The 72089-nt window shown below is 36.6% G+C and overlaps 1 non-coding gene across 1 annotated transcript; it reads right to left on the reverse strand.

Annotated features, from left to right (window-relative positions):
* Positions 1-4618: 4618 nt before the first annotated feature.
* Positions 4619-4725, reverse strand: LOC141670036 (small nucleolar RNA R71). Its single transcript, XR_012554287.1, has one exon. It is a non-coding gene; the product is annotated as a small nucleolar RNA R71 (small nucleolar RNA).
* Between the last annotated feature and the right edge of the window lie 67364 nt (positions 4726-72089).

Consider the following 72089-nt stretch of genomic DNA (forward strand, 5'->3'; position numbering starts at 1 on the left):
TTCTTTGTAATAAGAACAAGGTTTTGAGACCATGGTACATGACAGTGACCTGGTCAAATCCCCTCCAATTCAAATGGAGGTTCCCATTATTAGTGAACAACACACTATCACAACCACAGTTCCAACTGTGAGTATAATTGTGACTTTGTCACAGGTAATGTTCCAACCTCCATACCCTCTACCTCAAACACATCTCACCACACACCAAATCTAAACACTTCAAATCAAACATTCACTTCACACTTAATATCCCAATGGCTACATGATGCAAAGACTCAACCAACAATAATGGATGATCTTCTGGTAGACCAATTGGTAGGATTTGCAAACATTACCCAACAGCTATTCACCACAGACATGTACAATCAAGACTATCAAGCAATCTTGTTTTCATATAAGGAAGAAGTTGAATCTCAACAGACCAAGATAGCTAATGAAGCTGAGCAAGATGGGAATGTTGATGCATGGTTATCTAAAGATTTTAGTGTTACCATGGATGAGGCATTGGTTAGATTCAATAAGGAATACATCATTATTTTGAGTAGTAATAACAAGGCCCTCACTCCACAGGAGGTGTATGATGCTATTACAGAGGTCTACAAGGCACAACTAAAGGATTTCCACTTTATTGGTAAAATATTGGAACAGACTTAGGGTAGACATCAAGAAAAGATAAGGAAGATGTTTATGGATAAGATTGATGCACTTATGCCATCTCATAATGAGATCAAGAATAAATTCACAAGTATGCATAAAAGATGGCCAATTTCAATTTAACTGGTGTAGAGACCAACATCAAGAATCTAAGGCAATCATTTATTGCCTTGCATGAGGTTATCAACAGCAAATCATAAGCAACAATAACACAAAGGTTAAGTTGAGGCAAATTCACCAAGCAAGATATGAACCTTCAGCATTATTGATGGAGGGAATCAAGAACTCAGTTCAAGCCACCTTTGGCACATCTCCCTCTCACAGTTCACAATCCATACCATCCATATCCACCAATATGCAAATACAGTCTCTACAAGCTCAAGTCTCTTCACTTCAAGCTTTAAATAATTCTCTCTCAACTCAAGTCGGTGCTCTCACCACCCTGGTTCAGTTTAAACAACAGGGCATTAATTCCTTGGTAGATTCCCTTAAAAATCTCCAAATACAAAATTTAATTTCTTTGGGAGCTATCATGGGAGCCTTAAATGTACATCTGTCAGACACAGCTCACTCAGTAAGGTCCCATATCCCTCTACCTTCAATCAGTATGTCTTCTAACCAGACTAAGGGGGAGATGGTGACCAAGCCAAAGCCAAACCAAACACGATGTTGGTAAAGGCAGACTTCAGTTAGCTACCGAAGGACCTTGCCTTGACAAGGAGTTCAATGAATTGCTTACAGTACCAAGAATTTCTCTAAATAATAACTACATCATATACAAAAGGGCTTTGGTTAAAACATAAACTTTCTGAGGCTCCGTTTGGGATTGCTGTTAAAAACTGTTGTGTTGTGAAAAAAGTGCTGGTGGAAAAGTGTTGTCAGGAAAATTAGATGGATGTTTGGAATTTTTTTAATTTATGCATATTTTGAGATATAATATATAAAAGTAATATTTTTGAGAAGGTTTGATGGTGAAACTGATAGCTACTTCGTGCAAAATCTAAAAATAACTTTTTCCAAAAGCATGGGGGCATGCTTTTGCTAACAGCGACTTTTAAACCAAATACGCTTTTCCATACAGCAGCTTTTAGAATTTACCAAACACCTTACTAACAGCTTTTCAGTAAAAAGTTGTTGTAGTTTTCTGCAATAGCAATACCAAATGGGGCCTGAGAGTGGTGTTAGTGACAAATGGGACTTTCAGAGAAAAGAGAATAGTTTCGAATGTCAATGATTAAGGTGTAGACAGATGTTTGCAGGTCTCCCTCTCAAATCTTCAATCCTAGAGAGCATCTGAGATGGATGTCATCATTGAGAAAGTCAACAGGGTGATTCCATAGGACACCTAACTACTTGGAGAGCTTAAAAAGGCACAAATTGTTGCATTTCCTGAAGCCTATCTTCAACCAAGTAAAGGGGTGGCCTACATCTGCTCTTCAACCAGAAAAAGTAAATAATTCATGATCCCTAAATATCGTGTTATGGGAAACTTAAGATTAATCATGACATTAGAGACTGAATTGAGGACAAAGAAGATAAAGACTGTTGAAGATGAGGAAGTTATCAAGATTCTGAGAAAGTATCTGGAAAATGCTGAAACCATGCTGCCCAAAACTCAAATTAACACTAGAGATGACTTGGATGATGATGAGCAGACGAAATATGAACAAAAACCTTCTGGCTCAAATCCAATTAAGTCTAGCAAAATAGCTGGTAGCAAGGTGGTTGAGAAGAAGAAAGATAGGGAAAAAAGAAGGGAGAGATAACAGCAAGAAAAGATAGAGACACGGTGAAGAATGAACAAGACGGAGGAAAGTCCAAGAAATCCAAATTACTCAAACTCAAACCCTTAGAACTAGCCAATTAAACACTCAACAAACTCCAACCTCAAAGCCTAAATACCTCTATAAACAAACTGCAAATTCCTTACTCAAAATACCAATCACATCCAGCCATGTCACTTTAAATAAATCTCAAACCTACCTGATAAGTGGATTTTATATTTACTTGGAACGCTTCATTTCAGGCTTAAATTGGTGTTTTGGACTCAAGTTATTGGTATTTTTGATGTATTTTTGTGTTATTGCATTTCAGGCATCAGTTAAAGGAAGAAATAAGGTTTTTAAAGAATTATCCTGAAAAAAAATCAGAATTGGAAGCCTAGGCTAATCTCATATTATATAAAATCTCGTTAGCATCGTGTTGTCATTTGAATCGCCTAATTCTGACGAGCAGAACTCAAGATATGGCCAAAAGAAGAATTGTCAGAATTTTTCCAGAATGTCAGCGCGGCCGCGTCGGAACCAGCGCACCCGAGCCGCTGAAAACACTATTTCAGCATGACCGCGCCCGAAAATAGTGCGCCCGCGCCCGGTTTCTGCCCCCAAAATCCTAATTTTAATTGAAATTAAAGATTTTGAGAGTCCTGGTCATCCTGGAGCCTATATATACCAATAAAAAGACGTTTTTAATAACAAGGAGACCTGGAAGAGTAATAAGAAGACCTAGAGAGCACGATAAGGCTACGGAGAAGAAGACTTTTGCTTTCTTTAATATAGTCGATATTTGGATGCTCGTTTTCGATTTGTCTTTGAACCCTGGTACTCTTATATTGTTTATTATCATGCTTTCATTGGAACCCATGGTGACGATGAGTTCGGTTATGAACTAATCATTATCGTGGGATTCTAACGGATTTACTTGTGGAATTCTGTAGTTAATTTGTTTCAATATCTTGGTGTGTGGTGATTGATTGATATCCTAGTATTGGTTGTGCTTATTTGTCTTATGTGCATAGCTAACATATAAGATAGCGTGTTAGTCTCTATTAAAGTGATAGTGAATATAGAGGTTTAGAACTTGCCATGCTAGCATAGGTTCATGTGTTATTGTTATGCATGATTTGTAGGTAATTTTAACCATCTTACTTGCCCTGTGTAATTATAAAAGATAACTTGTTCTTAAACCGTTATGTTGTCAAATTCTATAGACATATAGGGTCTCAATATAATTGGTGTATATTCAGCTTCTATCTCTTTTGTGGATGTTTGGTAGTATGGTACTCGTGCAATGAAAGTTGGTGTTTATCAGTTTCGTGTTGTCTGATTAGTGTCATCACCATCACATCCTAAGGTTAAGAATGAAAAAGGCTATTGAATGAAGTATTTAATGAAGTTAGAATCTCATGTTTATCTCATATAAGTAATTCAACCTCAATTTTCTTAGTTAATGCTATTTAGTATAATCTCTTAGTTTAATCCAAATCCAATTTGTTATTTGTCTTAGCATTGAGCGATAACCATACATTGTTGCATAGGTGCATAAATTGAACTTAACCTAAAGCAGTCTCTGTGGAAACGAATCTGATTTATATCTTATACTACTTGCGAACGCGTATACTTGCGTGTATTATTAGTGCGTGTTAATGTCCTAACAAGTTTTTGGCGCCGCTGCTGGGGACGCGGTGTTGTTAATTTTTAGTTTATGTGCTTGTCATCAGTGGTCGTTAAAGTTCACTGACTCGGATTCTTTTACTTTCACGGTTTGTTTGTTTATATTTCAGGTACTCATTACAATGGGAGATCCAGCGGCACGAACGAAAGCCTTGATGGATTTTTCTCAACCCAAGATCAATGACATTCAATCTAGCATTGTCAGGCCAGCTATCACAGCTAATACCTTTGAGATCAAGCCTGGCATAATTCAATGGGTGCAGAATTCAATCCAGTTCGGGGGTTCTCCTACGGAAGATCCCAATATGCACATTAGGGATTTCATTGAAATCTGCGACACCTTCAAGTTCAACGGTGTTTCTGAAGATGCTGTGAAGCTGAGACTATTCCCATTCTCTCTAAGGGACAAGGCTAAGAGCTGGTTACACTCTCTACCAGCTGCTTCGATTACTACTTGGGAAGATCTTGCTCAAAAGTTTCTCACTAAATTCTTCCCTATGGCAAAGACAGCTGCAATCAGGAATGCTCTTACTCAATTTACACAGCAATCAGGAGAATCTTTATATGAAGCTTGGGAGCGCTACAAGAAGATGCTTAGGAAGTGTCCTCATCATGGAATGCCTGATTGGATGATCATCAATTGTTTTTATAATGGGTTGGGAGCACAGTCAAGACTCATGCTCGATGCAGCATCAGGTGGAGCATTATGGGCAAAGAGCTATGGGGAAGCTTATGATCTAATTGAACTGATGGCTGCTAATGAATATCAGTATTCAACTTAAAGTTTGCCACATGGCAAGGTAGAAGGAGTTCTTCAAGCGGATACAACTATTGTTATCACTGCTCAACTAAAGGAGTTGTCTATGAAGATCGATTTTCTGGCTAACTATGTTGTTAATCAGATAACCAGTGCTTGTGAGCTATATGCAGGTTCCCATGTGACGGAGCAATGCGTTACATCTAGTGAATCAGCTCAGTTTGTGAGCAACTTTCAGAGATCGCAGCAACCAGTTCCAAAAACTTATCATCCTGAAAAATGGAATCATCGTAACTTCAGATGGAGCAACAATCAGAATACGATGCAACAGCCGTTCCAGCAGTTTGAAAACGAGCAATTCAATCTTCCTGGTTTTCAGCAACAATTTGTACCAAGACAACAACTCCAACTTCAACAACAACTCATGGAGGTGCAGGTTAATATTCGTATAAAAAAATCTGAATTGGAGGAGTTGAGGCTTATGTGCAAAAACCAGGCTCTTATATGCCAAAGTCAGGCTGTTTCTATCAAGAATCTGGAGGACCAAATAGGGCAAATTGCTAACTCCTTATTAAATCGACCACCAGGAATGCTTCCTAGTGATACAGAAGCCAATCCAGGCAAAAGGGAAGTTGAAGAATAGGTGAACGCCATCACCTTGAGATCTGGAAGGTCGCAAGCCCCAAAATTCAGCAAGACGAAGAGCCTGAAAAATCTCAAGTTTCAAAAAATGAAGTTGTGGCTAAAGAAGAAGTGCTAAAGGATGCCGAGGTGGAACCAAGGAAGAAAACTATGGAACACACTCCACCTAAGGGTAATACAGGGTAGAAGCAGGTCTATCCTCCACCTCCTTTTCCTAAGAGGCTGCAGAAGCAGAAGTTGGATAAGCAATTTGCTAAGTTTCTGGAGGTGTTCAAGAAACTTCATATCAACATACCTTTTGCTGAAGCTCTTGAACAGATGCCTAGCTATGCAAGTTTTATAAAAGGTATTCTCTCTCAGAAAGTGAAGCTCGATGACTTAGAGACCATTGCTCTTAAGGAGGAATGCAGTGTTGTGCTGTAACAGAAGTTGCCTCCGAAGCTTAAAGATCCTGGAAGCTTCACTATTTCTTGCACCATTGAAAACTTGTCATTCGACAAGTGTTTATATGATTTAGGAGCTAGCATCAATCTGATGCCCTTATCTATCTTCAAGAAGCTTGGTCTACCTGATCTGAAACCGACATACATGTCATTGCAACTAACTGGTCGTTCCATCGCTTATCCACGAGGTATAGTGGAGGATGTCTTCGTCAAGGTGGAAAAACTCATCTTCCCTGCTGATTTTGTAATTCTAGATTTTAAGGAAGATAAGAAGATTCCCATCATCTTGGGAAGACCATTCTTGGCTACAGGCCGAAATATGATCGATGTGCAAAAAGGAAAGCTTACGATGAAGGTTCAAGATCAGAAGGTCACTTTTAATGTGTTCAAGGCAATAAAGTTACCCACAGCTAAAGAGGAGTGCTTTAAAGTAGAGTGGGTCGACTCTATCAGGAATTCGGAGCTTGAGCAATTGCCAAAGTCAGATACCTTAGAGAGATCCTTAATAGGAGAATCAGTTATTGAAAAGGAAGAAGGAGCAGAGCAACTGCAGGTTTTGAATGCTCCTCCGTGGAAGAGGAAGTTGGATATGCCATTCGATTCTCTTGGGTTAGAAGAGCTGAAAATTTCTCAGGAACGTCTCGAGCCGTCTATTGAAGATGTTTCCACACTTGAGCTGCACCCACTACCAAATCACTTGAGTTATGCATTCTGAGGTGCACCCCGTGATAAGGGCTTGGGATATATTTTTGATGATGTAGAGGGTAGGCGAACGAATCCTCTAGTGCCTACAGAGGGTTTTTCTCATGTGTAGCAAGTAGTTGATAGGACTGGTCTTGGTGATGAGCAGTACAGGTGAGTAACTAGGCATATGGAGGCCATGTATGACATTTACCGTCGTTTTGCTGCAGATTTGACACAGGCTTTGGGCCCTATTTTTCGAGCCACTGGTGTCGAGGTTGATTGGCCACCTGATCCTCCACCCGAAGAGGGTGATCTTTCTGACTAGGTATGCCTGAAATCCTTATTGTTGCCTTCAATGAGGATATTGATAATTTTAAGTTTGGGGGTGATTATCTAAGGATTAGTTTTTGTGTGTCCATATAGTTCATATAGATTCATGTTGCATATAGTTGTATTTCATTCGTAGTGTTGCATGATTGTTCATATAGGACATATTTGTTTGTTTTTTATGTGATTTCATATAGTTGCATTTGCATGCATATTTAGCATGATCCCTTAAGATGAACTATTTCTGATTGATAAGTTGATATTGATTTGAGTGTGGTGATGACGAATAGAGGGATGTTTAAGTCTTAATGAATTGATTTGCATGCCAAAAACAAAAAAAAATCACAAAGTCTTATAGGTTTGCTTTTTAACTAGATCATGATCATACTTGTTTATTTGTTGAGATTTAATCACTTAGTTATATTTAAAAAAAATTCTATTCTCGTAATGACATAAAAACACTGATTTTTAAACCGGAGAAAAGCATGATTTCATTGCTAGTTGTGAATAAGGCTAGGCGTCAAATGGCTAGTAGTCGGCTCATATTTATATGAGTAGTCTAGAGTTGAATGAGATGGAGCGAAATGCACTCATTCAGAAATTATTGAAAAAAAAGAAAAAGAAAAGAAAAAAAGAAAAGAAGAGAAAAGAAAAGAAAAAATATGTGTTATGCATAATTGATCAAGAGTGAGCTCTTTAATACTCGAGTTATTAAGTTATTGGGGACTTTATGCCTAGTGACCTAAGGCTTTTATAGTCTGGGATCCGCTAACCTAACGCTCGCTATATGGGTATTATTGCATAAGTCTTTTGGGACCTCATTCATTGCACGATCAAATAAGCATATATGCTATGTGTTCAATAATAACATGAATCCTTGTATAACTCTAGTAGAAGGAAGGTGTTATGATTCATTATGCGTTTATCATTTATTCTGTTTATAAACTTGTGATTGTTTTGATGAAAGATAAGTTATGGTTATTGATCTAGTGTCAAGAGTATATCTGTTAAGCATCCACACACGCACGTTTCTGGTTTGTGAGTTGGTTTATGGGATTTATTCGAGCTCTGTTTTGAGTCATTGCATTCTTATAGACATTGGCTTATTCATTTGTTTATGGTTATTCTGAGGGGATCGATTGCATTATCATTTAGTTGCATTCACGTAATTGCATTCATGCATTAGATTTCTTTTGTAGTTTTGAGTTTGTTTATGTAATATCCCATATTTTCAGATATTATTTTATTATAATTATTTGGAATTATTTATGTAATTTTATGTGAATTTTGGTGAATTATCTGATAAGTGGAATTGATGTTTGGGTGTTTATATGCGATATTATTTGAGGATTTTAATTTTTATGTGCTCAAAATAAAATATAGATAATTGTGATATTTTTCTGGTAATTTTTGGACTGTTAGATGATTCTATATTGATTTATGAATTATTAATTATTTTCTGAATAATTACCAAAATTATTTTATAAAGCCGGGAATCATCCGACTTCAACCGTTTTTGCGTTTTTATAACCCGAAACTCTTCCGAAAACTCCTTCCTAACCTAATCTGGTAATTCCGGACATTTTCCGTGTTTTAACTTTTTCAATCCGGATTACGGTTTGACCCGTGCGCGGCCCGGCGCAAGATTTTCGATACGATAGTTATTTCGGTAATCAATAAAACCCGTATTCTCGAGAGAAGAGATATTTTTACATTATTTTTGTATATGGTGTTTTATAAAAAGCTCGGTGTTGATAATTATTCAATTCTGGTATTAAATTGTATCGTTTTACATTTACTTAGCCGCTAAGTAACCTATTTTTGGATCCGATATGATCCAATAGGATACTCGTTACGTGCTTAAGATGCATTTATATGAATCAATCCGTAATTTGGATACGTGTTTATTAGCGTTACTCGTTTTATCTCATTTTATGTGTGTGAATGTATTTTATACGTGTTCGAGTTTTTCGGTTAAATTAAGTATCGTTTTTATTTTTCGAAAATTAATGAACCAGGACCCCACCGGGACGTCAAACCCTACAAAATTCGTGTTTTTATTTTTATAAAATTATACGTATTTCAAATATCCAGTATTTCTGCATTTTTGAATTATTCGCTAATTTTGGGGGATTTTGATGCGAATTTTACATTTTACTGTTTTTAAAAATATTCCCCGTAATTATAATTTTGGGACTTAATTATTATAATTAAGGGATAAAAACACCCTTAATTTATTTTGGGGTGTAATTTTTGTAAAAATATAAATACCATCAGATTTATTATTTTATTCATTTTTTTATATATAAAAATTTTAGAAAATAGAAATCTCAAGAACAAGTTTTGGGGGTTAAAATTCATTCATCATCTTTATCTTTTGATTTCTGGAGCTCCAGATTATGGTTTTTGATGCTCTATACACCAAATCGAAGCTCGTGAAGAGCCCTTCAATTTAATACCGGTATCATCGAATAAGGTCCATTATGTTGTAATTTCGTTTTTCATCATAATGAACTCAAATTGGGTTTGTGATTTTGGATGATTTGTAGATATTTATGATGTTAGCAATAGTTTCAAAATGATTCCACGGATCGATTTCTATAAATTTTGTCGATGTTGTAGTTCGAAATGTTTATAGTTGAATTTATAGTTTTTGATCGATTTTAATTTCAATTTTCTGACTTTTGAACTGATTGTTTGATGTTCTCGTTGTTGGGTTTAGATTGTTTGAATCAGTAGCTACGTTTTCGTATATCATACATCGATTTTGGCTAAGTATCCTGGAAAATCACCTTCGCCGGAATTTGAGCTCGAGCTCATCGGTTTCAATGGTGATTGGCCGGATTTCGGTCTGGGAAATCAATTTGTTGTTATTGATGTATCTGTTAAGCTTCTGGATTGTTGTTCGTACAGGTTATGATGCAGAAACGGGAGAAAACGGAGCCGTTTGGCTCGTTCTTGGTCGCCGGAAAACGGCTGTCACCGGTTTCTGGGGGGATTCCGGTTGAACCCGAATCCGGTTCTTCCCGACCCGATTTAATTTGTCCCGACCCGTTTACGTTTTAAGCTTGACCCGGGTTCGATCCTAAATTATCCAATCTGTTTTCTAAGAATCTGTTTCTGCAATTTCTATTTTATTTTAAATCAAAATTTTGTTTCTTTTATTCTGAAAATTCATTTTTATTTTCAAAATCAATATTTTAAATTCTGAAAATTTATTTTAATTCAAAAATAAATCTTAATTAGTTAATTAATTAATTTTAGTTGATAATTAATTATTTAATTGGTCAAATAATTTAAATATTAATTGATTAATTAATTTAATTAGTTATTAATTAATTTTAATTAGATTTAATTATTTATTTTTGATTTAAAAATTCCGAAAAATAGTTTCGAGCTTTAAGATATTATTTTAAATTATTTTCCAGGCTCGATAAATCTTATAAAATTATTTTAGGGTGTTTGAACCCTATTATTTTATTATTAAATGATTCGGAGATCGTTTTTATTCTGAAAAATGTTCAAAAATTTATAATAAATAAACCGTTCGTCCGTTTAATATGAAACGAACATGTACAGACTCAGAAAAATATTCCGCTTTCAACAAAAATACTTTCGAGACCCAAACCCTTTTCTTTCGAAAGGTCGCTTGTTTTACGAATGATTCTAAGTCGTTAATTCATCGATAAATCATATTTTTGACCTGATTTCAGTTTTAAGCATACCGAGTCGAATGTTTTGAAGAATCGAGTCATATGTGATATGAATTAAGTGATACATGAGTTATGTGTTTATGTGTTATGTGAATTATGTGTGTATATGGATCAAGAGTCTTGTGTTTGATTGTCTTATTTATGTGTGGGCTATCGTATGGGTAGACGATTGGCTTTTGACGCGTAGTTCGTCGAGTGGTTATCGATTAGACAATTAAAGTTCTATATTTTAATTATAGATGCGGATCATTCGAGTTGATCAAGACAAGATGTTGGATAAAGAGTGAGATGGAATGGAAGTGGATATCTGGCTTCTAGCAATCGCAGGAGCAGCATATCAGTAAGGTATTGAAAAGCAGGACAAAGATGTCTTAAGACAGAATGTCAGAATAGATGCGTCTTTGCGAGTGTGACTAACTACTAAAACCCAAAGGCAAGTATCCCTATCATCACTTATTGTTCAAGTGATATTTATTTTAAATCTTATCATGCAAGTATTGCTTTCCCTATTCTCAGTTCAAGATAGATAGATGTTTTACATATCGCTGGATAAAATAATTATGTTTATGCAAATACTCATCTCCTATTCTATGTTTAGAATAGTCAAGTGATTTTACTTATCCAATTATCGGATTTATAAATGTTTTGGATTTTGATAAAAGTGATTTGGTTACGAATATTCCTACCCAAGAATTGGGCGAATAAAATTATGTCGGGTGTCGATTATTATGACCCCATTTCAATAAAAGGTTTTAAGATTGGATCATAATTGCGTAAGTGACCGGGACGGACGGTCCAGCGGAGGGCTATTTCTAAGTGCCATATGAAATATTATGACACCATTTTGCCACAAGCTAGTTATGCCTTTTTGTTTGAGTACTCGTGTTTTTGGGGTCACGTTTCTATGAATCATGACCTTGTGCTATCACACGGGCTGATCAGCATGTGATAGTACGTCCGTCGGAGGATGATCCTAATCTAAATTATCATATTGTTTTTGATATTCATAGAATAAATGATTTATCAACTGTTTCTGTTTTGGAATAATGGTAAAGTGCGGTTTGATTCAGATTTTGATTTATGCTGATACTTACGTTGTTGCTAAATATCAAAGGTGGTATTAGTATAGATGAATGATGTTGACTTCAGTATGGAATGTTGTGAGCATCAAAGTTCGTATTGATATCTAATTTGATATGACAGCAAAATAAGTATTAATTTGAAGAGTTCGGTTTTGAATAAAGTTTATGATTCAATCCATAATCATTTTCTCATGTTATTGTGGTTTACGATATTTCTGTAAACACTGTTTTACGAATTTTATTCTCGTCAAGATTCAAAGTATTACTGAAGCATCTCGCTCAAAAATATCAAATTGGTTTTGAATACAATTAAGGAATTAAATCTGGGATTCCTCAACTAAAATTTTATGATTCAGCAATTATGATTTTAAATGTTCTGCTCTAATACAGATGTCGGTTTTATATCAAAAGATCCTATATATATATCATAATGATCTTGCTGAGCATTTCTTCCGCTCATACTTGCCTGTTTTTAAATTTAACCTCCAGTGAGGATTAGCTTGCGCTGTTTAGCTGCATAATTCGAGGAAGCAAAGAAGAAGCTTTTGGAAGGTGGTTGGTCCAGGGTTTGCGGACTAGTGTAAGTTTTATTTTGTAAAGTTGTTTATATTATATTATATATAGTTGTATATTTTATTTGGGCCTAGTATACTTCATTTCGAAGTTATACTAGTGGGTTTAGTTTTGAGTTGGAATTTATTGATAAGAGTTTTAAAAGAAAGTGAAAAATTTATTTGTGGAATTTGGATTTCTTGTTTCTAGAACTGTAACCTTAAAAGATCTTGGAGTAGTTAGGGGTCATTTATGATAATTATCTTCCGCTGGCATTTATTTTATCGATTAAACAGGTTGTTTTGGATTGAGGTTTCTTCGTGACGACCAAATCCTCTGACCCCAGATTTGGGGGCGTTACAGGTTGGTATCAGAGCTGAGGTTATAGTAAACTAGAAATGAGAGTGTGTAGGAGTGTGTATAGCTATGTGAGGACGTTGAGCTCATATCGAGTTCCTGTTGGACTATCGGATATAGTACCAGCGAATAAGTTAAGATAGGCGCATTTGTTTGAGATGGTTGTGCTGAGCTGGATGGAACTCCGGGAAACTGCAAACTTATATGGTGGAATCTTTCGAGGCTACTACGATTCAACGACGGTGGAGATTATCGATATCTTTGGAATGTTAAGGAGCGTCTAGAATCAGAGGGCGAGTCAACTGAAGAGTTCAAATTGAAGATAAATATTAAGACTTAGGCAATACCTTCTCTTTCTATAATTCCTTTTGACATCTCTCAAAAAGAAGTAATTGTTAGAGAATATATTCCCTAACACTTATTTTCAATCATAACTGTGTTTTAAATGTGCCAGAGGTTGTCATGAAGCCTATTTTTCAGGTTTTGATAGCTCTGTCAAGTTATGATAATTAACTTCCACTTTTCTTATTTGGTGGATGGTTTCTTGGTAATGTGACACCACTTGCTCATTTGGTGCCAGAATTTTGTTCTCTGGATTTCATTCCTTCAGAAATATCAGCTTTGAAATCTTTTCAGTTTTATTCATTTGATTTTGGATTCCTTTGATATTCTTTTATTCTGACTGGGATGAACAAGCCTAACTATAGGGGACATAAGGTATACCTGTCTGTGTGATAGGAGTTGGATGGGACGCCATCACTTGTGTGTATTGTGAATACATGAAGGTTAACAACCTTTAGTAGTGTCTTAATTTGGACACACAATACCAAGTTCATTTGATCATATTGATCTCTCAGTTATTCTTTCATTTCAATAATACTTTTTATCAAATTCAGATTCTATCCTGTTATGATATGAAATTCTTTTCTCTTTGAAATTCTATGATTTTATCATCCCAAATATTCAAAGGTATGCCAATCAAGTTAAGCTGAGTTATCTTGGTCAAGTCAAAGTAAGGCGATGTGATGGAATTACGAAGGACGACAGTGGACTGCAATGCGATTAAAATATCAGTGGCGTATACCGAAGTCAGTATGTTTCTTTATTTCTCTCTCTATTTAGCTATATCTCTTTCTTTTCTTCTCTCTATCTTCTCTATTCTTCTTTCTCGCAATCAGTAAAAAGTAATTCTATTGAAGAATTGGTCAAAGGGTGTGAATGGAACAGTGGTGCATAGTGAAGCTCCTGTAAAAGTTTTATTATACAAGGAATACAAGATTTATTTGAGATTATGGAAAATAAAACCCTTAGTGCTTTCTTCTGCTGATTCCGAGAACGGAATCCTTATAAGGTGGGTAGATTGTAATATCCCATATTTTCGGATATTATTTTATTATAATTATTTGGAATTATTTATGTGATTTTATGTGAATTTTGGTGAATTATCTGATAAGTGGAATTGATGTTTGGGTGTTTATATGCGATATTATTTGAGGATTTTAATTTTTATGTGCTCAAAATAAAATATAGATAATTGTGATATTTTTCTGGTAATTTTTGGACTGTTAGATGATTTTATATTGATTTATGAATTATTAATTATTTTCTGAATAATGACCAAAATTATTTTATAAAGCCGGGAATCATCCGACTTCAACCGTTTTTGCGTTTTTATAACCCGAAACTCTTCCGAAAACTCCTTCCTAACCTAATCTGGTAATTCCGGACATTTTCCGTGTTTTAACTTTTTCAATCCGGATTACGGTTTGACCCGTGCGCGGCCCGGCGCAAGATTTTCGATACGATAGTTATTTCGGTAATCAATAAAACCCGTATTCTCGAGAGAAGAGATATTTTTACATTATTTTTGTATATGGTGTTTTATAAAAAGCTCGGTGTTGATAATTATTCAATTCTGGTATTAAATTGTATCGTTTTACATTTACTTAGCCGCTAAGTAACCTATTTTTGGATCCGATATGATCCAATAGGATACTCGTTACGTGCTTAAGATGCATTTATATGAATCAATCCGTAATTTGGATACGTGTTTATTAGCGTTACTCGTTTTATCTCATTTTATGTGTGTGAATGTATTTTATACGTGTTCGAGTTTTTCGGTTAAATTAAGTATCGTTTTTATTTTTCGAAAATTAATGAACCAGGACCCCACCGGGACGTCAAACCCTACAAAATTCGTGTTTTTATTTTTATAAAATTATACGTATTTCAAATATCCAGTATTTCTGCATTTTTGAATTATTCGCTAATTTTGGGGGATTTTGATGCGAATTTTACATTTTACTGTTTTTAAAAATATTCCCCGTAATTATTATTTTGGGACTTAATTATTATAATTAAGGGATAAAAACACCCTTAATTTATTTTGGGGTGTAATTTTCGTAAAAATATAAATACCAGCAAATTTATTATTTTATTCATTATTTTATATATAAAAATTTTAGAAAATAGAAATCTCAAGAACAAGTTTTGGGGGTTAAAATTCATTCATCATCTTTATCTTTTGATTTCTGGAGCTACAGATTATGGTTTTTGATGCTCTATACACCAAATCGAAGCTCGTGAAGAGCCCTTCAATTTGATACCGGTATCATCGAATAAGGTCCATTATGTTGTAATTTCATTTTTCATCATAATGAACTCAAATTGGGTTTGTGATTTTGGATAATTTGTAGATGTTTATGATGTTAGCAATAGTTTCAAAATGATTCCACGGATCGATTTCTATAAATTTTGTCGATGTTGTAGTTCGAAATGTTTATAGTTGAATTTATAGTTTTTGATCGATTTTAATTTCAATTTTCTGACTTTTGAACTGATTGTTTGATGTTCTCGTTGTTGGGTTTAGATTGTTTGAATCAGTAGCTACGTTTTCGTATATCATACATCGATTTTGGCTAAGTATCCTGGAAAATCACCTTCGCCGGAATTTGAGCTCGAGCTCATCGGTTTCAATGGTGATTGGCCGGATTTCGGTCTGGGAAATCAATTTGTTGTTATTGATGTATCTGTTAAGCTTCTGGATTGTTGTTCGTACGGGTTAAGATGCAGAAACGGGAGAAAACGGAGCCGTTTGGCTCGTTCTTGGTCGCCGGAAAACGGTTGTGACCGGTTTCTGGGGGGATTCCGGTTGAACCCGAATCCGGTTCTTCCCGACCCGATTTAATTTGTCCCGACCCGTTTACGTTTTAAGCTTGACCCGGGTTCGATCCTAAATTATCCAATCTGTTTTCTAAGAATCTGTTTCTACAATTTCTATTTTATTTTAAATCAAAATTTAGTTTCTTTTATTCTGAAAATTCATTTTTATTTTCAAAATCAATATTTTAAATTCTGAAAATTTATTTTAATTCAAAAATAAATCTTAATTAGTTAATTAATTAATTTTAGTTGATAATTAATTATTTAATTGGTCAAATAATTTAAATATTAATTGATTAATTAATTTAATTAGTTATTAATTAATTTTAATTAGATTTAATTATTTATTTTTGATTTAAAAATTCCGAAAAATAGTTTCGAGCTTTAAGATATTATTTTAAATTATTTTCCAGGCTCGATAAATCTTATAAAATTATTTTAGGGTGTTTGAACCCTATTATTTTATTATTAAATGATTCGGAGATCGTTTTTATTCCGAAAAATGTTCAAAAATTCATAATAAATAAACCGTTCGTCCGTTTAATATGAAACGAACATGTACAGACTCAGAAAAATATTTCGCTTTCAACAAAAATACTTTCGAGACCCAAACCCTTTTCTTTCGAAAGGTCGCTTGTTTTACGAATGATTCTAAGTCGTTAATTCATCGATAAATCATATTTTTGACCTGATTTCAGTTTTAAGCATACCGAGTCGTATGTTTTGAAGAATCGAGTCATATGTGATATGAATTAAGTGATACATGAGTTATGTGTTTATGTGTTATATGAATTATGTGTGTATATGGATCAAGAGTCTTGTGTTTGATTGTCTTATTTATGTGTGGGCTATCGTATGGGTAGACGATAGGCTTTTGACGCGTAGTTCGTCGAGTGGTTATCTATTAGACAATTAAAGTTCTATATTTTAATTATAGATGCGGATCATTCGAGTTGATCAAGACAAGATGTTGGATAAAGAGTGAGATGGAATGGAAGTGGATATCTGACTTCTAGCAATCGCAGGAGCAGCATATCAGTAAGGTGTTGAAAAGCAGGACGAAGATGTCTTGAGACAGAATGTCAGAATAGATGCGTCTTTGCGAGTGTGACTAACTACTAAAACCCAAAGGCAAGTATCCCTATCATCACTTATTGTTCAAGTGATATTTATTTTAAATCTTATCATGCAAGTATTGCTTTCCCTATTCTCAGTTCAAGATAGATAGATGTTTTACATATCGCTGGATAAAATAATTATGTTTATGCAAATACTCATCTCCTATTCTATGTTTAGAATAGTCAAGTGATTTTACTTATCCAATTATCGGATTTATAAATGTTTTGGATTTTGATAAAAGTGATTTGGTTACGAATATTCCTACCCAAGAATTGGGCGAATAAAATTATGTCGGGTGTCGATTATTATGACCCCATTTCAATAAAAGGTTTTAAGATTGGATCATAATTGCGTAAGTGACCGGGACGGACGGTCCAGCGGAGGGCTATTTCTAAGTGCCATATGAAATATTATGACACCATTTTGCCACAGGCTAGTTATGCCTTTTTGTTTGAGTACTCGTGTTTTTGGGGTCACGTTTCTATGAATCATGACCTTGTGCTATCACACGGGCTGATCAGCATGTGATAGTACGTCCGTCGGAGGATGATCCTAATCTAAATTATCATATTGTTTTTGATATTCATAGAATAAATGATTTATCAACTGTTTCTGTTTTGGAATAATGGTAAAGTGCGGTTTGATTCAGATTTTGATTTATGCTGATACTTACGTTGTTGCTAAATATCAAAGGTGGTATTAGTATAGATGAATGATGTTGACTTCAGTATGGAATGTTGTGAGCATCAAAGTTCGTATTGATATCTAATTTGATATGACAGCAAAATAAGTATTAATTTGAAGAGTTCGGTTTTGAATAAAGTTTATGATTCAATCCATAATCATTGTCTCATGTTATTGTGGTTTACGATATTTCCGTAAACACTGTTTTACGAATTTTATTCTCGTCAAGATTCAAAGTATTGCTGAAGCATCTCGCTCAAAAATATCAAATTGGTTTTGAATACAATTAAGGAATTAAATCTGGGATTCCTCAACTAAAATTTTATGATTCAGCAATTATAATTTTAAATGTTCTGCTCTAATACAGATGTCGGTTTTATATCAAAAGATCCTATATATATGTCATAATGATCTTGCTGAGCATTTCTTCCGCTCATACTTGCCTGTTTTTAAATTTAACCTCCAGTGGGGATTAGCTTGCGCTGTTTAGCTGCATAATTCGAGGAAGCAAAGAAGAAGCTTTTGGAAGGTGGTTGGTCCAGGGTTTGTGGACTAGTGTAAGTTTTATTGTGTAAAGTTGTTTATATTATATTATATATAGTTGTATATTTTATTTGGGCCTAGTATACTTCATTTCGAAGTTATACTATTGGGTTTAGTTTTGAGTTGGAATTTATTGAAAAGAGTTTTAAAAGAAAGTGAAAAATTTATTTGTGGAATTTGGATTTCTTGTTTCTAGAACTGTAACCTTAAAAGATCTTGGAGTAGTAGGGGTCATTTATGATAATTATCTTCCGCTGGCATTTATTTATCGATTAAACAGGTTGTTTTGGATTGAGGTTTCTTCGTGACGACCAAATCCTCTGACCCCGGATTTGGGGGCGTTACAGTTTATGCTTGAGGAAAAGCATCGATTCAAGTTTGGGGGTGTGATAAGTGGATTTTATATCTACTTGGAACACTTCATTTCAGGCTTAAGTTGGTGTTTTAGACTCAAGTTGTTGGTATTTTTGATATATTTTTGTGTTACTGTATTTCAGGCATTAATTAAAGGAAGAAAGAAGCTTTTTAAAGAATTATCCTCAAAAAAGATCAGAATTGGAAGCCTATACTACTATCAAGTTATAGAGAATCTCGTTAGTTTCGCATGGGCAGTTGAATCGCCTAATTCTGACAAGCAGAACTCAAGATATGGCCAAAAGAAGAATTATCAGAATTTTTCCAGAATGTCAGCGCGGCCGCGCGATAACCAGCACACCCGCACCGCTGAAAACACTATTTCAGCGCTGCCGCGCCCGGTTTCTGGCCCAGAATCCTGATTTTAGTCGAAATTGAAGATTTTGAGAGTCCTGTTCATCCTAGAGCCTATATATACAAATAAAAAGATGTTTTTAACAACAAGGAGACCCTGGAGAGCAATAAGAAGACCTAGAGAACACGAGAAGGCTACGGAGAAGAAGACTTTTGCTTTCTTTAATATATTTGATACTTGGATGCTCGTTTTTGATTTGTCTTTGAACCCTCGTACTCTTATATTGTTATTATTATGCTTTCACTGGAACCCATGGTGACGATGAGTTCGATTATGAACTAATCATTATCGTGGGGTTCTAAGGGATTTACTCATGGATTTATATAGTTAATTTGTTTCAATATCTTGGTGTGTGGTGATTGATTGATATCCTAGTATTGGTTGTGCTTATTCGTCTTATGTGCATAGCTAACATATAAGATAGCGTGTTAGTCTCTATTGAAGCAACAGTGAATATAGAGGTTTAGAACTTGCCATGCTAGCATAGGTTCATGTGTTATTGTTATGCATGATTTGTAGGTAATTTTAACCATCTTACTTGCCCTGTTTAATCATGATTGATAACTTGTGCTTAAACCATTATGTTGTCAAATTCTATAGACATATAGGATCTCAATATAATTGGTGTATATTCAGCTTCTATCTCTTTTGTGGATGTCTGGTAGTATGGTACTCGTGCAACGAAAGTTGGCGTTTATCAGTTTTGTGTTGTCTGATTAGTTTCATCACCATCACATGCTAAGGTTAAGAATGAAAAGGCTAGTGAATGAAGTATTTAATGAAGTTAGAATCCCATATTTGTCTCATGTAAGTAATTCAACCTCAATTCTCTTAGTTAATGTTATTTAGTATAATCTCTTAGTTTAATCTAAACCCAATTTGTTATTTGTCTTAGCATTGAGCGATAACCATACATTGTTGCATAGGTGCATAAATTGAACTTAACCTAAACCAGTCTATGTGGGAACGAATTTGATTTATATCTTATACTACTTGCGAACGCGTATACTTGCGTGTATTATTAGCACGTGTTAATGTCCTAACACTACCTTCATTCAAGCCTCCTATTAAGACTCAATTCAAGACTGTTGGGAGAAAACCAAAGAAAATTCAAGCTAATGCTGGTGCTATCTGGAACTGCTTTAATCAAACTGATTTTTTACCATTAAATGAGAGTATAACAAATGGTGACTATCACCAACAACAAGATGAGAATATAGTTAAAGTTTGGGTTGTCTCCCTGAGAGAAGTCAGAATCTACTACTTGGACGGCTCCTTCATTGTGCTTAGCAGAGAAGTAATGGAAACATTTTCAACCATAGAATTGAAGAGAGTGATAAGTTTGATGAAGGATAAGGATTCAAGCACAATGATGTGGAAGGCTGTGATGTCTGAAAGGTTGAGAGAAATGGATTTAAAGCATGATAGGATCAAGGCTGAGAGGGAGAAAAGGGAAAAGTAATATTCCAAGAAGATTGAGATGTTTGAACAGAGATCCAATGAATTCGAGGCAAGGGGGTTGAGTAGAATTCTAAAGATGGACATTTTCTAAATATTGCAGTTGCCAGATTTACAAGATTCAGGGTTAATTATCTCAACAATTACTCATTAGAAGAATGGCTGAGACTGGTGGAAGACTTGAGAGGGCCATTAATTATTGAAGAACTTCAAGTGCTAGTAAATCTAAAGGACCTCATTAGGAAAGAATCTAATTATAAGAAATTCAACTGATGTTTGTAAATTGTTAAACATATGTACTTAATTAATGTATAAACAGTGTATTTCTTATTTAATCTGTCAATTTATTGTATTTGGTTTTAGCTTGGGGTTAGTATTGTTATCAGGCATGAATTCGTGATAAGCAATCTTCTCACAAATTGGGGGAGATTATTGTGCAAGACATGTCGTATAATAACAAGAATAAGTCATTTTGACAGCCCTAAGGTTAAGTTGTATGATAATCAATATTTGTATTGTGTAATTGAATTCCTTGAGTTTGTAAAAGTGTTTAGTAGATTAGACTGAGGGATTTTTCGATGAACAATTTCAAGCTAAAAAATAAACTCTGGAGGAAGAACAATCATGATCATGTCTCGGAGAAAAGATGTAGAAGCTTGGAGTTGAATAATGTTGTTCTAGGAAAAATATTCTAAGACAAGATATCGATAAGTCACAGATCAAGGTATATCGAGAAGTCATTCTAGAAGTCCAAAATGACTTGTTGAGAAGTCCAAAATGACTTATTGAGAAGTCTCAGAGATATCGACAAGTCAAATGAAGATGTAGAGAACTAGAGATATCGACAAGTCATTCATGCATGTAGAGATCTCAAAGATATCGACAATTCAAATGAAGATATAGAGAACTGGAGATATCGAAAAGTAAATTTCTTATATAGAAATCTCAGAGATATCGATAAGTCGAATTGTGTATATAGAGATCTCAGAGATACTGACAAGTCACTTCTACATGTAGGGATTTCAGAGATATCGACAAGTCATTCCACATAGAAAAAACTGGAGACCTCGACAAGTCAAATATACCTGTAGAGAACTCAGAGATATCAATAAGTCATTATACTTATCGATATGTCACTTTTCTATAGAACAATTGCAGATCTCGACATACTATCTCAAATTCAGAATATAGGCAAGTTCAAGATTCAAGATTATCAGTCAACAAACAATTCATTCACTGGATTGGAAAGTCTACAAAAGCAGCTTGAAGAATACAAGATCAAGGACCAATATTCACTGGACAAAGGGTGGTCACAGACCTGCAAGATTCTGTACAGGTTAGCTAACACCAGAAATGGAAATAGACAAGGTTGCTTTAGAAATTGGTTTAGTACATTTTAGTACAAGTTTTGTAAACCTGTGTTGCTAGTCTATAAAGCATGCACGGGTCCTTAGTTTAGAAGTAACAAAAAGATTTAGATTTTTTTGTATTCTCTCAAGATAGAAGTCGAGTTCTTATTTTTTTTAAGAACACAGATTTGTAACAAGACAAACTTGATTAATACAATTAAGTGAGTTTTTGATATATTATGTTTGTGTGAATTCTGTTAAACATAATATCTACATTTCTTAACTGTTGTGTTCAAACCATAATCCATAAAGCTTAAAACCAAGAAAAATCCAAGAAACAAATTCACCCCCCCTGGTTACATTTCATAGCATTCAATATCTAACAATTAGTGATTGTATTGAAAGAAGAAATGAGGAATCACTTAACTATATGAAACTTTATTAAAATTCGAGAACCAGCTGAGTCGCAAGCCCTCGAAAAGATTTGACTATTTTTGAAGAGAATATTGCCCCACTTATGCTGTTATGGTGTGCCGCAATATCACTTTCAGGATAAAACAACTCTAAGCAATTTATTCACATATGCGGCAAGGCTCAACAACTACCAGCACCTCAATACACCAAGAAAACCTATATATCTTGTATGTATATGAGAGGTAGGGGGAGAGAGAGAGACTAGTTTTTTCTATGTTCTTGAAAAAGTAACGTCTGTGTATCTCTATATCATATATTTATCAAGAGTATTTCTATTATAAAGTAATAATAGTTCTCATTTAGATATCAATATAATACATCTCAAGACCTGAGCTAGGGCATGAGCAATTCATGAAATTAGTTTTAGTATTGAGTTGTCCTTGAGTTTGATATAGTGTAATACATCTCAAGACCTGAGCTAAGGCATGAGCAATATAGGGAGTCCCAATTTTTAGACTCAGAAGCCTAAGCATAGGCTCAGGTCCACTGATCAGCCTCACAAGCCCTGAGTTTACATTCAAGTCCCATGAGTATGTCAAGGGAATTCACAACTCGCTTATCAACTAAAACTCGCTTATCACTAAATCTAAAATAACATTTATACAAATAAGCAATTTTCCACTCATTTCTTAATTGATTACACTAAGAAAATATCTTTGATCGAAAGATGAAAATTTTTGTCCCCATGAAAAGGAACAACCTCTACATGTTAGTTTCTGATAATATTTCATTAAGAACACGCCCAATTTGTGTCTTGAACTTTACCATTTTCTTATAGAAAGTTCATAAAAGAGATTTGATTAAATTGTTTTTTGTATCATGGGCGATTATCTTTTAATGGTTGATTCCACGCTCTTCTATTGTATTCCCAAATTCCCTTGAGCGAAGTGTGGCCTCCGTCTTCTCAAGTTATCCTCTCTTCTTGCTCCTTGGTGGCTACAATATGTTTTCACACAATCTCAAGCAAGAAGAGAATAAGAATATATATAGGCTACAATAGGGACCATGGATAATTAGGTTGGGCCTTCTAATTACATCTTGAGCCTAGCCCAATGTAATTAAATATTAATTCAATCCACTAAAGAATTAATATTTGCACTACCTTTCCTAATACCGTAATTTAATTAATTCGGTTCCAATATTATTTGCTTATTAAATTCCCCATGTTTAAAATATCATATGTCCATTAATTAAATAAATTAATGATAATTTATTTAATTAATATCTTTTATCCTTGATCATCCACTCAACCTTTATTTAATTATGCCAGAATAAATTCCACCTGCAGGGTTTCACATAATTAAATCTTTTTGAGCTTTCAAGGGGACATCATTAACCCGAATATTATCAGGACATGGATTCCTTCAATAAATAATATCCATCATGTATATAATTCCATCACCCAAAATATAATGATATAATTCAAAAGAATTATTTCATATATAAATCAAAGCATGTAAATAATATACACGTGTCAATTACTATTTCCGGATTAAGAACCTAAGCATTAATAATAACATAGAATCTTAGTTCTCCTTCTTAATCAGTATTAAGGGAACAATTCTAAATTTGATCTTGTTCAATATACACAAAGTATACTAGTATTATTTATTAGTCAATATAAACTAATCTAAATAATACTACAGTCATACCAGTGGATTGTCCAACACCACCTGTGCTGTGAACCTTATTATATTATATAACCGTATTGAACAATCTAATATTCTATATCCCATTTGATACTAGATTGTTCACAATATATAATATTAGACAACATGTAAACATTCAAATGATTCTCAAATAAACTGGCCAGAAATAAATGTACATACTTCAAATAAATATTTTCAGTATACACTAACAATCTCCCACTTATACTCAAAATATTCTATGTGTACATCAGTGTTTATTTAATCCACTATTACATAAAAATCTATGTGTCCATCCATCTGACTCCTATCGCTTCCACATGCTTGTCAAAAACCTTGGTTGGCAAGCTCTTTGTGAAAGGATCTGCTCGGTTGTCTTCTGATGATATGTGAGCCACAACTATATCCCCTCGCTTTACGATTCCTCGTATGAGATGATACTTACGTTCAATATGTTTAGCTGCTTTGTGGTCTCGCGGTTCCTTTGAATTTGCCACAGCACCAGTGTTATCACTATACACCGTCAAGCTCCTAGGCAAATTAGGTACCACATCTAAGTCCAAAAGGAAGTTCCTGAACCATACAGCCTCCTTGGTAGCCTCAGAGGCCGCCACATACTCGGCCTCCATGGTGGAGTCTGCAATGCATTTCTGCTTTACACTCCTCCATATAACGGCTCCACCTCCCAAAGTAAAAACATATCCCGAGGTTGATTTCCTCTTATCCCTATCTGATTGGAAATCTGAATCAGTATATCCCAAAGGAAATAGATTTGAGGCCTTGTCAATTAACATATACTCCTTAGTCCTTCTCAGGTACTTGAGTATAGTTTTTACTGCACTCCAATATTCCTGACCTGGGTTCGACTGATATCTACTAACCATGCCTACAGCAAAGCAGATGTTAGGCCTCGTACATAACATAGCATACATTAAGCTTCCACATGCTGAAGCATAAGGAACTGCTTTCATGCTCTCTATATCCTTAGGTGTCGAAGGACACTGCTTCTTAGATAGAGCAACTCCATGCTTAAAAGGTAAAAAACCTTTCTTGGAGTTCTGCATGTTAAAACGAGCTAATACTTCATCAATGTAGGGCTCTTGAGATAAAGCCAACATCCTTTTTCTTGCGATCCCTTATAACTTTGATCCCAAGGATGTATGCCGCTTCACCTAAGTCCTTCATGTCAAATTGTTTGAATAACCATGCCTTTAGTGATGACAACATCTCAACATTGTTTCCAATGAGTAAAATATCATCTACATATAGTACTAGAAAAACCACTGCATTACCTTCACTTCTCTTATACACGCACGATTTGCTTGGACTTTGATCAAATCCATATGACCGGACTGCCTGATCAAAACAAATATTCCAGTCTCTAGAAGCTTGTTTAAGTCCATAAATAGACCTCTTAAGCTTACATACCAGATGCTCTTGGCCTTCCTTAATGAATCCTTTTGGTTGCTGCATATAGATGGTTTCTTCAAGACTTCCATTAAGAAAAGCTGTCTTGACATCCATTTGCCAAATCTCATAATTGAGATGAGCTGCTATAGATAAAAGAATACGGATTGACTTAAGCATGACTACCGGTGAAAAGGTTTCCTCATAATCGATACCTTCTTTCTGAGTATACCCTTTCGCAACAAGTCTTGCTTTCCAGGATTTCACCTTTTTATCTAATCCCCTATTTTTCTTGTAGATCCACTTACATCCAATAGGTTTTATACCTTTGGGTGGTTCCACGAGCTCCCAGACCTGATTAGAATACATTGATTCTATCTTAGATTCCATCGCCTTTTGCCAAAGATCTGCATCTTTGTCTTGTATTGCCTCTTCGTATGTACGGGGATCATCATCATGTTCACCAGGGACCAAGTCTGAAGACTCTCCCAAAAACATGAATCTATCAGGCTGTTGAACAACCCTCCCACTATGACGAGGCACTGGTGCGGTATTAGTGACAGGTTGTACATTATGTTGTGGTTGTTCTACTTGTACTACAGCTTCATGGGTATTATTTATCCCTCCCACTAGTTCCTCTAAAACGACACTACTCATGGGTTTGTGATTCATTATATAGTCCTCCTCCAAGAATCTTGCATTGTTGCCAATGATGACATCCCGATTCTTCGGACTATAAAATAAATATCCTTTCGTTCCCATGGGGTAGCCTACAAACAACTTTACTTCTGTACGAGATTCTAACTTAGTCGCGTTCTTGTTCTGCATATGTGCTGGACAACCCCATATTCGAATATGTCTTAGACTCGGTTTATCCCCGGTCCACAATTCTAAGGGGGTTTTAGGAACCGACTTAGAAGGTACTAAGTTCAGAAGATAAGCTGCTGTCTCTAAGGCATGTCCCCAAAATGACTTGGGTAAATCCGAATAACTCATCATCGATCTAACACTCTCTAAAAGAGTCCGGTTCCTTCTCTCTGCTACACTGTTCTGCTGGGGTGTGCCTGGTGCAGTTAACTGGGATTCTATCCCATTTTCTGATAAATATTCCCTAAATTCTCCAAGCAAGTATTCGCCACCACGATCTGATCGTAGTGATTTGATACTTTTATTAAGTCGCTTCTCCGTTTTAGCTTTGTACTCTTTGAACTTATCAAAGCACTCAGACTTACGGCGCAACAAATAAACGTACCCATATCTAGAATAATCATCAATGAAAGTGACGAAATATTCATAACCACCTCTTGCTTGGATATTCATGGGTCCACATAAATCAGAGTGAACCAATTTTAATACTTGTTTGGCTCTATTCCCCTTTGCCTTGAAAGGCCTATTAGTCATTTTACCTTCCAAGCAGGATTCACAAACTGGAAATGGCTCCACTGCCAATGAGCTTAAAGGCTCGTCTACTACCAGTCTTTGAATCCTCCTCAAGTTAATATGACCTAATCTCAAGTGCCAATGATATGTTTGGTTCAAACTAGAAGGTTCCTTTCTTTTAGTAGAGTTAGAAGATGTGTTGTTCAATTCCCTAAATTGTTGTTGCAGTGCAGGTTGACTAGGATTAATTATATACAAATTGTCTTGCAATGTACCAGAACATATAATTCGTTTATTCATCATAATAGAAACATTACGATCCAAACAAACATTATAACCATCCAAAGCAAGTTTAGAAACCGAAATTAAATTACTTCTAAAAGAAGGTACATAAAGACAATTGTTCAAAACCAAAATCCTATTAGAACCTAAAGATAAATGAATAACTCCTACTGCAACTACTGCTACTTTCGTAGCATCTCCCATGAACACGTATATCTCACCATCTCTAAGCATTCTGGATAGCTGGAACCCCTGCATAGAATTACAAACATGATCAGCGGCTCCTGTATCTACACACCAAGTGCTCGTAGATATAGCCGCTATAAATTTTTCTGTAACTAGAGAAAGAGATATACCAGTATTGTTTGTCTTCTTAGGAAGAGGACAATCCTGTTTCCAGTGACCTGACTGTTTGCATCTGAAGCACTTTCCCTTAGGCTTTTTCATACCACCCTGAACTCCCACTGCCTTCACAGCTTTCTGTGTCTGAGCCTTTTTCTTCTTCTTAATACCTTTCGGCTTAGAGGAAGAACCTTTCTCAGCCACATTCACTTGAACACTCTGCCGAAATAATCCTTCAACTGCCTGAAGTTCTGTCAGCAGTTCTGCGAGACTATACTGCCTCTTGTTCATGTTGTCATTCAAGCGGAACTGCTCAAAACTCTTGGACAAGCTCATAAGGATAATGTCAATCTGGGTTTCCGCGTCAAGTTCAGCACCAAGGATCTCTATCTCATTCAGATGAGACATCATCTTGAGAACATGATCCCTTACAGGTGTGCCTTCAGCCATCTGAGTGTTCATTAAAGCCTTCATGGCTACTTGCCTAGCAGCCCTATTCTGATCTCCAAAAAGTTCCTTGAGATTAAAGAGCATATCTGAAGCAGTGGTCATAGACTGATGCTGATGCTGCAAAACACCCGACATTGCTGCCAGAATGTAACATCGCGACATTTTATCAGCCTTAATCCACTATTTATAATACTCTTTCTCATCTTCAGGAGCATCAACAGCAGGCTGTTCAGGCTTGGGTTCATAAGTGCAAAACTTGTACTCCTCAGAAGTCAACACAATGTCCAAATTTCGTTTCCATTCAATATAGTTAGGTCCGGTAAGTTTGTTATCCTTAAGTATGGTGAATAGTGGATTAAACCCATTTTATCCTGAGAATCATGCATAAAAACATCACATAAATAAGGGTGCATTAATTATTAAGATCTATTGATTCCTCTAACAATTATTAAAATTTAATGCACTAACATATAAACACCATAAGCTTTTGGTACACCACGATTTGTGACATGTATACCACCTAATTTTGTTTAAATGTTACTTCGGTCCTATTACTGAACAATATGCCACGTTGGGGTGGACTATATTATTTTTCATAGCTAAGTGTATACCATCATCAAATCTTAAATTATTTGAAATCTATGGAACTTGGTACGCCATGATGGGTGGCGTGTATACCTTCCAATTGATAGGGATAAATAAATCCTGATTACATAATTAAATGTTACAGTTTGAGCTGCAACACCCAATAAGAAGATGTATGACATTCAGACCAGAAAGGTTAACACGTCGATCAGGCCTGATGGACCAGATCAGGCCTGATGGACCAAAGAAGGCCCAAAAACCCTGATTATTTATTAATTTCGTAATTAATAAATAAGGGAGAAAAATAGCTATTAAGATAAGTCCTAATGGGGATATAAATCCTTGTAGATTGGCCTCCAAGGAACCTCATGGGATAAGGAATCAGCTTCCTACTTCCTAGGACTCCTAAGTCTATCCTAATTCAGAGGCTTGACCACAAAGTCTCCTATACCAAGTCCAATTCAAGGACTCCCACATCTATATAAAGGGCCTCACCCCACAAATCAGAACTACGTTTTTTGACTTGATCCTTGGCAATCAGCAAGGTACGTAGGCATCTTGTTAAGGCAGATTGAGTCACGAAATACAAGAGCAGTCAAATCGAGCTTCGTAGCTCACGTTCCTTAGTATTAAATACAGCAATTATATATATTAGTTTTTTATCCATAACATTTGGCGCCGTCTGTGGGAACTGAACAACAACCATGGCGAGAACACGGAGAACAACTAGCGTTCTGGAGGAGGGAACACCATCAGGGACAACTCAGGTGATTTCGTCAACCGTGGAGATTCCTCCCCACTCAACTTATGCATCTACTCAAGCGGAAGCCCAGATAGGGGCAACTCAACCTCAGCCACAAGGGACGACTCCCCCGACTATTCAAGGTACGAATCCTCAAGTTCAACAAGTACATATACCTGTGAATTCTCGACCCGTCGGGTATGAATATTCAACTGTTGTTACTACTAACCCCCCTTATGGGATGCCCCTTTACCCCGAGGTTGGAGGAAGTGGATATGCTGGGCGAAGTGAAGCACGAGGGTAATCGCCCCCTTATATACGAGGTTTGGCTCCTATCCCCGAGGATCGGGAATTTTCTGGTCCTTACACTGAGAGAGATTCTGAATTTTCGGATGATGAAGTGGCCCCAAGAAGGAGACGTCCTGGCAAGGAGCCGATGGCTGATGGAAGGCAACGCCCTCGAAGCACCCAAGGGGCGAATCCTCAGGAAGTGCAGGAAAGAATAAGGGCTCATGAGGCTGATATCCAAAGGCTAATGCGTGACTTGGAAGCTCACCAGGCCACCAGACCCCAGATACCTCCTAGGGGGAGAAATCCTCCTCCTGTCATAGACCTGGATAGTCCGGTACGAAGAAGGGCTGTCGTCCCAAGAACTGATCCAAGCAATCTCCTTCCCCTTGGAGATCCTGATGATCCAACTCTACCCTTCACAGAAGAGATAATGAATGCCCATATCTCAAGGAAATTCAAGATGCCCACTATCAAAGCCTATGATGGCACTGGAGACCCCGCTAACCATGTCAGGACATTCTCTAATGCACTGCTGCTGCAACCCGTGAATGACGCTATTAAGTGTCGGGCCTTCCCTCAAACCCTGTCGGGTATGGCTCAAAGATGGTACAGTCGCTTACCCCCAAACTCTATTGGATCGTTCAGAGAGTTAAGTCAGGCTTTTATTAAGCAATTCATCAGCGGGAGAGTCCATGAGAAAAGTTCAGCATCTCTTATGAGTATTGTGCAGGGAGCTAAGGAATCCTTGAGAGATTACCTGAATCGTTTCACAAAGGAGGCTTTAAAAGTCCCGGACCTTGATGATAAGGTAGCCATGATAGCACTGCAACAAGGAACTAGGGACGAGTTTTTCAAGATGTCCTTGGCCAAACGTCCCCCTGAAAGCATGTTGCAGCTCCAAGAGAGGGCAGGGAAGTATATCAAGGTTGAAGAAAGTATGAGGAAGACCGTAGTAAGTAATGAGCCCACTGGAGGCAAGAAGCGGAAAACTGATTTAGAATATATTGCAAAGGACAAATATCCTAGAACCGAACAAAACCCTGATTCAACCCCCAAGAAGGGAGGAACTGGGCAAAAGTTCACTGAATACGCTTAGCTGAATGCTCCTAGAAGTCAGATTTTGATGGAGATTGAGAAATATAGAGATATTCGCTGTCCTAAGCCCTTGAAGGCTGATCCCGCCAAGCTGGATAAGAGCAAGTATTGCAGGTTTCACAAGGATGTTGGCCATGACACCGATGAGTGTAGGCAATTGAAAGATGAAATTGAGTTTTTGATTCGAAAAGGAAGATTGAACAAGTATACTGGAGATGGAGGGGACAAAAATAATAATGGAAGGAAGAACTTTGAAGATTGTAGGAGGGACCAAGACGATCAGTGGCGGAATACCCAACCTAGAGGGCCGGTTATAAATGCAATTTTTGGAGGACCGTGACGCCCTCGAGGACCTGTGATAAACACGATCTTTGGAGGTCCAACTGCTGCTGGATTGTCTAAAAATTCAAGAAAGGCATATACTAGAGAGGTTATGCATATAGTTGGAGAAGCCCCGAAGAGGGCCAGGACAGAAGTAATATTGGCTTTTGATGATTCTGCCCTAGAGGGCGTAAAGTTTCCTCAAGACGACCCGTTGGTCATAACACCAATAATAGGAAATAGCCCGGTTAAGAGGGTTCTTGTGGATAATGGTGCTTCTGTGGATATATTGCTCCATGATGCCTTTCTAAGGATGGGGTATAACGATTCCCAGTTGACACCAACCGACATGCCGATATATGGATTTGCTGGAGTAGAATGTCCTGTGGAAGGGATAATCAAACTGCCAACCACCATAGGTACGGAACAAAGACAAGCAACGCAGATATTGGATTTCGTGGTAGTAAAGGCTAGTTCAACTTATAATGCTATCATGGGGAGAACAGGGATACATGCCTTTAAGGCAGTCCCCTCTTCCTACCATTCAGTTATGAAGTTTCCCACCCGAAACGGGATTGGAGAAGAGAGAGGAGATCAAAAAATGGCTAGAAGCTGTTATGTGGCCTCTTTGAGGGCAGATGGAGTCGGGGGGCAGGTTCTTCCTATTCAAGATATGGATGTCCGAGAAAATGACGAGAAGAGAGGAAATGTGGCGCCCTCCAAACCCGGGTCAGAAGTTTGGGGTCCACAACACAAACACAATATATCAACCTGTATAAGAAATATTATTTATACTGACCCTGCTTCACAAAACCACGAATCGCAACAGGTTAAAGTATGAAAATAAGCCACAACCTTAATTTATTACATCATACCAAACCCCAACTAATTTAACTTATAATTGATAATAAAATCATTCTTACAATCTAACTATCTCTTTACCGCATGAAACTTCTGCTAGCTCGATCCAACTCGACTGGAACCTTAGCCCGCACTTTGGACTGGGGAACTTCACTATCATCCATATTCTTTTCAACTGTAAAATATATAAAAGAATCGCAAGGGTGAGCTAACTAGCTCAGCAAGTCACGATAACGATAACTGAAGTTAAACAATGATCAAATGAGATGATTCAAGGGAATCAAGTTTCTTTTTAACTAATCATTAGAATTGGATATTCATTTTAAGTTTTAAAAACCAAGGTTAGGCTGCTGATCAGTCACGCACTAACCCCGAACAAGCACATAGCACTGCTCTAATTACTGGATCCAAGGCACACATTGGCCTAACTTGACCATTGGTATGGTCTGACCACGAATCTGGTCCACATATATAAACATTATCCAATCCTAAAGCAGTTCAATATGATAAACGATATAATTCAATAAAACAAGTTCATAATCAACGATAATTAAACACTTGAACAAAAGCATAAGGAGGCTTATGGATATCTCAAGGGGATTTCAGGGTATGTATAAGAAATGGTTTTCAATTTGTACCAACATCCGATATTAGGTCAGAAATGATTTTTCAAAGTATAGTTCTTTGATGTTATAAAGAATGATTGCAGTATAAAAGTTTTTTGTGTTTTCAAACAATTTTGTTTCAGTGTTTGGTGTTTGGTAGTTATACCTTTGGGGAGTAGTATCATGTTGGTGTGATTTGATATCTGAGGTTCAACAAAGGATGGTTTCCAAAGAATAAGGCTTAAGGCTCAAGATCAAGAAAGAATCAGGGTTCAAGGTTTAATAGTTTAAAGCACTTGCAGTATAAAACAATAATTATTTTGATAATTAGCGACATGTTACGAAATAACTCGAAAACATTGGTAATATATTTTTGAAGAAAAGTTCAGGAATACTTGCCTTACAAGGCTTTACAACTACCACTGATCAACTCTGAGCCGACTTTGCTGCTCAGGCTCTAATGTCCAACCACTAGATCCCATTGGATTCGACTTCGACACTCAGGTCTTTCTATTGAAACTTTACTGAGCTCGTCGACTGATCACTAGGTTATTTTTAGTCCATCGTCCACTTTCAGGTGCCCGACTATAACCTACAGGGTCGAAATACCCTATGTTAGACGTCCAGGTATGCTTGACATATCCTCGACACTAATTCTTACCCAATGATATTCAAATCCGACTCATAATTATGAATATTGTAATAAATACGCAACAAATAGGGTTCATATCTTAAAGATTGGTTTGGTGTTCGTTTTCGGAAAATATATACTCTTTATTTTACGAAATCAGGGTTATCGATTTAGAAAAATATTCCATCACATCGTACAATCAAGTTTCGTATAAAACACACACACACACATATATATATATCTATAGTCATTCAATATCCCGATAATCATCGAATACGTTCCCGTATTTGCGTATTTCAGTTTCCCGGAAATCGGGCAGCGCCTCCTTTGTTTATTGGACTACCCGTCGAGCACAATATCGACGTCCAATCAATTCATAACAACTACAATGACAATCCAAATCACAATCCAATTTCACGAATCCCAATCACCGATATTATTTAACTATTACTCTTATTCGCATTTTATATTTATATTCGTATTAGGACTCAGAATAAATTCATCACCGTCCACTTGTAAAAAGTCATCGCGGACGGCGGCAAAATTTCGCGGGTATCCGATTAATTCCCGGGTTTCCAACGCGAAATTTCGCCGATTAATTCAATTAAATTCCCGCATAACATCAATAACATCACGAATATTAACTCAAATAATTCCTGCAAATAAAAAGGAAATCAAATCAAAATGTATAACATCAACCCAACTGCACAAGAGGCCCAATACTGTTAGGCCCAAAATAACAGGCCTGAAAGTTCAGTCGTGCAAAACAATAGGAGAAGACAGGAGTAGAACCACGGCGCAACGCGGCCAAACACGGCCACCGCCGCACTATCGCAACACACACTAACACATACACACCACGCACACACACGTACATATACATACACACAACTGTATATATATATGCATGCTTATAATCTGGATGCAGGGAAGAATCGAAAAAATTACCGGAAAAATCCGATCGGAACTTACTGGAAAACCAGAACCCGAGGAAGGAAATTGGGGAATTAGAGAGAAACGAAAGAGGAACAGGGAAGAGAAGAAACAGAGAGGAGAGATGGAGATATTTTAAGAATGAAAACGGGAGAGACGAAGTAGCCGAGAGATTAAACTCGAAAGAAAAGGAAATGGGTGCTTTAATCTCTTAATTTCTGCTGTTAATCCACGTATTTGCGATTCCTGACACGTGTTAGAAAATAAACACGTAACCCTCGGGATAATTACGCTGATTCTGAAGCCCGAAGTTTGAAATTAACGAACCGAGCTACTCTTAAAACAATTTTAGAAAATTACGAAAATATTTTTAAAATGTTAGAAATATCCAGAAGTTCATAAAAACATGAATTTTGAAATTTTAAAACGATTTTTAAAATGCACTTTATATCCGCTTTTATCAATGAAGCGAAACAAAGAGCGCGTGAAATTAATCCCGAAAATTTCCAAAATAATTTAAAATTCTAGGAATATTCAAAACTTAAATAAGTATAAGTTTCATAATTTTTGAAGAATTTTAGAGTTAGATATGGATTTTACAATTAAAAGCATTCAGAAAATCATTTAAAGATAAATAATTAATAAAATATTGATTTCTCAAATTTATAAAATCCTAAAAATAATTATTGTAATTATAAAATCATAAAAATAATTTTAGAAACATTCCCAGTATTTATGCAAATAAATTTGCACTAAATCCACTTTTAGAAGTGAAAACAATTCAATACGATCCCATAATTAATCGTGCGGACAATCCGATACACTATAAATCACATATGAATAATAATCAAACAACACATAGCGGTCAAAACCAACACACTTATTTTATTTATTTAATAATTTCCATAATTGCACAATTAAATAATTCAAAAAGATTACACGAGTCGTTATATCTTTCCCCCCTTAAAAAGATTCTGTCCTCAGAATCTGGTCTCGTTACACAAGTGAGGATATTTGTCAAGCATATCTGATTCTAATTTCTAAGTAGACCCTTCTACTCGAGGGTTCGAACGTACTGATAATAGGTAGGCACTCATTTCCAAGGACTTGCCTTTGACAATCAAGAATTTGGATTGATCACTATATACAGAACAACTTGGACAAGAGCCTCATTGGCTCCTGATCAATCACTTAATTGAAATCAGATACTTGTCGTTTTCTATCTTTAACAGATTAAACACACTATAGGTACACACTGTTGTGACAGTAACATTAACTCATGAACAACCTTATCTATATATTTATCAATACCTCGAATGGTTCACCAATTTTTTTTTTGGACTTAACCTGTCTCTTCTACTTAGACTTATCTAGTCTTTTCAAGATGAAAATTGTACTAACACTACTGGTCCTATTTCTGTACTCATATTCTCTCTCGATATAATTTCGCCTTCTTTCTTTGTCTACTCCGAGCTGCTTCAATCAATATTACCTCATTCTTGGTGTGCTGAATTAATTTAGAATTTGACAACTTTCTTTCTCTCACTTTATCTCAATAAAAATGAGTATCTACACTTGCATTCACATGAAGCTTGGTAAGGTAGCATTCCAAAGCTGACATTGATGATAAATAATTATTCCAGTGTTTTCTTAAAACTCACTTATCCACATATCTTACATTTCCTGCATCACTACCGTACTTTAACTCTCCGTTGAAGGATGATAGGCGGTGCTCGTTTTCAACTTGGTTTCCAAATATTTAAACATCTTTTACCCTTTTTCATCAGTTAAGGCTGAAAAGTAATCTCATATTTTCATGTACAGTTATTTTTAAATATTTGAACTTCAGATTTCACTCTTTCCAATTCGTTTATTAACTCCTTGGTGGTCTTAATTACATCCAATCCTTTCTGTCGGCTTAAAACATCTGTTACCATATAGTTTTGCTTAGGTGGTTGTTAATAGATTAATTCAGAATCTGTTGTTAACCTTAGTCAAAATTCCATCCTTGAAGACTCAACGTATAGTTGCTTTCCTTCTGATCTTTGGAGAAAAATCCTTGGGCATCCCACGCAGACTTTCTTATTCCTTAAGTAGCTGAGGATATTATCAATAAATACAGTTTGCTTATCCAAGTACTCCTTATACACCACGTTCCTTAATTTCTTATAGCCACCTGATACACTCGTCATTTCACATAATATCACCATAACTTGCAATGCTCTTAACTCACTTTAATCGTAACCTCTTATATTTTATCAGGTTGGATCTTATGTTAATCTTCGAGATATAATATATTGCTTGAATTAGGTCTCGTAAGAAATTAATTCTCTATAGGGGTCACTTATTCTTATTCGTTGTTTTGCTAAATTCCCTCTTCACGATTCGCCTCTTGTAAAGTTACTTCCTGGGTCTGCCTTATCCACTAGGCTTTCCAATACTTCATCTTAATTCTTTGACATGTCTAACACCTCCTGATCTATCTTGAAATTTCCTTCTTATATTTGGTTATCACTATTTTTTTTTTAAATTTCCATATATCTTGACATCTCTTCAATGACTCAAATACTTAATATTGTGAATTCTCGGTGGGATCTCATTTCTTAATTCTTCTACTTGTAGCATCCAAGTGATGGAAGAAAATCTGGAGATATCGTGATCGTTCTCCTGGGCGCATAAATTTTCTTTTTCTAACTATTAACATCGTGATCCATTATCTTCTCGTAACATCTTATCTTTCCTTTTACCACTTCAACTGAAAGGTTACACTATTCATCTTTCTTCCTTTCTGGATTATGAACTTTAGCTTCCAATTCCAACTTTCAGAATTCTATAGCTAATTCCTCTAGTGTCGTCTCTCTGTTCTTTTCTCCTTTTTGCTTATCATTTGCCACTAGATTTGCTTTCCCTCGTGAATACATACTTCAAACTCTTATGGTCCGTATAGATCTTACATCTTTTTCCCTATTCATCATGTTCTTCCCCAATCTTTTAAAACAAATATTATTACTGTCAGTCCCAATTACGAATAGGATACTTCTGCTCATAAGGTTTCGGTTGTTAGGGTGCATATACAATAACGTTATTGTGTTGCATCAGCACACTTCCTACTCCCTTATGAGAAGTATCACTATAATTACTATACCTTCTTGATACTCTTGAAATGATAAAACAGGTGCTATAACCATTCTTTGACTTATCTCCGTAAAACTTTCTTTATCCTTCTCTACTTCATATAAACTTCTTGCTTCTCCTGGTTAACTTCGTCCAAGATATGGCAACTTTCAAGAAATCTTGCACAAATTTTCAATGGTAACCGGCTTATGATAACACTTCTTAATTTTGTTGGTGTTTCTGGTCTCTTTTCATTTATAGTAATTTTAACTTCTGCTGAATCTCTTTTAATCTTCTCTACATTGACTGTTTATGCTAAGAACTGTATTTTATACAACTTCGTTCTTCTCCAACTTCCCGGTCATCATTAAATGCTTTGCATGGTCCTCTGTTGACTTTAAGTATCACAACTATAGCTTACCCGGATATTCCTAAAAGATTCTGTCCATCACGTTCAAATATTACTGATATATTGGTTAATCCAAATGACAATACGAGAACAGTACTTGGTTCTGAAAATTTATCTTTGATATATCCATAGGTTTAATCTTCAGTTGGTAAAATACCAAGTCTTAAATCAATCTCATAAAAGTACTTTGCTTCTTTCGTCTGATCAAACAAATCATTGGGTCAAGGTAACATGTACTTGCTTTTGATAGTAAATTTGTTGAGTTGGCTTTAGTTGACGCATAATCTCATATTTCCATTTTCTTATTAACAAATAATACTGGTACACTTCATGGGATACACTGGGTTTAATTGCTTCTTCTCCTAAAATTTCTTGCATCCGCTTTGCTAACTTCCTCGTTCTAACTGGTGCCATTTTAGGTAAGGTCGTAGTCACTAGTTTCATCTCAAGCGCTAAGTAAATCACGAGCTTCTTTTCTTTATCGGGAAGAAAATTTTGGTAATTCGTCTGGAAATATATCTTGAAACTATAAAATCTTCAAATTATGTTTACTCCTGACTTTTATTTATCTCATATTCACCGTAATGCTCACATCTTGATTACCGTAATCATCGTTAACAAATTCTTTACCTTCTTTCATCTTCTGAACCTCATCACCTTCTCATTTGGGATCCTCAGAATTTATCTTTTCATCGCGACGGTCTGCGTGGACATCATGCTTTAATAGTTAATCCATTCCTTAGAATAATATCAAAACCTCTTATCTTCCATGATATCGATTCTTCACAACTTATTTCCAGGAATCTCAATTTTACCATTAGTACTCCCTTATTCCACACTTTCACATTCTTAACTTGTTAATCCTTTGATCCTAATCTTATCATCAAAACCTTGAGAGATAAGCAATTAAGTTTCTCTCACATCTTTTAATATTTTAACGCATAAGGTATTCACCCTAATCATCCATGTCATCACGTACGTATTCTGAGTAACATATTTTACAAGAAAATCGTAATTTCTCGTTCTCGGAGACGTATTCCTCATTGGAGTAGATTTCCTTGACTCTTAGTGGATTCTTCACTGGGGCTAGTGATTTGTAATCCTCGTCATGTGCCTGTGTTTCCTTTCCATGCATAAGAGGTAGATGGAACTTCGTCCGCTTGATTAAGGATACGTTGATTTCTGCTTGAAAATCTTTTGCAAAGAACGACAGTACAACGAAGCAACTAGAAGGATTCACAATTCAACAAAATTGAAAGTTGAAAAGAAAGAAGAAACAAGAATTTGAATATGAATGAGACAACCACATTGGTACTTAAGATGGCCAGTCTTTCATACCATATGGCATACAACACATGATTAGGTGGCGTCCCACCCGACTCTTCGTCATTCTGACAAAGTGTCTCACCATAACACTGTTTGTCCCAATCATAAAGCAAAACTTGAGGGAAGCAAATAAATTTGAAAGGAATGGAATATCCTCCTTTTCGATATCATAGAAAAGAGTTTATTTGAGAAAAGAAGTTCTTACATTTTTAGGAATTGAGATGGAATATATGCTGTAATATTAAGGACAAGAACGATATCGTTGGTTATCATACATATTTCATTTGTATTCACTTTTCGAGCTTGTTCGATCATATCCCGATTGCGTCATATAATAACTTTAGAAAGTCCGCTGAAATGTCTTCGTAAATTAAGCATTGTGGTAGATTCCTACTTGTCACGTCTTGCGTCTTTAATATCGCACCCACACGGATAATACTTTAACAATTCGATCATAATAGCATTCCTACCTAGTAACTTCGAGATTCCTCTTTTAATTTAGAATAACCACGTACCATTCGACATAACGATCCTTTTGTTAATAATATTCTTCTTTTAGAGAGGTCTGAAAATCTTCCCAATCTTCTTCGGTCATACCCAGTCTTCTGTTAATCAATGAATTCCTTGAACTCTGATAGTCCTAGTAATTGAATGTATAGTTACTCCATACGCTGATTCTGTTGTAAATTTTATCAAACAATATTTGTACTTTACTGTTAGGAATAATCAACTTCTTCATAATCAGAGGTTACTTCGTTCTCGAAATTAGCAATACTAAGTCTGAAACAGCATTCTTTCTGGTAATCCGGGATTTCTAACAAACAAGAAACTCCAGTACTAATTTGACAACCAATATTTAAAAATCATTTTATTCGAAAAGGCTTTTAGAAATTTGTAAAGAAAAATCTTTTTCAAAAACTTGTTTTAAAAAGTTTGGAAAATCACAAACCTGGTTGTTTTTACTATATGAGTTAGTTGTTATCCTTCCGACCTATAACAAGGTACCAAATTCATGGAACGATCATATAAAGGTCCATTCACTTCAATCTACCTTTTCTCCATCATCGTGTCCACTTACCTTCCTTAATCGACGAAACTTCAATTGTTATCGCACATTATCTTATTAGTAGCTTCACATCAAGGCTCCCATACTGGTAATACACCCGACATTATCGTTGCAGTAGTTAAGTAGAACATGCTATCCAATAGTCAACAAATCTATTTTATAGAACAAAGTTTGCTTGTATCACCTCACATCACTATCTTACATATCGCATTTATCATAGCACCATCATTTAATTCCACCAAAAATTCCAGAATTATACCTTTCTCTCTAATTCTTGCAAAGTTTATCTAATTCATCCCATGATTATTCATGGGTAGCTTAGTCACTAATAACTTCTTTTATCCCGATAACAACTATCCTCTGAAACGCTTAAATTCTTTCTCTAAACTTCTTCTCATCTTTATTTATAACTCAAGCGCCCACCATTTACTGTAGCTCTCGAATCCATCCTCGTAGGTACAATCACTTCATAGGACAAGTTCTAAACTGGGGGTATAGAACAGGATGTAGGGTGAACTAAAGAGATACGCTCACGGCCGAATGTCCAGTAAAATAAGAATAAACAAATGGAAGTTTTTAAATAGGTAGTCTCATATCAAGAGGCGGAAAAATTAGTGTAGAATAGCTTAAAGAAGTACAACCGTTATAACAGGAGATAGTACCATTAATGCTGGTAGAGGAACAAGGTACAAGTCCAATCTGAAAGAAGATGACGATCCTTGAACGAGAAGCTCCAAATGATCAGATGATATAAGGAAATCAGGATCTGCCATTGCCGTTGTCTGAAAATCACATCGCAAGCTAATAATCCCGAATCACAACACGAACCGTGCCGGAGACCTACTATGTAGTCACACTCATCCTTACGATGTCTTAGCTTCCTATTTCCTAATCCTAATCCTAACCCTCTACCCAGTCCCGACAATCTAGGCTTGTTTCAGTGACTTATAACCTGTAGCTCTGATACCAACCTGTGGCGCCCTCCAAACCCGGGTCAGAAGTTTGGGGTCCACAACACAAACACAATATATCAACATGTATAAGAAATATTATTTATACTGACCCTGCTTCACAAAACCACGAATCACAACAGGTTAAAGTATGAAAACAAGCCACAACCTTAATTTATTACATCATACCAAACCCCAACTAATTTAACTTACAATTGATAATAAAATCATTCTTACAATCTAACTATCTCTTTACCGCACGAAACTTCTGCTAGCTCGATCCAACTCGACTGGAACCTTAGCCCGCACTTTGGACTGAGGAACTTCACTATCATCCATATTCTTTTCAACTGTAAAATATATAAAAGAATCGCAAGGGTGAGCTAACTAGCTCAGCAAGTCACGATAACGATAACTGAAGTTAAACAATGATCAAATGAGATGATTCAAGGGAATCAAGTTTCTTTTTAACTAATCATTAGAATTGGATATTCATTTTAAGTTTTAAAAACCAAGGTTAGGCTGCTGATCAGTCACGCACTAACCCCGATCAAGCACACAGCACTGCTCTAATTACTGGATCCAAGGCACACATTGGCCTAACTTGACCATTGGTATGGTCTGACCACGAATCTGGTCCACATATATAAAAACTATCCAATCCTAAAGCAGTTCAATATGATAAACGATATAATTCAATAAAATAAGTTCATAATCAACGATAATTAAACACTTGAACAAAAGTATAAGGATGCTTATGGATATCTCAAGGGGATTTCAGGGTATGTATAAGAAATGGTTTTCAATTTTTACCAACATCCGATATTAGGTCAGAAATGATTTTTCAAAGTATAGTTCTTTGATGTTATAAAAAATGATTGCAGTATAAAAGTTTTTTGTGTTTTCAAACAATTTTGTTTCAGTGTTTGGTGTTTGGTAGTTATACCTTTGGGGAGTAGTATCATGTTGGTGTGATTTGATATCTGAGGTTCAACAAAGGATGGTTTCCAAAGAATAAGGCTCAAGATCAAGAAAGAATCAGGGTTCAAGGTTTAATAGTTAAAGCACTTGCAGTATAAAACAAGAATTATTTTAATAATTAGCGACATGTTACGAAATGGCTCGAAAACATTGTTAATATATTTTTGAAGAAAAGTTCAGGAATACTTGCCTTACAAGGCTTTACAACTACCACTGATCAACTCTGAGCTGACTTTGCTGCTCAGGCTCTAATGTCCAACCACTAGATCCCATTGGATTCGACTTCGACACTCAGGTTTTTCTGTTGAAACTTTACTGAGCTCGTCGACTGATCACTAGGTTATTTTTAGTCCATCGTCCACTTTCAGGTGCCCGACTATAACCTACAGGGTCGAAATACCCTATGTTAGACGTCCAGGTATGCTAGACATATCCTCGATACTAATTCTTACCCAACGATATTCAAATCCGACTCATAATTATGAATATTGTAATAAATACGCAACAAATAGGGTTCACATCTTAAAGATTGGTTTGGTGTTCATTTTCGGAAAATATATACTCTTTATTTTACGAAATCAGGGTTATCGATTTAGAAAAATATTCCATCACATCATACAATCAAGTTTCGTATAAAACACACACACATATATATATATATTTATAGTCATTCAATATCCCGATAATCATCGAATACGTTCCCGTATTTGCGTATTTCAGTTTCCCGGAAATTGGGCAGCGCCTCCTTTGTTTATTGGACTACCCGTCGAGCACAATATCGACGTCCAATCAATTCATAACAACTACAATGACAATCCAAATCACAATCCAATTTCACGAATCCCAATCACCGATATTATTTAACTATTACTCTTATTCGCATTTTATATTTATATTCGTATTAGGACTCAGAATAAATTCATCACCGTCCACCGTCCACTCGTAAAAAGTCATTGCGGACGGCGGCAAAATTTCGCGGGTATCCGATTAATTCCCAGGTTTCCAACGCGAAATTTCACCGATTAATTCAATTAAATTCCCGCATAACATCGATAACATCACGAATATTGACTCAAATAATTCCTGCAAATAAAAAGGAAATCAAATCAAAATGTATAACATCAACCCAACTGCACAAGAGGCCCAATACTGTTAGGCCCAAAATAACAGGCCTGAAAGTTCAGTCGTGCAAAACAACATGAGAAGACAGGAGTAGAACCACGGCACAACGCGGCCAAACACGGCCACCGCCGCACAATCGCAGCACACACTAACACATACACACCACGCACACACACGTACACATACATACACACAACTGTATATATATATATGCATGCTTATAATCTGGATGCAGGGAAGAATCGAAAGAATCACCGGAAAAATCCGATCGGAACTTACTGGAAAACCAGAACCCGAGGAAGGAAATTGGGGAATTAGAGAGAAACGAAAGAGCAACAGGGAAGAGAAAAAATAGAGAGGAGAGATGGAGAGATTTTAAGAATGAAAACGGGAGAGACGAAGTAGCCGAGAGATTAAACTCGGAAGAAAAGGAAATGGGTGCTTTAATCTCTTAATTTTTGCTTTTATGCCACGTATTTGCAATTTCTGACACGTGTTAGAAAATAAACACGTAACCCTTGGGATAATTACGCCGATTCTGAAGCCCGAAGTTTGAAATTAACGAACCGAGCTACTCTTAAAACAATTTTAGAAAATTACGAAAATATTTTTAAAATGTTAGAAATATCCCGAAGTTCATAAAAACATGAATTTTGAAATTTTAAAATGATTTGTAAAATGCACTTTATATCCGCTTTTATCAATGAAGCGAAAGAAAGAGCGCGTGAAATTAATCCCGAAAATTTCCAAAATAATTTAAAATTCTAGGAATATTCAAAACTTAAATAAGTATAAGTTTCATAGTTTTTGAAGAATTTTAGAGTTAGATATGGATTTTACAATTAAAAGCATTCAGAAAATCATTTAAAGATAAATAATTAATAAAATATTGATTTCTCAATTTTGTAAAATCCTAAAAATAATTATTGTAATTATAAAATCATAAAAACAATTTTACAAACATTCCCAGTATTTATGCAAATAAATTTGCACTAAATCCACTTTTAAAAGTGAAAACAATTCAATACGATCCCATAATTAATCGCACAGACAATCCGATACACTATAAATCACATATGAATAATAATCAAACAATACATAGCGGTCAAAACCAACACACTTATTTTATTTATTTAATAATTTCCATAATTGCACAATTAAATAATTCAAAAAGATTACACGAGTCGTTAGCCATTAGAAGACTTGGTTTCGGTTCCTTTAGACCCCGAGAATCCTGAGAGGATGACTTTCATTGGAGCCACATTAGAGGAGCCCCTTAGAGGGAAGTTGGTGAAATTTTTGCAAGAAAATAGTGATGTGTTTGCATGGTCAGCAGCTGATATGCCAGGCATAGACCCGGAATTGATTACTCACAGGTTAAATGTGGATCCAAGCCGGAAGACACTGAAACAAAAGAAAAGAAATTTTGCCCCGGAAAGACAAGAGGCTATAAAACAGGAAGTAGAAAAGCTCTTAGAGGCTGGTTTCATTGAGGAGATCCAATTTCCAGAGTGGTTAGCAAACCCTGTAATGGTGAGGAAGGTTAATGGAAAGTGGAGGATGTGTATAGACTTTACTGATTTGAATGATGCATGCCCTAAAGACTGTTTTCCGCTGCCAAGGATTGATACTTTGATTGATGCCACTGCTGGGCATGAGATGCTGAGTTTCATGGATGGATTTAGCGGATACAACCAGATCAAAATGCATAAGGATGACATTCTAAAGTTATCATTCATCACTGACTTTGGTGTTTATTGTTATCTTGTTATGGCGTTTGGTCTCAAGAATGCAGGAGCCACCTATCAAAGGTTGGTGAATAAAATTTTTAAGGACTTTATTGGAAAAACTATGGAAGTCTATGTTGATGACATGTTAGTCAAGAGTCTAGTAAAGACTGATCATATAACCCATTTGAGGGAAGCTTTTGAGGTCCTGAGGTACCACAAGATGATGTTGAATCCTACGAAGTGTGCTTTCGGAGTAGGATCTGGGAAATTCTTGGGATTGATGGTCTCAAAGAGAGGAATTGAGGCTAACCCCGATAAAATAAAGGCAATCCTGGACATGGAACCACCAAAAACTGTCAAGGATGTTCAGAAACTCACCGGAAGGGTTGCTGCGCTAGGACGATTCGTCTCCAAGTCAGGAGACAAGTGCCTATCATTCTTCAAGTCACTAAAGAACATCAAGGACTTTGTATGGAATGAGGAAAACCATAAGGCATTCGAAGAGTTAAAGAAGTATATGGCTCAGGCCCCGTTGTTGGCCAAACCATCTTTGAATGAAGTTTTATTCTTGTACTTGGCTGCTTCAGAGAGCGCCTTGAGCGCGGTGTTGGTTAAGGAGGAACTGAAAGTTCAGAAACCCGTATACTATGTCAGCAAAATTTTGCATGGTGCTAAGTTAAATTTTTCAACTATTGAGAAATTCGCTTTAGCCTTGGTAATGGCTTCTCGAGAAAGCTGCGTCCTTATTTTCAGGCTCACCAGATTGAGGTGCTAACAAATCAGCCCCTAAGAAATATCGTTCACAGTCCCAAGGCAAGTGGGAGATTGATTAAGTGGGCGATAGAGCTGGGAGAGTTCGATCTCAAGTATAAGCCACGTACGGCAATAAAAGCCCAGACACTAGCTGACTTCGTGGTGGAATATACCATACCTAACCAAGAAGTCGGGCGGCAGGAAAATGCCATACTTCAAGACAAGGGAGTCGATAATGGGGGCAAAGAGAAGGATGATAAAGAATATTGGGTTCTCTATTTTAATGGAACATCAAAAACAAACTCCAGTGGAGCAGGATTGGTTTTACAAAGCCCTGATGGGTTCTTAATTGAGTATGCTATGAAGCTAGACTTCCCAACCACAAATAATGAGGCAGAATATGAAGCCCTGATAGCTGGCCTTGGTCTAGCTGGGACACTTAGAGTCAAAAACTTAAAGGTCCGGGGAGACTCAAAGCTGATCATATCCCAGGTAAAGGGAGAATTTGAGGCAAGGGATGATACGATGGCTAAGTATGTCCGCCTAGTAAGGGCTGTGATGACCCAATTTAATGAATGCCATGTTGAACACATTCCAAGGGAAGAAAATGCTAAGGCAGATGCGCTATCAAAGTTTGCTTCATCTGAGATAGAAGAAAGTTCGGGAAGTGTGTACTTCCGTGTTTTGAAGACACGAAGCATAGATGTTAAGCTTGTGGCTCCCATAGGCCTGGGGACGTCATGGATTGATCTTATCAAGGCTCACATTCAAACTGGTTGGTTTCCAAGTGATGCAACTGAAGCACGGAAGTTAACTGTTCGAGCACCAAGGTACTCTTTGATAGATGGGATTCTTTACAAAAGATCTTTCGTGGTTCCCTACTTGAGGTGTCTCAGGCCCGATGAGGCATGCTTGGCTCTTGAAGAAGTGCATGAAGGTATTTATGGACAACACTTGGGGGGCAGGGCCTTGGCTCATAAGATAACTCGTCTAGGCTTTTATTGGCCGGAAATGATGGCTGATGCCAAAGAATATGTGAAGAAGTGTGACCGCTGTCAGAAGCATGCACCTGTTGTTAGACAACCTCCCGAGATGCTGACATCTAATCAACTCGCCTATTCCCTTTGCTATGTGGGGGATGGATATTCTAGGGCCTTTCCCTATGGCCACGGCACAAAGGAAGTATCTGATTGTAGCCATTGATTATTTCACTAAGTGGATTGAAGCCAAACCCTTGGCCAAAATCACAACTAAACAGGTTGCACAATTCCTGTGGGAAAACATTATGTGCCGATATGGAATTCCCCGTGTCCTAATCACCGACAATGGAACGCAGTTTAACAACGAGGAATTCAAGAAGTATTGTGAAGAAAATGAAATTGAGTTACGGTTCACCTCCGTGGCTCACCCATAAGCCAATGGGCAAGCGGAAGTAGCAAATCGAATAATCCTGGATGGACTAAAGAAGAGGATCGAGAAGTCAAGAAATAATTGGGTGGATGAGGTACTTCCCATATTATGGGCCTATAGGACTACCTGGTAGAGTCACGACAGGAGCAACTCCCTTCATGTTGGCGTATGGGGCAGAAGCAGTAGTTCCAGTGGAGATATCACATTCCTCTCCAAGGATTCAGGCTTTCAATGCTGAGGAAAATGAGGAAGGACAAAGGTTGGCTCTAGACTTAATCGATGAAGTGCGAGATGAAGCACATGCAAAGATAGTAGAGTATCAGAAGAAGGCTTCATTCTACTACAACATAAGGGTTAAAGAAAGGTTCTTTAAACAAGGTGACCTAGTCTTGAGGAAGATAGAAGCTTCTGGGTTAGGACAGAAAGGGAAACTTGCCCCAAATTGGGAAGGGCCGTACAAAGTCAAGAGCGTTCAGGGTAGAGGAACCTACAAGCTGGAGACTATGGATGGTTTTGAAGTCCCGAGAACCTGGCACGCGCAAAACCTGAAGGTTTACTACGTGTAAAATAGTTGAAGTACGATTCTCACTTGTCATTGTGACAAGTAGGTTTGAGAGCACCTTGAAGCTTTGTTTGCGTAGGATTTTTATTTTCTAGCTATTATTGATCAGGGTCGAACCCATATTATGTAAGGTTTTGGAAAACCAGACTTGAAATTGAAGAGTTCGAAATTATTTCAACCTATGGATGTTTGAGTTGTGATAATACTTGTGCGGCCCATTAGGTCAAGTTTGAATGCATATTAAAGTATAGGAAAAATAAAGGAGAGAGATGCGAATAAGGAGAGTAGCATATAAAATAACCCCGGAGGGTAATAAGGTTTAATACAAACAAAAGTCCAGACATAAGTTAAGGATAAAATTACTGAATAAAAAACTACTCCTCCATGCGGGAGCCTTCATTCTCTTGCTCCTTATCAGCGCCTTTAGCATCCTTCGCAGGAGAAGCGGGAGGAGAAGCAGTGTTAGGATCCAAGATGCGATCATCTGGCTGAGGGGAGTTGAAGAGGGCATCTATGCTATCCTCCGACTCAGCCTGCTCAGGACTTATAAAGTCCTTAGGGTCGACTAAGCCCGGATGCTTCTCACAAACCGCCTTTACGGCCGCATCCCATCCCTGAGTAAACTGTAGGGAATAAAGAACCTCATCATGAATTTCCATGAGATTCTTAAACTTGTCAGAATCCATGTAGTCATCAATGAGCTTATCATTATCGCTCCTAAGTTTCACCAGCTCGGAATGAGCCTTAGCCAGCTCCTCTTTCTTCGTGTCCAGCTTCTTCTCCAGGATCTTGGCTCTCTCCTCCCATTTCTTCATCTCCTTCTCAAACTCATCTGAGTTACCCTTCCAGGACCTAGCCTGATGGAGGGCCGCCTGGAAGTAGGTATTACTCTGCAAAGAAATATGTATAAGTTAGTACAAGTTCGTTGAAATATGAGAAAGTTGGGATTCAAAGAAAAAGAGAAAAAAGAAAGTTACCGCAGCTTGGGCTTGAGAACCCAGAAGCTCAATAGTCTCGATATCACTCCCCGTAACAATGTCAATAAATTCGTGGGGAGTGATGGAATGGTACGACCAATCCTTAGCATGTTTGGTGGATCCAACCACCGTATCGCTCCTCCTGAAGCCCCAGTTAGGCCTGAAGGAATGTGCCTTAAGTGGAGGATCCACATCATCCCCCAGCTCGACCACCGGGACGTGGGGCTTAAGAAAAGAAGGACTGTCAGGTTTGCTCCTGGGGTCCCTGTTTAGCTTGGCCCTCTTCTGGCGGCCTGACTCTCCTTCCTTGGGCCTGTTGACATTATTGAAGGCCTCGCAAGCTGAAAAAGATAGATAGAAAGAATATTAAATTGCAGGAGAGATAAAACGTTACAATTAAAGGTAAGGAAAAATGGTTATCCAGTTATAAATTTACCCTTATCACTGGCCTGAGAGAGACCAACTTTCTTCAAGGAAAACTCCTCTAAGAGGGTTCAGGTGTCTGTTTTCCCATCATCTGAAATTAAGGCTTGGTAGGCCACCTCCTCCTCATCAGATAACCTGATGCTACCTGGACTCCCATCTGACACTTTGTAAAAGGGCCTACGAAAGAGTGTGGCCCAATCACCCCCAGCCCAGGTCAGCCTCACAAACTCGTCCCTCCATTTGGGGTTGTTCTCAACTATGGAATTACTATCAAAGATATGAGGGATTTTGGGCCGTTGATGAATTAAAACCCAACCTGGTTGACTCATGGCGCTATTATAGAATTGGAAAACTTTCCTAAAGATAGCTACGGAAAGAGGAAAATTGTTTCTAAGACAAAGGACCATAAAACAGATAATGTTCCTCCAAGCGTTAGGAGGGAGTTGACAAGGGTTAATTTGTACATCGGCAAGCAAGCGAGGAATAAATTCATGGAATGGGAACCTAAGACCCGCGGTCAGGGCTCCTCAATAGATAAACAAAGTATCCCCCTCCCAATTACAAGTCCTATCCCCGGGGGCGGCTGGAGTGATCCTAAGGTGGGGTGGAAGTCTGTACAGGGTGTTCATAGACTCTATCCTACCATCTAACTCATGAAAGGTGTTACCATGGTTATACGAATCTAACTCAGATAGAGAGGGATATTCATCACCTCTCGAGTTAATCATATCAAGTAGGAAAGTATATGGAGATTGAATTTGAATGTTTGTACCTCTCTTAGAGACATTCATCTTCTGCAAACGAGCCAAGTCACGATCCGCCATTGATATGCTTCGATTGAAGGCTTGAAACCCAGAAAAACCTGAGAAAGGTGGAGCTGCGGTGGCTGAGGACGCCGGAAATCGCCTTCTCAAAGGAAGAACTCTAGAGAGATTTATGAGAGAAAATGAGAAATGTGAAGTGAAGTGAGGATTCTCACTTCATATTACACTTATATAGGAGAAAAGCTCGGAATACGAGGCGTTTCTAGGCCCATTTAGCCAGGCCCAACCTAAAAGCCCATCTACCAGAAATATCAGGAATAATCTAGAAGCTACTGTGGAAAATGAAGGGTCAAAAATCGACCAGAATTTTAAAATGGTTCGATCAGAGTCCTAATCGACAAAGAAAAAAATCCTAATCGATACTTCAATCGATCAAGAGGGAAGAAACCTATTAAGTTCGATCAGAGTCCTGATCGACGCCAAACAGGATCCTGATCGATACCTCATTCGAACAGAAGGAAAGAAATCCCCTAAGTTCGATCAGAGTCCTGATCGACCCCAAAAAGGATCCTGATCGATGTCTCATTCGAGCAAGAAGGAAGAAAACCACTAAGATCGATTAGAGTCCTGATCGACACAGAAGAGGATCCAGATCGATATTTCATTCGATCAGAACGGTAGAAAGCCATCTAGTTCGATCAGAATCCTGATCGAAATCGATCAGGAATTCTGGTCGACTATGCCCATGTTTCAGTCGACTAGAGTGTCACTTTGAAGGCCAGTTCGATCAGAGTCCTGATCGAAATCGATCAGGAATCCTGATCGATTCCGCATAGATCCTGATCGAAGATCCCGTCGATCAGAATGTTACTTCCTGAGCTAGTTCGATCAGGATCCTGATCGAAATCGGTCAGAAATCCTGATCAATTTTTTATACATCCTGATCGATTTTAAGGATAAATCCCAGAAAATTAGGGAAAAATCGAGAAATTAAGGATAAATCCCATAAAATTAGGGAAAAATCCAGAAATTAAGGATAAATCCCAGAAAATTAGGGAAAAATCCATAAATTAAGGATAAATCCCAGAAAATTAGGGGAAAATCCAGAAATTAAGGATAAAACCCAGAAAATTAGGGGAAAATCCAGAAATTAGGGAAAAATCCAGAAATTAAGGATAAATCCCAGAAAATTAGGGAAAAACCCAGAAATTAAGGGGAAAATCCAGAAAATTAGGGAAAATCCAGAAATTAAGGATAAATCCCAGAAAATTAGGGAAAAATCCAGAAATTAAGGATAAATCCCAGAAAATTAGGGAAAAATCCAGAAATTAAGGATAAATCCCAGAAAATTAGGGGAAAATCCAGAAATTAAGGATAAATCCCAGAATATTAGGGAAAAATCCAGAAATTAGGGAAAAATCCAGAAATTAAGGATAAATCCCAGAAAATTAGGGAAAACCCCAGAAATTAAGGGAAAAATAAAGAAAATTAGGGAAAAATTCCTGGAAATTAAGATAATTCCTGAATTAAAGGAAAAATCGTTGTAAATGTGTAGGTCGCTCCACACTTTACGCAAAAACGAAACTCTGTAAGGGAATGAATAGACTTAACTTCTGCGAAACACAATAAATGTTTCCCAAAAGTTGGGGGCAAATGATAGGGATAAATAAATCTTGATTACATAATTAAATGTTATAGTTTGAGCTGCAAGACCCAATAAGAAGATGTATGACATTCAGACCAGAAAGGTTAACACGTCGATCAGGCCTGATGGACCAGATCAGGCCTGATGGACCAAAGAAGGCCCAAAAACCCTGATTATTTATTAATTTCGAAATTAATAAATAAGGGAGAAAAACAGCTATTAAGATAATTCCTAATAGGGATATAAATCCTTGTAGATTGGCCTCCAAGGAACCTCATGGGATAAGGAATCAGCTTCCTACTTCCTAGGACTCCTAAGTTTATCCTAATTCAGAGGCTTGACCACAAAGTCTCTCATACCAAGTCCAATTCAAGGACTCCCACATCTATATAAAGGACCTCATCCCACAAATCAGAACTACGTTTTTTGACTTGATCCTTGGCAATCAGCAAGGTACGTAGGCATCTTGTTAAGGCAGATTGAGTCACGAAATACAAGAGCAGTCAAATCGAGCTTCGCAGCTCACGTTCCTCAGTATTAAATACAGCAATTATATATATTAGTTTTTTATCCATAACACCAATATTCGTAATTTTGCCTTGAATAGAATACTTCAATTCAATATTCATCAATGGTTTGATTTCCAGGTAGTGGAGGAGTCACATCGGTCTCGCTTAAAACCCACAGCCTTACAAGTTCGATGAACTCATTTTTGACAAAATCGCCCCAAATCAGAAATAAAGAAAATCCGTATTTTATTCCTTTTAAAATTAATTTAAGAAGTTTGTTCTAGTAATTTCTATAACATTCTAGACACCATAAATTACATGCCACGATGGGTGACGTATATATAATTTATATTCGTCTTTATGTTAAATTACCTACAACCAATAATGGACACTATGGGATTTCATATTAATTTCCTCTCCCACTTAGAATTTTTTATTAAAATTAAGGAATTTTAAAATTAAATGGGGTCCTATGTCATTTTAATTATGTCTAATCATGCATTCAAAATACACACATAATTTTAGCAACATATAACATTTAATCAAAGCAATAAATAAAATTTATGTTCATGTCATCCTAATTAAGTTAAACATGCAATTTTAAAGGAATTACACACATAATTAACGACACACATAATAAATAAATTAAAGCAATAATTAAAAAATTAATGGAAAAAATTAAAATAAATTTTCCACTATTATGGCCCTTGAAAAAAAAATCCAGCTCTCAAAAAAAATCTGCCCCAAGCGCACCCCGACGCCCCCAGCAGCCCTAGCTGCCGCAGCGGCCCCAGCAGCCTCAGCGGCCGCAGCGCGCGCGCGCCTGTTGCTTTTATGTGAGTTTTGTTTTTATTTTGTTCGATCCAAACACCAACAGCAGCCCCTTGTAATCGCACAGCGGAACAAAAAACTACCGAAATTGATTTCCGATCGCACATAACTATTACAAAATACCCGGAACAATTACAAAAAAAATAGATCTAATACAAAACTAATTTTGTAAAATCTATTCTAACACGATCAACCCTCGTGTAAATTACAACCACGATTAAACCACGTGGAAACCAAAACAGAAATTAACCACGATTAAACCACGTGGGATCCAAACACATAATTAAAATATACATGGCCATAATAGTGGATTAACAACCTGCATCAAAACCAATACAAGCAAAACACTATATACACGCATATATAATTACGACATGGACATTATATCATAAAACGTAGAACACATTACCAGGCTCTGATACCATATGTTGGGAACCACGGACTTAGGGTGTTACTACGTTTTACGATTAATATTACGAAAAGAGGATTACCTTGTTAATGGTTGATTCCACGCTCTTCTATTGTATTCCCAAATTCCCTTGAGCGAAGTGTGGCCTCCGTCTTCTCAAGTTATCCTCTCTTCTTGATCCTTGGTGGCTACAATATATTTTCACACAATCTCAAGCAAGAAGAGAATAAGAATATATATAGGCTACAATAGGGACCATGTATAATTAGGTTGGGCCTTCTAATTACATCTTGAGCCTAGCCCAGTGTAATTAAATATTAATTCAATCCACTAAAGAATTAATATTTGCACTACCTTTCCTAATACCGTAATTTAATTAATTCGGTTCCAATATTATTTGCTTATTAAATTCCCCCTGTTTAAAATATCATATGTCCATTAATTAAAATAAATTACTGATAATTTATTTAATTAATATCTTTTATCCTTGATCATCCACTCAACCTTTATTTAATTATGCCAGAATAAATTCCACCTGCAGGGTTTCACATAATTAAATCTTTTTGAGCTTTCAAGGGGACATCATTAACCCGAATATTATCAGGACATGGATTCCTTCAATAAATAATATCCATCATGTATATAATTCCATCACCCAAAATATAATGATATAATTCAAAAGAATTATTTCATATATAAATCAAAGCATGTAAATAATATACACGTGTCAATTACTATTTCCGGATTAAGAACCTAAGCATTAATAATAACATAGAATCTTAGTTCTCCTTCTTAATCAGTATTAAGGGAACAATTCTAAATTTGATCTTGTTCAATATACACAAAGTATACTAGTATTATTTATTAGTCAATATAAACTAATCTAAATAATACTACAGTCATACCAGTGGATTGTCCAACACCACCTGTGCTGTGAACCTTATTATATTATATAACCGTATTGAACAATCTAATATTCTATATCCCATTTGATACTAGATTGTTCACAATATATAATATTAGACAACATGTAAACATTCAAATGATTCTCAAATAAACTGGCCAGAAATAAATGTACATACTTCAAATAAATATTTTCAGTATACACTAACAATCTCCCACTTATACTCAAAATATTCTATGTGTACATCAGTGTTTATTTAATCCACTATTACATAAAAATCTATGTGTCCATCCATCTGACTCCTATCGCTTCCACATGCTTGTCAAAAACCTTGGTTGGCAAGCTCTTTGTGAAAGGATCTGCTCGGTTGTCTTCTGATGATATGTGAGCCACAACTATATCCCCTCGCTTTACGATTCCTCGTATGAGATGATACTTACGTTCAATATGTTTAGCTGCTTTGTGGTCTCGCGGTTCCTTTGAATTTGCCACAGCACCAGTGTTATCACTATACACCGTCAAGCTCCTAGGCAAATTAGGTACCACATCTAAGTCCAAAAGGAAGTTCCTGAACCATACAGCCTCCTTGGTAGCCTCAGAGGCCGCCACATACTCGGCCTCCATGGTGGAGTCTGCAATGCATTTCTGCTTTACACTCCTCCATATAACGGCTCCACCTCCCAAAGTAAAAACATATCCCGAGGTTGATTTCCTCTTATCCCTATCTGATTGGAAATCTGAATCAGTATATCCCAAAGGAAATAGATTTGAGGCCTTGTCAATTAACATATACTCCTTAGTCCTTCTCAGGTACTTGAGTATAGTTTTTACTGCACTCCAATATTCCTGACCTGGGTTCGACTGATATCTACTAACCATGCCTACAGCAAAGCAGATGTTAGGCCTCGTACATAACATAGCATACATTAAGCTTCCACATGCTGAAGCATAAGGAACTGCTTTCATGCTCTCTATATCCTTAGGTGTCGAAGGACACTGCTTCTTAGATAGAGCAACTCCATGCTTAAAAGGTAAAAAACCTTTCTTGGAGTTCTGCATGTTAAAACGAGCTAATACTTCATCAATGTAGGGCTCTTGAGATAAAGCCAACATCCTTTTTCTTGCGATCCCTTATAACTTTGATCCCAAGGATGTATGCCGCTTCACCTAAGTCCTTCATGTCAAATTGTTTGAATAACCATGCCTTTAGTGATGACAACATCTCAACATTGTTTCCAATGAGTAAAATATCATCTACATATAGTACTAGAAAAACCACTGCATTACCTTCACTTCTCTTATACACGCACGATTTGCTTGGACTTTGATCAAATCCATATGACCGGACTGCCTGATCAAAACAAATATTCCAGTCTCTAGAAGCTTGTTTAAGTCCATAAATAGACCTCTTAAGCTTACATACCAGATGCTCTTGGCCTTCCTTAATGAATCCTTTTGGTTGCTGCATATAGATGGTTTCTGCAAGACTTCCATTAAGAAAAGCTGTCTTGACATCCATTTGCCAAATCTCATAATCGAGATGAGCTGCTATAGATAAAAGAATACGGATTGACTTAAGCATGACTACCGGTGAAAAGGTTTCCTCATAATCGATACCTTCTTTCTGAGTATACCCTTTCGCAACAAGTCTTGCTTTCCAGGATTTCACCTTTTTATCTAATCCCCTCTTTTTCTTGTAGATCCACTTACATCCAATAGGTTTTATACCTTTGGGTGGTTCCACGAGCTCCCAGACCTGATTAGAATACATTGATTCTATCTTAGATTCCATCGCCTTTTGCCAAAGATCTGCATCTTTGTCTTGTATTGCCTCTTCGTATGTACGGGGATCATCATCATGTTCACCAGGGACCAAGTCTGAAGACTCTCCCAAAAACATGAATCTATCAGGCTGTTGAACAACCCTCCCACTATGACGAGGCACTGGTGCGGTATTAGTGACAGGTTGTACATTATGTTGTGGTTGTTCTACTTGTACTACAGCTTCATGGGTATTATTTATCCCTCCCACTAGTTCCTCTAAAACGACACTACTCATGGGTTTGTGATTCATTATATAGTCCTCCTCCAAGAATCTTGCATTGTTGCCAACGATGACATCCCGATTCTTCGGACTATAAAATAAATATCCTTTCGTTCCCATGGGGTAGCCTACAAACAACTTTACTTCTGTACGAGATTCTAACTTAGTCGCGTTCTTGTTCTGCATATGTGCTGGACAACCCCATATTCGAATATGTCTTAGACTCGGTTTATCCCCGGTCCACAATTCTAAGGGGGTTTTAGGAACCGACTTAGAAGGTACTAAGTTCAGAAGATAAGCTGCTGTCTCTAAGGCATGTCCCCAAAATGACTTGGGTAAATCCGAATAACTCATCATCGATCTAACACTCTCTAAAAGAGTCCGGTTCCTTCTCTCTGCTACACTGTTCTGCTGGGGTGTGCCTGGTGCAGTTAACTGGGATTCTATCCCATTTTCTGATAAATATTCCCTAAATTCTCCAAGCAAGTATTCGCCACCACGATCTGATCGTAGTGATTTGATACTTTTATTAAGTCGCTTCTCCGTTTTAGCTTTGTACTCTTTGAACTTATCAAAGCACTCAGACTTACGGCGCAACAAATAAACGTACCCATATCTAGAATAATCATCAATGAAAGTGACGAAATATTCATAACCACCTCTTGCTTGGATATTCATGGGTCCACATAAATCAGAGTGAACCAATTTTAATACTTGTTTGGCTCTATTCCCCTTTGCCTTGAAAGGCCTATTAGTCATTTTACCTTCCAAGCAGGATTCACAAACTGGAAATGGCTCCACTGCCAATGAGCTTAAAGGCCCGTCTACTACCAGTCTTTGAATCCTCCTCAAGTTAATATGACCTAATCTCAAGTGCCAATGATATGTTTGGTTCAAACTAGAAGGTTCCTTTCTTTTAGTAGAGTTAGAAGATGTGTTGTTCAATTCCCTAAATTGTTGTTGCAGTGCAGGTTGACTAGGATTAATTATATACAAATTGTCTTGCAATGTACCAGAACATATAATTCGTTTATTCATCATAATAGAAACATTACGATCCAAACAAACATTATAACCATCCAAAGCAAGTTTAGAAACCGAAATTAAATTACTTCTAAAAGAAGGTACATAAAGACAATTGTTCAAAACCAAAATCCTATCAGAACCTAAAGATAAATGAATAACTCCTACTGCAACTACTGCTACTTTCGTAGCATCTCCCATGAACACGTATATCTCACCATCTCTAAGCATTCTGGATAGCTGGAACCCCTGCATAGAATTACAAACATGATCAGCGGCTCCTGTATCTACACACCAAGTGCTCGTAGATATAGCCGCTATAAATTTTTCTGTAACTAGAGAAAGAGATATACCAGTATTGTTTGTCTTCTTAGGAAGAGGACAATCCTGTTTCCAGTGACCTGACTGTTTGCATCTGAAGCACTTTCCCTTAGGCTTTTTCATACCACCCTGAACTCCCACTGCCTTCACAGCTTTCTGTGTCTGAGCCTTTTTCTTCTTCTTAATACCTTTCGGCTTAGAGGAAGAACCTTTCTCAGCCACATTCACTTGAACACTCTGCCGAAATAATCCTTCAACTGCCTGAAGTTCTGTCAGCAGTTCTGCGAGACTATACTGCCTCTTGTTCATGTTGTCATTCAAGCGGAACTGCTCAAAACTCTTGGACAAGCTCATAAGGATAATGTCAATCTGGGTTTCCGCGTCAAGTTCAGCACCAAGGATCTCTATCTCATTCAGATGAGACATCATCTTGAGAACATGATCCCTTACAGGTGTGCCTTCAGCCATCTGAGTGTTCATTAAAGCCTTCATGGCTACTTGCCTAGCAGCCCTATTCTGATCTCCAAAAAGTTCCTTGAGATTAAAGAGCATAGCTGAAGCAGTGGTCATAGACTGATGCTGATGCTGCAAAACACCCGACATTGCTGCCAGAATGTAACATCGTGACATTTTATCAGCCTTAATCCACTATTTATAATACTCTTTCTCATCTTCAGGAGCATCAACAGCAGGCTGTTCAGGCTTGGGTTCATAAGTGCAAAACTTGTACTCCTCAGAAGTCAACACAATGTCCAAATTTCGTTTCCATTCAATATAGTTAGGTCCGGTAAGTTTGTTATCCTTAAGTATGGTGAATAGTGGATTAAACCCATTTTATCCTGAGAATCATGCATAAAAACATCACATAAATAAGGGTGCATTAATTATTAAGATCTATTGATTCCTCTAACAATTATTAAAATTTAATGCACTAACATATAAACACCATAAGCTTTTGGTACACCACGATGTGTGACATGTATACCACCTAATTTTGTTTAAATGTTACTTCGGTCCTATTACTGAACAATATGCCACGTTGGGGTGGACTATATTATTTTTCATAGCTAAGTGTATACCATCATCAAATCTTAAATTATTTGAAATCTATGGAACTTGGTACGCCATGATGGGTGGCGTGTATACCTTCCAATTGATAGGGATAAATAAATCCTGATTACATAATTAAATGTTACAGTTTGAGCTGCAACACCCAATAAGAAGAATTATTTCATACATAAATATAATTCTATCCACCATGTATATAATTCTATCACCCAAAATATAATGATATAATTCAAAAGAATTATTTCATACATAAATCAAAGCATGTAAATAATATACACGTGTCAATTACTATTTCCGGATTAAGAATCTAAGCATTAATAATAACATAGAATCTTAGTTCTCCTTCTTAATCAGTATTAAGGGAACAATTCTAAATTTGATCATGTTCAATATACACAAAGTATACTAGTATTATTTATTAGTCAATATAAACTAATCTAAATAATACTACAGCCATACCAGTGGATTGTCCAACACCACCTGTGCTGTGAACCTTATTATATTATATAACCGTATTTAACAATCTAATATTATGTATCCCATTTGATACTAGATTGTTCACAATATATAATATTAGACAACATGTAAACATTCAAATAATTTTCAAATAAACTGGCCAGAAATAAATGTACATACTTCAAATAAATATTTTCAGTATACACTAACAGTATACTCATATACTCGTTCACCAAATATATTTTTATACCACTATACCCAACTATCACTTTTGTTTTTTATCATACATATGTGAGTGCATTTAATTCTGAGACATTTTATTTAACTTTAAACATAATTATTGGATTATTTGTGAAGTTAATATTAATAAATTGAATGTAAATATAAGTTTAAACATAATACATTGACAAATCAATACCTTATTTATTAATCATAAAAAATATATTTTAAACTTTTTAAATTTTACAAATTTTCTACATTTTTAAAATATATTGAAAATAGAATCACATATATAGGCCAGCGCTTATATATATATATATATTTGAAATAATTCAGCTTAATTTGAAGTTAAAATCTGGCCCATTTTTTTATAAAAATATTCGTCATTTGGCTATGTGAACTGATTCACTAAGTAGGTTTAATCAATTTAAATTACGAGTTCGACGAAGACATCTGATCAATAAGACGGAATGCTTGTAAAGTCTCATATCAATAAAATATGTTTGATATTTTTTATAAGATTAATTAAATAACTTAAGGTCCACATTTCCTATTCCAAACACTAGTACAGCACTAGCATTCCCCATCGTCACTATCACTACATGACTCTGTTGATCGTCACTATCACTACATGACTCTGTTGATAAGATACAAATAAACTAATATCAACGCAAATATGCACATTAGCTCCAGTATCAATCAACCACTCATGTGACAGATAAGTGGAAAGAAATACAGGGTTGTAAGTAACATACCCGTCATCGGTTCCAGAGGCAACAACCTCACCAATGACCATGTTAGTTACTGGCCCACTCATGATTCCAAGTTCAAGCACAGTATTTGCTTGAGCTACCACACCAGCTTTATTAGCTTTTTTACTTGGATAGTCCTTACTCCAATGACCAACTTGTCCACAAGACCAACATGGTTTTTTTGCCTTTAGTTTCTTAGCCTTATTCTTGTCAGGTTTAGTGTTAGCCTTCTTAGTGACTACCTTTCTTTTCTGTCCTATATTCACTACATTCAACTTCGAGCACCCATGTTCAGCAGGCATCACATGTCCATGTTTGGACTTGTGATGCTCATGTACAGAGATGTCCAACATCAAGTTAGTCCAAGTGATCTATCCCTTCTATCTTTTCAGGGAGATATCAAACTCTTCCCAAGATTTAGGGAGCTTTTCAATCACAGACATAACCCGAAACTTCCCAGGAAAGACCATTCCGGACTAACCCAAAACATGAAACCAACATCTCGAACTCATGAACCTGTTCAATCATGGATTTTCCATGCACCATCTTGAATTCAAGAAACCTAGCCACAGAATAATTCTCAAGTCCTTGAGAATCAATATTGTGGGTTTGGTCCAGCTTACCCCATAAGACTTTAGCAGTATAAGCATCAGATGAATACACATCAAATAAGGTGTTCACCAAGGATGCCAAAATGGCTGCCCTAGCCACCCCATCTTTCTCAGCCATAAAGCATAAGTCTTAACAGATTCAGCCTTCTCTTGATCCAACACGGGAGGATCATACTGCACCACTGGCCATAGACCCTTAACTGTTAACCAGAGCTTCATCTTTTTATGCAAATGAGAAAAAGAAGCTCCACCGCTGAATTTATTAGGCATACCCGATAAATCAATTGACTGGGAAAAATGATACGTGGTCCAATCAATGGATACAGTAACACCAGAACCAGTTTCAACAGTCTTAGGAACATCAGGAGTTTCATTAACCATCTTGCTAATTACACAATATAACAAATAATCTCTTCAAAATTATTTGGTATTATTCTACACTACGCACAATAAAGAGGCAGTTATATATATCACAATTAACAAGAACAGGCAAATTAAACCAAATAACGAAACAAAACACGAAGGAAAAATAACAAGATAAATTAGTAACTGAATTGACGAAGAGAAGATAGAACACTTAACTCTAACAGAAGTTTTAAGAGATCTAAAAGAACTATCAACAGCTGAGGTGCCTAGCCTTCGAGAAGCCTAGACTGTTCTTGAAGAGATTCTTACCCCACTTACGATGTGTTGGGTTGCAGAAATATCACTTCCAGGATACAACAGCTCGGAGCAATTCGTCCACATATACGTAAAACTCAACAACGACTTGACCTCAGTTCGCCCAGAAAATCTATGCCATGATCTGTATATTATGGAGAAGGAAAAAGAGAGAAATAGCAGCTAGAGTTTCACACGTATATGATTGACGTATCTATCCCCCAACATTGTAGTCTGTATGTTATACAAAATAAAAACGTAACTGAAGATATACATTAATTAAAATAAATATTCTGACTTAATATGCATTTAAAGAATATTTCCAAAATCAGAAATGTAACAGTCATTATCAGGATTTGTTAAATCCTGATACAGCCAGCCCTATCAGTATTTGCACCCAGCAAATCCTGATCCAGTCATCAGGATGTATATACAGCAAATTCTGATACAGGCACGTCAGTATCTGTCCATCAATGGATAATGCGCAGGATCAGTCCATCAACGGATAATCCATACTGAACTTCAACGGATAAATCCACATTATATTTCAACGGATACTTAGTTCTGTGCATCAAGGGATGTTGTTTAACAAATCCCTACTATTATAAGGATTCAATATTCATCATAAAATAATATAATAAGTCAGTAAATATTTTAATTAAAGATTAAGTAAAATTCCTATCCTAGGTCGTCTCGCGTTCGCGAGACGCCGAGACATTCGCCCAAATCGACCTCTGACCTGAGTCGTGGCGAGGCGGCGACGCGCATGTGTGTACACGTGAGGCACACAATAACACCATGCACACCCACATGCCTTAGTAGTTGGTATACTACTTTTGCATATAATACTATTGTTAGGAATATGTTGTGTACTTGATGATAAGCTAAACAAAACACCTTAGTAGATTTAACTTGGTGAATTTTATAGCACCCAATGGATGATCAATTATAGTCCACACGGATGATTCAATATAGTCCCGACGGATGACTAATTGATATCCACCGGGTGAGCAACTTATGTAACAATAAGTACTGTAGCATATTTTTGCAAACAACTTTGTATAGATTCTGTAATAGCTTATGAATTATGTAGACTGCTAGTAGATCTACAGAATAGGTTGATTAAATGTAAATATAAGATGTCTTGTAATTCTGCACAAATGAAATGGAGTCAAGTAATAAATAGCTACCTGCCGGATGATCAACAAAGCTACCCGACGGATGATCAACAAGGCTACCCGACGGATAACAAGCATGTACCCAACGGATGATCAATTCAAATATATGTTGGCAGTGACAATACAGTCAAATGCATCGAGTGTTTACAAAAGGAATGTGGCAGTCTGTTTAGCAGGGTTTTGAGAACAAAGAAGCATTACAATTTCCATGCTATTATGAATATATTCAAAGATGCTGGAATAGAGTAGTGAAGCAGCATGGAGTTAGACTTGATAGGTTTTGTTTTATTATCTTGTCTTATAACTATGTAAACTTGGTGATATATAAACCAAGTGTAGCAAGTAGAATAACTAACAAGACTAAGCAAATACATTCTCAGAGAAACATTAGTAAGCTGAATCATGTAGCATTTCTTTGTAAGTTTAGTTGTTCATATTTGTAAGCAGTTGTGAGCTATTCAAGCTTCACAGGGTTCTCACTCGATATATATATATATATATATATATATATATATATCTGGTGGATACATTCAAATTCACCAGAAAGTTTTAAAGACCTGAGTTTTTATTACTTTGTGTTTGATTTACTTAAGTCTTTATTCCGCACTTTGCAAATCAAACAGTTAGATATAAATTGAGTTAGAACCATTTATCATAAATCTCAAAAAGAAGCCAGAATTACATTCAACCCCCTCTTCTGTAATTCGTGTTGTATTGTTAAGGAATAACAATTAGTATCAGAGCAAGCTCTTGAAGAACAAAGAGTTTAAAGATCACAACAAAACAGCAAGATGAACAAGAAGGATGTTGGAGTGAAGATTCCATCTGGACAAAGACAATTATCACCACTAGAAGGTAAAGATGCACCTATATCTTCTTTCTCAAGATGAGGCCTATGTGGATTGCATAGAGAGAGGTCTTCATATGCCAATGAGAGCTGCAACAGGCAATGAACCATCTGTTCACAAGCCTAGACATGAATGGTCAGATCCTAATATTGAGCAAGTCAGGAAAGACAAGAAGGCCATGAATATATTATTCAATAGAGTTGATGGTGATATGTTTGATAACATCATTAACTGCAAAACAGACAAGGAGGTTTGGGACACAATTCAGATTATTTGTGATGGTACTGAGCAAGTAAGGGAGAATAAGATGCAGCTGCTAATTCAGCAATATGAGCACTTTCATTGTGAAGATAATGAGTCTCTTACTGATATTTTTAGTAGATTTTAAAAACTTCTAAATGCTCTGAAGTTGCATGGAAGAGTCTATCAGACAAAAGACTCCAATCTCAAGTTCCTTAGATCTCTTCCAAAGGAGTGGAAACCAATGACAGTCTCACTGAGAAATTCTCAGGATTATAAGAAGTTTACCCTGGAGAGACTGTATGGAATCCTGAAAACTTATGAGCTTGAAATAGAGCAAGATGAGAGGATGGAGAAAGTAAGGAAGAAAGGAGGGTCCATAGCACTGGTTGCTGAGTTGGAAAAAGAGAAAGAGATAAAGGTAGAAGCTGTTGAATCTACTTCAAAGGCCTGTGAGAACAAGGGTAAAGGGCTGGTAGCTGAAAAAGAAGACAATTTGAGCCAAGATGACATGAATGATATTGATGAGCATTTAGCATTCCTTTCCAGAAGATTTTCCAAGCTCAAGTTCAAAAAGAACTTTGGAGCAGCCAAGCCAAATAGAATCATGGTGGATAAATCCAAATTCAAGTGTTTCAAATGTGGCTTGGCAGGACATTTTTCCAATGAGTGTAGATAGTCAGATTCCAGTAAAAAGAAGTTTGAGCCTGTTGATTATAAATAGAAATATTTTGAGTTGCTCAAGCAAAAGGAAAGGGCTTTCATTACACAAGAAAATGACTGGGCAGCTAATGGTTTGGATGAAGATGAAGATGTCAGCTATGTCAATCTAGCCCTAATGGCCAAGTCTGATGAAACAGAAACAAGTTCTTCAAGTAATCAGGTAATCACCACTAACCTAGCACATTTATCTAAAGCTGAGTGTAATGATGCAATTAATGATATGTCTACAGAATTATATTATTTGCGTGTTACGCTTAAGTCCCTCACTAAGGAAAATGCTAAAATCAAAGAAAATAATATATTTTTAAGTAAGAGGAATAATGTGCTAGAGTCTCAGTTTATTGAATTTAAAAAATTGAGAATTGAATGTAAGATTGCTAAGGATGAATTAACTGAGTCCTTGAAAAAAGAGGAGATTTTGAAGAAGCAGCTTGAACGAGAACAGGAAGTGATTAAAGCATGGAAATCATCCAGAGATGTCCATACTCAGATCACTAAAGTTCAAGGTATTGAGTCCTTTTGTGATGCAGCCTGGAAAAAGATTAAAGAGAAGCTAGAATCTAATTTGGTTGAAGGATTGCTAACAGATGCAGTCATCCGTCGGATAATCAAAAGGATTATCCGTCGAGTGACACAAATCCTCATCCGTCGGCTGTGAGCAAAGCCAAACTTGCCAAGTTAAATGAAAAATATGAATCAGTTTCCAAAAACTTTATTCCAGGAGAATCAAGTCAAGTGAAGTAGGAGAAGAAAGTGAATGTTGGTCATCCGTCCATCAAGCAATTGAATGACAGATTAGAAAAGATTGAGGTTAAAACAGAAACTAAAAAGAAAAATTATAGAAAAATCTATGTTAAGTGCGGTAGTACTAATCACCTGATAAGTATGCTCCTAGAAAAATCTGTGTTAAGTGCGGTAGTATTAATCATTTGTCTGTTAATTGCAAACTTGGCATGCCTACTCCTATATATGTACCATCTTCTTTTCCCAACATGAATGTCATGCCTTCTATGCCTATGAATGTTATGTCTGCTCAGAATATGAATGTGCAGTTTGCTTATATGCCATTTGCACCTAATCCTTATTATGTTGCATTTAGTATGCCTCAAATTCCATTTAGCATGCCTTACTAGAATAACATGTTTGCAAATACCATGCCTTTTCCTGTTAATCAAAATGCGCATGATAATTCTGTTTTAATGACTGGTTTCAAAGGTCCAACTCAGATGACTAAGGATGAATCAGATATCCCCAAGTAAAATGAGATCAAACCTAAGAAACAAAAGAAGAAAGCTAACAAGGCATGACCCAAGGAAATTTGGGTACCAAAATCAACTTGATTTGGTTTTGATGTGTGCATGGAAACAGAAAGAATCTTTGGTACCTGGATAGTGGTTGTTCAAGGCACATGACTGGAGATTCTACCCTGTTCACGGAGTTCATGGAGAGAGCTGGCCCAAGTATTACTTTTGGAGATGACAGCAAGGGTTATACTGTGGGATATGGCTTGATTTCAAAAGACAATGTCATCATTGAGGAGGTTGCCCTAGTGGATAGTCTCATGAATAATTTGCTGAGTATCAGCCAGCTTTGTGATAAGGGCAATTCAGTAACCTTCAACTCAAAAGCATGTGTTGTGACTAACAAAAGAAGCAAAAAAGTGATTCTCACTGGTGTGAGAAGAGGAAATGTGTATCTAGCTGACTTCAACTCATCAAATGCAGAATCTGTTACTTGCCTTCTCAGTAAAGCAACTCAAGATGAAAGTTGGTTGTGGCACAAGAAGCTATCACATCTAAACTTCAAGACCATGAATGAGCTTGTCAAGAAAGAACTGGTTAGAGGCATTCTTCAAGTGGAGTTTTCTAAGGATGGATTGTGTGATGGGAAAGAAGATTAAAGCATCATTCAGAAAGAAGCTTGATTCAACAATTGAAGAACCTTTGCAATTGCTACACATGGATTTGTTTGGACCAGTCAATGTGTTGTCCATCTCTAGAAAAAGATTTTTCCTAGTAATTGTAGATTATTTCTCAAAGTTCTCTTGGATATATTTCCTAAAGTCTAAAGATGAGGCTAGTGAAATCATCATGTTAGATATATTTGATAATGTCATGGCTAATATAATTTATGTTTAGATTTCAGATCTTACTTAACAGGACAAATCAGTACTTAACTGTTGATCAGTACTTATACTGGAAGTCAGGACTTAAGGATATCAGTACTTATATTATCAGGAGATAATCATCAGAAGTTAGATATCAGAACTTAAGTGCTGAAGGACGATCAGATAAGGACAGTAGCTGATTAAAGGAAAGAAGATCGAGATAAACATAAGAAGAGATATGCATGAAGAAGGAGTTCCGTGAAGAATGGAATACTTGGAAGAAAAGATATCTGATTGATATATTTTAGGAAGCAGAATTATATTCCATATCAATTAGCGATTATCTTGTAACTGTGTAGTATACAAACACAGACATAGGGTTTACACTATAAGTGTTATCATATTCGAGAAGATTATTCATTGTAACCCTAGCAGCTCTCGTGATATTTGTTCATCACTAAGAGGTAACAGTTCCACACTGTAACAGAGTTTATTGTTTCAATAAAGTTTGTTTTCTGTTACTTAATATCGATTTGATTCTATTATACACTGTATTCACCCCCCTCTACAGTGTGTGTGACCTAACAAGTGGTATTAGAGCCTATCTGTTAACACACATACAGTTAAATATCCAAACACAATCATGTCGGACACAGAAACTCCAACTAAGCCTACCAAAACTGAGGAACCACCAAACACACAAATTCAGAGTCGGTATGAGACCATTAGGGTTCCATACTGAGACCATCTGAATATCCCATATGGAAGGTAAGGATGACCATGTTCCTGGAAGCAACATATCCAGAATACCTTGATAGAATCAAGGAAGGGCCTCACAAACCAACCAAGCTCGCTGTTGCAGTTGCAGGTGAAGCAGCAAAGACCGTACCAAAGGAAAAGAGTGATTATACTGCTGAAGATATAGCATCAATTGCTAAGGATGCTAAGGTACGACACTTACTGCATAGTGCCATTGATAATGTAATGTCAAACAGGGTAATCAACTGCAAGACTGCTAAGGAGATATGGGATGCTCTGGAAACAAGGTGTCAGGGAACTAACACAATTAAGAAGAACGGGAAGACAATACTCACTCAAGAGTATGAACATTTTGACTCAAGAACTAATGAGTCATTGAATGATTTATATGATAGATTTGTCAAACTTTTGAATGATTTATCATTGGTTGATAAAGAGTATGATCTTGAAGATTCAAACCTTAAATTCCTGTTAGCTCTTCCTGAATGCTGGGATTTGAAGGCAACGACAATAAGAGACAACTACAATCTCGATGAAACAACTCTTGATGAAATCTATGGAATGCTCAAGACTCATGAGCTTGAGATGGAACAAAGAAGCAAGAGGAAAGGAGGAAAGTCAAGGACAGTTGCTCTTAAGGCTGAAGAAGAATCCCTCAAAACAGCTTCCTCAAGGAAAGACAAGGGTAAAGCTCTTGTCATAAAGTCTGAAACTGAGTCATCAAGTTCTGAAAGTGATGATGACTCAGATTCTAAAAGCTTGCCTGAGACTGATGCTGATGAGGAGATGATGAAGCTGTGTGCTCTTATGGTGAAAGGAATCACAAAGATTGCATACAGGAAGTTCAGGAAGGGAAAGAAGTTTTCCAGGAAAGGCATAAGTTCTGATAAGAAGAATTTCAGAAGATCTGAAGGCAGAGGAGGAAAGTCTGACAGAGGAGATTATACCAATGTTAAATGCTATAACTGTGGTGAGAAAGGCCACATATCTCCTGATTGCAAGAAGGCAAAGGGTGACAAAGGCAATGCTCTTGTCACAAAGCAGACTAGCTGGACAGACACCTTAGAATCTGAAAGTGAGGAGAACTATGCATTGATGGCAAATGCTGATAAAGAAAGTGTTGAGAGCAGTTCTGAAGCTGCTGAAACAAAGGTACCTCAGACTACTTATGCTTTTCATACTGATGATATTAATGAGTTGAGAAGATATCTTAAAACCATGTTTGTTAGTTATAGAGATCAAACTTTAACATGTGAAAGATTAACTTCTGAAAATCTTGCTTTTAAGAAAAGAAATGATTTCTTAGAAAAAGAGTTAGTTATGTTCCATCAAACTCAGAAGGATAGAGATGATGCTTTTTATGTTAGGGATGAAGTGCTAAAAATGAATGAATCTCTAAAAACTAAGTTAGAAAAGGAAAGAGAGATAATCAGGACTTGGACTAACTCTGGCAGAACAACTCAAAATTTGCTAAGTAGTGAAAATTGGAAAGAGGGCTTATGTTATGGAGAGGATAAGAATGATAAAGGAACTGTAGAAATTAAGCCTGTTGTTAAGCAAAAGCCAAAGTTAAAACCTGTTAAGTTTGTAACTGTAAAGTCTGATAATGATAAATCAGAAGTTAGAGAGGGATTAACTTCTGACAAACTAAAACAGGAAAAGACAGCTGAAGTAAACATAGGCTTAATGACTAAGAAGCAGCTTAAGCATAAGCTGAAAGATGTTAAGAATGTAAACAAGGTAAAATCACCTAGGAAAAATAAGAATGGAAAGGCAGGTGTGAATAAAAGCAATGATTATAAACCTGTTCCTGATGCTCCTAGGAAAACATGTCATAACTGTGGAAGTTCTAACCATCTGGCTTCTTTTTGCAGGAAGAATAAGAACATTAACTCCTTACCTTCAAAATCAGGAGTTAAGAGTCAGTCTGTTAGATATAAACCACAGAATCCTTGTTTTCATTGTGGTAGTTTATGGCATTCCATTTATACTTGTAAGGAATATCATAGCTTGTACTATGATTATTATCAATTAAAACCTTTTTTGAAGAAAGTTTCCATTGTTCCTTCTAGTGTAAATTCTGATTCAAAGTCTGATAGTGTAAGTTCTGATAAGAAAAATGTTAACATAAACTCTGATGCTAAATCCGCTGTAAATGTTAACAAACTTGATAAGGCCAAAGGATCCAAGCAAGTCCGGGTCCTTAAAACTAATCATTAGTGGTCTTTGTGATTGAAGGGCAACAGGAAAAAAATTCTAGTTCTGGACAGTGGATGTTCAGGACATATGACTGGAAATAAAGCCCTGCTATCAGACTTTGTGAAGAAAGCCGGCCCAAGTGTCTCTTATGGAGATGGCAATATTGGAAAAACATTGGGATATGGCAATATCAATCTTGGGAATGTCATCATTAAAGAAGTAGCTCTGGTCTCAGGACTTAAACATAATCTGCTGAGTATAAGTCAAATCTGTGACAGAGGTTATCATGTTGATTTCTTTGAAGAACACTGTGAAGTTGTGAGTAAATCTAAAGGCAAAGTTGTTCTAAGAGGATACAGGCGTGGTAACTTTTATGAAGCTAAGCTTTCAACAAGTACTGATGGTTCTGCAATCTGTCTGATGAGTAGAGCATCAATTGAAGAAAGCTGGAATTGGCACAAGAAACTCTCTCATTTAAATTTCAACAATATAAATGAGCTGGTCAAGAAAGATCTTGTGAGAGGACTGCCAAAGTCAGTATTTGCTCCTGATGGCCTTTGTGATTCTTGTCAGAAAGCCAAACAAAGAAAATCTTCATTCAAGAGCAAGACTGAATCATCAATTCTTGAGCCTTATCATCTACTACATGTTGATCTATTTGGTCCAGTAAATGTCATGTCTATTACAAAGAAGAAATATGCATTGGTCATAGTGGATGAGTTCACTAGATACACATGGGTGTATTTCTTGCACACAAAAAGTGAAACTGCATCTATCTTGATTGATCATGTCAAACATCTGGATAAATTGGTCAAAGATTATGTGAAAACAATAAGGAGTGATAATGGCACTGAGTTCAAGAATTTGATAATGGAAGAGTTCTGCAAAAACCATGGAATTAAGCAGGAATTTTCTGCTCCTAGAACTCCACAGCAAAATGGAGTTGTTGAAAGGAAGAATAGAACTCTCATTGAAGTTGCACGTACAATGCTTGAAGAAGCAAAACTTCCAACCTATTTCTGGGCTGAAGCTATGCAGACTGCTTGTTTTACTCAAAATACAACACTCATTAACAAGCAAGGAAAAACACCATATGAGATTGTGAAGAAAAAGAAGCCAAATCTGAAGTACTTTCATGTATTTGGATGCAAGTGTTTTGTTCTCAAGACTCATCCTGAACAGCTATCCAAGTTTGATCTAAAAGCTGATGAAGTAATTTTTGTTGGATATCCACTTTCCACAAAAGCCTTCAGAGTCTATAATTTGAGAACAAAAGTGGTCATGGAATCTATCAATGTCTCTTTTGATGACAAGAAGATTGCTGGTCTTGAAGATTTTATTGATCATGATCAACTGAGATTTGAAAATGAAGACTCAAATTCTGATACTGAAAATCCTGACAGTCTAAGTCCTGATACTATAAACTCTGATGGATTAAACTCTGATGTTATTGAAACTATGGTGACTATGCCAAAGGAAGATGCACCTATGCAGGGGGAGCATACTCAAGATCATACCACATCTCAAGAAATATCAGAACATACATCTGGCTCTTCAAGTTCTGATTCGTCAAGTTCTGATAAGCCAAGTTCTGATAGTGCTGAAAATCTAAATTCTGAAGAATCCAACTCAGAGAACATAGTTTCAGGGGGAGCATCAGAAAATGAAAATGAAGAGAGCATGGATCATGGGGGAGCATCCAGTTCTAGAGAAAACCTTCCATCTGCAAGGAAGTGGATAAAATCACATACACCTGATTTGATAATTGGAAATCCTGATGCAGGTGTCAGAACTAGAACAGGTACTTCAAACGAATGTCTTTACAATTCTTTTCTCTCTCAGACTGAGCCAAAGAAAGTGGAAGAAGCTCTTCAAGATGCTGATTGGGTGCAAGCAATGTAGGAAGAGTTAAATGAATTTGAAAGAAACAAAGTCTGGACCCTAGTGTCAAGACCAAAGAATAGATCTGTTGTTGGTACAAAGTGGGTATTCAGAAACAAAACTGACAGTGATGGCATAATTACAAGGAATAAGGCAAGGCTGGTTGCAAAAGGATATTCTCAACAGGAGGGAATTGATTATGATGAAACATTTGCACCAGTTGCTAGGTTAGAAGCCATAAGGATATTTTTGGCTTATGCTGCTCACAAAAAGTTTACTGTCTTTCAAATGGATGTGAAAAGTGCTTTTCTCAATGGAGAATTGGAGGAGGAGGTATATGTTGAACAACCTCCAGGCTTTGTAGATTCCAAACATCCAGATTATGTATACAGGCTTGATAAAGCACTTTATGGACTTAAGCAAGCTCCTAGAGCATGGTATGAGACTTTAGCTCAGTTTCTTCTGGAAAGTGGATTCAACAGAGGAACAATAGACAAAACACTGTTCTACCTCAACCATGGAAAGGACTTACTTTTGGTCCAAATTTATGTTGATGATATCATTTTTGGGTCTACAAATGATAGACTTTGCAAGAAGTTTACCAAACTGATGCAGTCAAGGTATCAGATGAGTATGATGGGGGAACTTAGCTATTTTTAGGGCCTTCAAGTCAAGCAAAATGAAGAAGGCACTTTTATTTGTCAAACTAAGTACACCGGAAACTTGCTGAAGAAATTTGGAATGCAAGATTGTTCAAGTGCATCCACTCCCATGACCACTGCAACAAAACTGGATAAGGATACTGGTAAATCAGTAGATATTACTGATTACAGAGGTATGATTGGCTTTCTACTCTATCTAACTGCTAGTAGACCTGATATCATGTATGCTACCTGTCTTTGTGCAAGATTTCAAGCAGATCCAAGAGAACCTCACTTAACAGCTGTGATAAGAATTTTTAAATATCTTAAGGGAACAGCTGATCTGGGATTATGGTATCCCAGAGAATCAGATTTTAAACTAATAGGTTACTCAGATGCAGATTTTGCAGATTGCAAAATTGACAGGAAAAGCACAAGTGGAAGCTGCCAATTTCTTGGAGGCCGATTGGTTTCTTGGTTTAGCAAGAAATAAAAGTCAATTTCCATATCAACTGCAGAAGCAGAATATATTGTTGCAGGAAGTTGTTGTGCACAGATTCTTTGGATGAAGAATCAGTTACTGGATTATGGGTTAACATATTTTAAAATCCCTATTTACTGTAATAATCAAAGTGCTATTTACAGAATTTAATCTCTTTCTGTGATTAATTGATAAATG

This window comes from Apium graveolens, chromosome 6 (assembly GCF_009905375.1).
Source record: "Apium graveolens cultivar Ventura chromosome 6, ASM990537v1, whole genome shotgun sequence".
Taxonomy (NCBI): domain Eukaryota; kingdom Viridiplantae; phylum Streptophyta; class Magnoliopsida; order Apiales; family Apiaceae; genus Apium; species Apium graveolens.